This window comes from Sitophilus oryzae, unplaced genomic scaffold (genome assembly GCF_002938485.1).
Source record: "Sitophilus oryzae breed Bouriz unplaced genomic scaffold, Soryzae_2.0 scaffold_1494_pilon_pilon, whole genome shotgun sequence".
Taxonomy (NCBI): domain Eukaryota; kingdom Metazoa; phylum Arthropoda; class Insecta; order Coleoptera; family Curculionidae; genus Sitophilus; species Sitophilus oryzae.
In genome coordinates this window covers 6,317,259-6,389,347 of record NW_022146163.1, presented here as the reverse complement: position 1 = coordinate 6,389,347, position 72,089 = coordinate 6,317,259, and the positions used below count along the sequence as shown (strand labels likewise).

Genomic DNA, 72,089 nt, shown 5'->3' with positions numbered 1-72,089 from the left:
GCTTTCTCGGGAGAGATCATATATCTTGAAATCACGCTAGATACCAAACTGACTTGTAACAGACATTTAGAAAATGCCCAAAATGGACGGTGCCCACATTAGCCGTTAAAATTTATCTTATTGCCATTGCAAAAATTGTAATGAAATATTCCATTGCTCCTCTGGGGTAGTAAAGCCTTCATTAGTATAAGCATCCTTTATATGGTGGCCAAAGGTAATTCAACAAGGAACAATGTTCAACATCGGCCAGGTGCCTTGCATGTCAGAGAATAACAGGAAGAATGAAATGAAAATGATCAATGCATCCATGGTGCCTCTGAACATTCTGCCTCTTCCCATAGTAATCCAGGTAGAAGCAATATATGACTCTATTGACAACAAAAGGCCTTGTCTCTGGGGAAAAGGACAAAACCAGGATACTTAAAGATTGGGGATTCAATTGGGGAACCTCTACCCCAAAGGAGATTGCACCAAATTACCCCCGTATCACTACTACAAATTGTTCGAGGGGACAAAAATTAATAGAAAAATATGGTAAAATTGTGGTGTATTCTCTTTTACTCAGATAGTTATGTGGTGTCAAGTGCTATTTGAAAAATCGAAGAAGTGTGAAGAACATTACTAACTACCACAGATGCTTCAATTTATGTTTATTTGATATAATTTGTTTTTGGTTTAGAGGCGTATGTTTCATTACAATTTTGGAATTGTTAATAAAATAAATTTTATTTTTTTTAATTTCCTAAAATAGATGTATTTCTTTTACTATATTAATTTTTTGAATTGAGTAGATTAGTGATATTATTTTTATTTAGCGTATAGCAACACATGACACAAACAATTTAAATCCTAATCATAAAACTAACGTTAGATCTTAATATCTAAGTTTTCAATCCAATTAACAACCGATGGGGAGCACCCTACAACTGGTGGACGGAAAATCCCATTATATCCTGTCCCCAAACAAAATATTTTCAAGCGAAAATGTTAACTGTTGTAACGTGCCAAAATTTCAGTAAACTATTTTATTTATTTTTCTTCAATAATTTAACGTTAGTGTTATTATTATTAGTTTGAAATATCGATCAGTTCAATTCAGCAAACCAAGAATAAATAAATAGTACTTACATGTCAACAAAAGTAATTATTCCATCCTTATTTATAACTAAAGATATTTCACACTTAATAACTTTTTTTTTTGCAGCACAAAACTAGTTCGATTTAATGCAATTTAATATTCATTTTAGCCGAAATAGATAAAGTAATTCTTTCCGCCGTTAATTCTGTTTATTTACTAAATACGTAGGTTAGGAATTTTTAAATTGAACCGTCAAATATTTATTTATATTTTTATTAACATTAACTATAGGCAACCCAAAATTTACTTTACTAAATTGATTATATATTTTTGTATTTTGTTTAATCAACAGTAATTAATTATTGAGCCTATTTTCACTTAGTTAAATTCATTAAATTTATGTTGATCTATTTTAATTTTTAAGTAAAATTTTCTAAGCATTATTGTCTTAAAAATATCGTATCGATCCGGCAAGTATGTCATGCGCAATACCTCTAGATTGTTATAATTTATTAATTTTTGAATGTTTTGATAAGCAAATTTCTATATAACTTTCATTAATCTCGTTAACTTTATTTATTCTATTAATTATATGAATTATTGATATTAACTTTATTTTCCTTTAACATATAACTTTTTCTTCATGTCTTTATTCAGCTCATGGTTGGCAATCCATATTTTATCAAGGGCTCATGTTTTTATCTGGCTATTTCTTTGTCGCAAAAAAGGTTTTCGTTTTTCTTGGAACTACCTTGGTTTGGTCACTTTACGTTCAGCTAGTGTGAGGTACAGGGGCCTCTCTGTCAATTTTGTCAATTTTTTGATTTTTACCCTTGTGGGGATTTTCGAGTGTGCCTCAAAAATTACTGCAGCACCCTATCTTTCTTTTTGTTTTTTTGGACGGTGCTACAGTTTACCGGTGACGGGATTTTCAGCTCAAAAAGCTGACGTGGGTCAACCAAGCAGCCCGCCTTTTTTTTTCTCATCGAGCACCCCATTCCATCCAGGGGAAGAACTAATATTAATCACCTGAGGATTCGTTGAAAACCCTGAGTTAGCAGGTAAAGCCTATTTTTTATATTAATACATTCCTTTCCATTTTTTTCTCTTCTTTAAAAAAAATATCTTTTTTTATGGTATTTCGTACTATGGAGAAACTATAATATTATTTCTCTGTAGGGTTTTTTCGTCTCGGCCAAAGAAGTTTTTTTTGTCTGAACCGAAGAAGTTTTTCTTCTCTGTTGAAGACATTTTCTCTGAAACAGTTTTTTTGTTGGAGCAGTTTTTTTTGCTGGTATCCATTTTACTTCTCTGGAGGAGTTGACAGTCGACGGTTGACAGATGACAGCCGACGGTGTCTGCCCAAGTCAGATGTTAATTTAGAAGATTTTCAACTATTTGGTATCGTACAATTCAATTTTCATTTTTCTATTTCACGATTTAAATTTTGATGGTGCCTACAAATACTGACCGTAGATAATTTTTTTCTTAACATTATAATATAATTAGAATAATTTTTCACATACACAATTCTGTTGATAAAATAATATTTCATTTTTTTTTTGTAAATTTAATACTGCTGACATAGTTTCTTTTTGTCTATATTTAAATCTATTAATTTTTTTTATCGATATCTGATTTTTTTTTGCAACTATTAGTTCATTATTTTATTTATTTAATAATTATATTATTAATTATTAATATTAATGAATTAGCTGATTATTATTTATTTCATTTATTACTTTGTTGATTAATTTAATATATTATCTGAATTTAGTTGCGCTGATATATACATATATATTTTTTGTAAATCTTACGTGGGGCAACGGCCCAGCTACGTCGAAACACAGGTTCCCATTAGAACACCGAAGTTAAGCGACGTAAGGCAATGCTAGTGGATGGACGGGTGATCGGTTCGAAACTTTGCATCGTGCTGTTGTCCAAAAGGGAAAAGTGTAAAATCTATTGATACACACCGCTCATTCACGCCGGTTCAAGGCCGGATGAGATCGGATATCTCGTGAGTAAGAGTTAATTTAGACACTTCCTAAGTCGGTAGGCCATTGACCATGATATAGCCGAGGACCGCGGTTCGGATTCCGCGTAAACAAGTAGGTCCCGTCCAGTTTAGCCATTGCAGCAGAAAGGAGACGTTAACTTGAACCTCAAAAAAAAAATCTCACGTGATCACGGAAGGTACCTATTTATTTACGTAATTTTACTATTTGCGTATGGTGATATATATTTTTCTTGGTGCACAATTTTTTTTTATTGATTTATTTAATTTATTATTTGCTATTTGGCATTTTCTATTTACTGTTTCCTATATTTACTTTTTATATTTTAATACAGGGTACTGAAACTAAATTAGTTGCTTTTATTACCTTTGGCCATATGTCTACTTAATTCCCTAAAATCTTGATTTTTTTGTTTATATTTTTTTATTTTATTTATGTATTTGTGGAACTTGTGAGGCCCTAAATATATCTTGGGGGATTTCTGACTTTTCCGTCTAAACTCAGTGGCGTTCGTAACCCGCCCCTACTCTCCGAATTTTCTGAGCTAGGGCATAAATTTGTTCGCGACTAGACCTTTCCAAATTCCATAAATATTTATTTTTCTTAATCGCTAACTTAATAATATTTTTTTTTACTTTTCTTTCCTAAAATTTTTTTTTTCTTTTTTTTTGTAAATTGAAAAGAGCCAAGCTAAGGCCAAACGCGTGACACTGTGTAGCATTTTTATTTCTTCTCTAATAAAATTAAATTAAAATATTTAGTTTTATTTATATTTTTAATATTTTTGTAACGCCATCTATTCGCTAGATGTCGAACTTGCCAAACTTCACATATTACAGTTCCCTTTTCTCGGTAATTTGTCATGGTGATGTCACTTGTCATTCTATCTTCCTTTTCCGTTTTACAAATACGAGAAGGAAGGTGAAAAAGAAGAAGCAGGCCTTTTTTTCTGAGAGATTGGATCTGTTGCAGACGCGTTGTTCGCCGTCCGTACAAATCTTTCGGAAAATACACTCTGACTCCGCTTTTTAACTGTAATTGCATGTGTATCCGATCTGGAGATTTGAAGACCTTTTTAAAGTATGCAGTTTAGAGTATAGTTCGTATTTGTTTGGGTTTCTCTTGGAATATATCACCGTAAGTGTATCCGCCATTTTACACCGCCATAACTAACTAAATTTTATTTCAGTTATTCCCGTTTTTTTATTTTTTTTTGATAAGGTTTTGATTAATATTTAATTACTGGTTTGGATCAGCAAATGGTTTGAAAATATTTTGGTTTATGTAAAGCTGAATTTCAGACCGTAAGCTATTTTTTTTGTGTTAAGCATCTGTTCTGAGAACCCTTTTTTAGTTTGTTTATAGAGTAATTATATGGATCTAAGTAATTATGTGATACATAATAATTATATGGGATACAGTAATTGTATGCCTCTTAAATTTCACCCACTTTCATTTTGTATGGACCTACATATATCTTATGATAGCACTCATGACCTTACGTTTGTTCCTTTACTGATATCGAAGACTTCTACTGCCATAGTCATCTGCTTCCACTTCTGTTAGTCTGGAGACTACCTACCTACCTACCTGTTTACAACATTATAAGAAACTAAACAGAAAAGTCCTAAGTTTGATACACAAGGTACTCTTTTATTTTATAATTTTTGACACAACAGTTTTATTATCTCTGTAAATTATTACCATTTATCCCATAGATTATAGTCAAAATTACCTTTCAGTTAACGTTATAAGTTATAATTTGATTGAAACAGTACACTTTTACTTCGTTATGTTATTTTATATGAAAATTATTAACACTTATTCATTCTTGAAGATTTTTGTACACGACATGTTTCGAAACATCATCGTATTGATACATACATAAGTTTCACCTGTTTTTATATTAAGTAGCATATTTCGAAGAATACAGTTACTAAATTCGAATTTATTTAAAATAACTTACAGTTTTATTGGATCATTGAAACTAACTGATACTTGTGTTCGTTTTTAAATAAATGTTTAATGTAGGATAGATATCTCTGATTTTTATTCATGATAAACATAATAGACCCTTATCGCTGTTGATTACTTTATACTAGCAATTTTGTGACAAAATATTCTTCTTTTTGGTTTCTTATTTTACCTTTTTCATAAACAAAGTAAGTCGCGCCCTTTTTACTATCTTTTACCATATCTACATAAATACTTAACATCGATATTAAAATCTTTGCAGCCTAAATATTATAATTTTTTATTTTAATGTTTAACAACATTATAGAGTCACCGCAAGCCAGAAGCCGTACCTACGAACCCAGTTTTCCTCTAATCCTGAGCAACGGATACTTTTTTCTTTCTGTTTGGGTAATGACAGAAAAAGTCGTCACAACTGGTCAGTCATAACCATAGTTAAAAGAAAATAATCTACTATTAAGTTAGATATGAAACTTAATAGTAAAATTTTGGGTCAAAGCGCCCCTCCGTGTTTTTAGTGAAGACTACGTTTAACCCAGCGCCGTCGCCTTTTCTCCTGTAAATGTTTTTTATGTTTATATTTGAATTCAAAGAATTTATTTTTAAAGTTACGCTGATATATTATTATATCAGAGTAACTTTAATAAAACATAAGAATATATATATTTTACAATTTATTTTTTATTTATTTTACAGAGTTTCATGTAAATGATCGTACGTCGACTGGCTGTCTAATGAATAGACCGAGATTTATAGATTTTAAAGCGAACGAAAAAAAGTCAAACAACGAATACATACCATATATTTTTCTTTTATCTAAGATACATACCTTATCGTCTTTTGGAAACACGTACATTTTTGCAGTTTGTTAGTTTCTTTGCAAGATGTAACACAACAAGAAAACAACATTTTTACAGTTAATATATAATAAAACTATTTCTGACTATGTATTTAAAATTTAGATAGATAGAAAATTAAAAAACAAACCAGTATTTGCAAACGCAGGCCCAAATTCAATAAAAATCAAAATTTTTCCTGCGAAAATCAGGCTTTTTTCACTGAAAAGGTATTTTTTGATTTATCAGCAGTCACTGTCAAGTTGACAATATACAGGGTGTTTTCGAATTAGTCTAAAAAAATTATGGTGTGATTCCTCATGTGTTCTTAAAACAATTTTTATATAACCATTGGGTCTAAAGTACTTCCTTTCTGATCTACAGGGTGTTAAAAATTTAAAAAAATCGATTTTTTTGCTTAACATAAATGGTACATCACTGCTTTTTTAAAGAAAAAATATTTTTTTCTTGACTGGCCATTCTTTTTCAACAAAATTGATCTTTTGAGTTTTTCTTTCATCAAACGGTTGTCGAGAAAAAAATAAATATACTTATTAAGAGCCCGCCTTAATTCGTTTTCTAATGATTTTATATTTTTTAGATTAATTAGGAAACACCCTGTATATGCATATCACAGGCAACCAAATAAACTAGTAACCTCTAAAAATTATTTTTCCTACCACTAGCGGCATAGCGTGTTTTTAGTGTGTACTAAATTATTTTATCAAAATTTCACCATATAAGTTTCCAGGCAATGGTGATAACTTATGACTTAAGTCACTGACACTTTATTTTTATTCATTATGCAAATTATATGTTTCCTAATTCCAAACGAGGAAATAGTTTATCATATGCACGATCTACCTATGCAATATTTTTAGTCCCGTTTCGTTGCCGCGCGATCCTATCGAAGGCGTTGGCCATCGCTGTGGCGTTAATATGAAGACAAATGCGCCTGCATAATGCATATGTGTGCAAGTGGGGAACTATTAACAGCACACGCTGTCCCTAATTTAGTATAGGCGGCGGTCGCAACGGCAACAGCACGCGGAATTCATTGCCGGAGAGCCCAGACTGCAATTTACAGGGTGTATATTATGGACGTGGTGACCGAATGACATTTGGGTGTGGCGTGGCTCGAAATCTCGTTTTATCATAATAGCTATACAACGAGATCCAATTAAAGCGTATATTGTGTATCTCTCCAACTATAAAACTATAAGAGTGTGACAGAATTGTCTTTTTTTCATACTTTAGATATGATTCTTTCAATTTTAATCCAAAAAGTTTTTAATATAGAAAGTACTTCAAGTTCAACGTTCAAACAGGATTATTATTTTATCTCCAACTCTACAAATAGTACTCTATTTCCACATAATATTAAATTTAAGTACACTTTTATCTACTAATTTTGAAGTATCAGAATCAGAGTAAAACAGCATTTGAATCCCTCGTTGAATTAATTAAAAAATTATGTAAAATACGTCTCTACAACGTCTCTGGAGTGTATTATGTATTCAAATATTCGAAAAACTCCGAGATACAGAGAAATCTAAATAAGTCCTTTCAGTAAAATTCTGTTATTACACTTATGTGCACTTTATTTTTATGAATCCATTACAAATGCACATATTGTCTTAATAACTTGTATACGAGTTTAAATCGACAAAGGCGTCTTTCAAAATATACGTAAAATGAAAAATATATTTTAAAATGAAAAAAAAAATATTCACACTCCCTCTACATCTTACAGAATGTTATAAATATTACACAAGTATTCGCGCCTCTTCGAAATGTTGCGATATTTTCTTATCTTCCGATTTTTTGCTGACTTTGTAGTTCGTTTGGAAATTCTACCATTGTGCTCGTGATATGTTGCTTGATTTTTGTTTTGATGGTTTGCCCAAAAACCGACATTCCGCCAAACTGCTGCACAACCCATCACATCGACGCATTTGCGCACCAAATAGACGCATTGACGAATCACATCGACGAACCGCGCCAACAAATAATAAGTTGGAGCTTAATATTTCAACAGGTCTATGAAATAATTGTAGTATTATTTTGTAAAATAAAACATTAATTCACCACAATACACCAAAACGCATTCCTTTTAAACACGTTCTTAGCAGATGCGATGCAATATTGTATCACAATACAATACAATACAATACAATACAATACAATACAATACAATACAATACAATACAATACAATACAATACAATACAATACAATACAATACAATACAATACAATACAATACAATACAATACAATACAATACAATACAATACAATACAATACAATACAATACAATACAATACAATACAATACAATACAATACAATACAATACAATACAATACAATACAATACAATACAATACAATACAATACAATACAATACAATACAATACAATACAAAACAATACAAAACAATACAAAACAATACAAAACAATACAAAACAATACAAAACAATACAAAACAATACAAAACAATACAATACAATACAATACAATACAATACAATACAATACAATACAATACAATACAATACAATACAATACAATACAATACAATACAATACAATACAATACAATACAATACAATACAATACAATACAATACAATACAATACAATACAATACAATACAATACAATACAATACAATACAATACAATACAATACAATACAATGCAATACAATACAATGCAATGCAATGCAATGCAATGCAATGCAATGCAATGCAATGCAATGCAATGCAATACAATACAATACAGTACAATACAATACAATACAATACAATACAATACAATACAATGCAATGCAATGCAATGCAATGCAATCAATGCAATGCAATGCAATGCAATGCATTGCAATACAATACAATACAATACAATACAATACAATACAATACAATACAATACAATACAATACAATACAATACAATACAATACAATACAATACAATACAATACAATACAATGCAATACAATACAATACAATACAATATGCACTTTTTTTTAATATTTGTAATACAGTATAAAATCACAATATTTACCTTAGTTATGTAGCTCAAAAAAAATCTTTATCTAAAATGTATTCTTTTTCGTCACCGTATTCTCGGTATGACTAATGTAAAAAAGGGAAGGGAAACTAGAATTATATTGACAAAAGTTTTTCTGTCGGACAATTCGGTTGTTATTTCCAGAATACATAATAGTACACAGTTGGCCAAGACACCTACCAAAAAAAATAGTATGTAGTTATGTACAATACAAGATAATATTTTTTTTATGTAGAATCGATAAACATCCTGTAGGATATTTCAGGAATTCATTTCTCAAATTCCTTACTGTCAAGTCTTTACAATAATTTAGGAGAGGCAGTGAGACCCGAAATATATCTTATTCAGCAAAACCTTCCCCTTCGTGCTTGTCGGCCACTTCACGTTCCAGATTTAATATTGCCATACCAATCCAAAGCGGGCAATTTCGAAATCTTACAATTTCTTCTCCCTAACATTTGTGAGAATTTTTAGTGCTCTGTTGGAATTTTTATAGATTTGTTTACTCTCGCTGAACGGTGTTTTTCAAAAAGGTGTCGGAATATGTCCCCGGCACGCGTCAAAGTGCTTAAATATGTTAGCATAAATATTGTAATAAATGTTTTCCGGTTTATGGAGTTGGGTAAGATCGGGTGCGTTTCGTGACTGAAAATTCTGAGTGGAAAGAGGGATATGAAGGCGAAACTACGTGTCCGGATACGGACGACTTTATTTCGAATCGAACACTATTGAAGCGTAGAATATATGAATCGTAAGGGTTCGAAGAATTTCTGGAATTTTCTAAATATACTAAACGATGCAGCGTCGAGTCGAATTTAGATCTCTCTTTACAAATATATATCTTAAATATAGGTAACGGAAACGGCTTTAAACTTTTTCTATAGCCTTTTGAATATACAACTATCATTGAAAAAGCAGCATAGGTTCCGGGTGATGTATTGGATCAAAACAGACAGAATATCTCATGTAAATTTTATGTGTGTATCTTTTATTGGCTCCCCTATTGATTTTAGAAGAAACTTTCAATGGAACTTTCTAAAATACTAAATTAGGTAAGGCTGCCTATCAGCTTAGAAATTCGTTTGTTGGGCCATTTTCAAGATATCTGCAAAATTAGGCCTGTAATGGTAAAATGTAATTCGTACGATAAAACACTCCGGTTTCCGTAGTAATTTAATTAGAATTTATGATATTGAACGAGAAACTTTGTTCAAATTTTTCAATGGTTTAAAAATGTATCTATATCAATGTCAAAAAGCTAAATAAATGGCCGTAGTGTTTTACCGTTGTACAAATTACATTTTTTAGTTACTAATTATACAAATAATTAAAAAATTGATCAGTGGAAGAGCTTTAAAGTTGATATGTAGCCTGATCTAACCCATTAAAGGTTTTTTCTCAGTAGTGGTGTCAACAACAAGTCAATAGGTTTGCCAATAAACGACAGTCTTAAAATTTTACATGAGATCTCCTATGTCGATATATCACCCGGTATATCTTATCTATTTGTCTCTATTTTTTCATATATTTAAAACAAAATATCATTATATTAAATTAGGAACGTTTATAAAAGAAATCATGAGTTGAAATTCGGAACCGTTAGTGATAATATCTAGGATAAATATGTTTATGGCCATGATAAATTCAGTTCAGAAATTATTCAAAAAAAAAACGAAATAAAAATGAAACTTTTACACCCTGTATCTCCGAAACTAAGCATTATAGGACATACATTTATACAATTTTTTTTGCTTATTTTTATGTTCAGAATATGCTGCCAAAGTTTCCGAAATACAATTGGGACCACCCTGTATAGTGAAATAAAAAATCTAGGGCCGCTTTTACAATAAGAATGTTGATAATGGTTTTTGGGATCCAATACGGAGGTTTGAGAAATTAGGTTTAACGTTTTGTAGAGCAAATGTGATTTTTTTTATTTCTCATTCCAATTAAATTTAAAATTTTAGAAAAAACAAATAAATAGAAGACAAGGCAGATGTGGAAAAGGACAACCTACATTTAGAAATTACGGTCCTGAAATGAATGGTATTTGCATAGATATTCTTTCTAGATTTTCTCATTATACCATCATCTACTATTAATCGAATGAAGCTTTAATAAATATTTCGTACAATACTCGTTGCAAAATAAAAGTAAATAAAAAAATTAGGGCGCGAACAAAACGATGCATTACGGGGAATTAAAAAACGAAATCCGACACTGCCTCGTTCCTCGAAAACAATTCATCCTTTCACGTTTCCCGTTAGGTTCCGATTGCTACTGTCATCCGAGAGTTTCTCTCTCCCCCAACTACTGTGTTCGTTCTCATCTCTTACCCCCTTCCTGTCCCGGTATAACCGCGAAGACCGGCGATTTTTCATCACCCAAGAAATTAATTATGAAAGTGCAGGCCTGCAAAGACGAAAGCGAACAACGTCGAATGAACGGGCGTCGCGGCTGACAGTTTGCAGGGATGTGAAGCGGGCCCTAAGCGGTGTTGCCACATAAAATATGGTAGTAAGTTTCGTTATACACTCAGATGCAAAAAATCAACCTAGATTTTTTCGTTAAATATGAAGTATTATATATTTTTATTTTTAGTGCCATTATCATGATTTTTTAGCAAACTGTATATAAATATATCTATTTTAATTTATATAAACTCAGTTTTTTATAATATTTAATATTCGGCTTATAATTTAATAGTTAATCGAAGGGTTGTTTTTGCCATAAATTTAAAACACACTGTGCAATAATTTCGTGGGTAAATTTTCCTAAATCATCGTTTTTCGGTCAGAACCATGTCTTCTGAGCATTTTTTTTACTGGTGCAGATCAACATATCTCCTAGTTAATTTTAAAGAACGAAATAAACTTAAAAAAAAACGCCACCAACAATTTTCATTTTTTTCAATTATCATTACTTTTTGATGTTATTTTTTAATATGACGAGGTGACTGTGAAATTGCAACAATAGTCACCAAAGCCACCTCGTAATATTAAAAAATTGACAATTGAAAAAGTTGCAAATTTATGGCAAGTTCATTTGGGTTTTCAAAATTATCCAAGGCATGTGTTGACATCAACCAAAAAACAAATTGCTCAGGAGTCATGGTTCTAATCACAAAATGGTATTTTCGGAAAATTTATGCACGAACTTATTGCGCAGGGTATTTTAAAGTTAGGGTTAAGAAGCAAGCCTCGATTAATCCTGTATAAATATGGCTGTATGTATAATTACTAAAGTTTATAAAAAACCGAGTTTACGAGTTTAAGTTGATTTATTTATATACAGTTTGCTAAAAAAATCATGAAACTAGAGCTAAAAATAAAAGAATATAACACTTCAAATTTGACGAAAAAAAAATCCGTTCCGTTTTTTTTGCATCTGAGTGTACATTATTGTTTTTGAAAAGCTCCATACCAAGTTTTCTATTTAAATTTTGGAAGAACAATGTGGATCATAAAATTTCTTACAGTTTTGGCTTAATAAACCTAGAAATACTAGAAATTGAAATATTTACACTATATAAGCCAGAAAACAATTGACGCTAAGTCTTCTTCTCTTTAGGTCGCCGTCTCCCTTCGGAGGTTGGCGATCCAACTGGTTATGATGGTGCGTGAAACCGCACCTCTGAAAATTTCGATTGATGTTCTTCCGAAGCAACGACGCAGAAAAAGTGAAACATTTTCAAATATTGTTATGCTAATTCATTAAATGTTAGGGGTGTTTAGCCGCTACGGGAACTGATTTTCCAGTCGACATAAAGTTAAGCAACTAGGATTATTCGATTTTATATTGTCTGATTTTATTTGCATATCAATGGAAAAACAATAATTCAAAATTTATGAATTATCGCTAGTAAAGCTTCTTTAATATTATATTGAAGAATATATTACCCGAGAAATAATAGGAGCATGGACTACAAAAATAAATTAGATCCCATCAAAACATAGCAAGTAAAATATGCTCAGGCCCGCAACGCAATTCTTCTACAACAAATAGTTATAAGGTCTTATGTATAACCAAGTCAGTTTATTTTATTTAGTTTTTAGGGAAGCACATAATCAACAATTTTCTCATAAATTGTAAGTATCAATATTAGATATAGATAATTGTCAAGCCATTATGACTGCTACAAAAATAATTGTCAATGTTAATATTGATACTTACAATTTAGGACAAAATTGTTGAATAGGTGCTTATACAGAAATAAAATAAAATAAAGTGACTTGGTTACATGAGTTCTCACAACTTTTTGTAGTGGAAGAATTACGTTGTTTGGCTTGTTTTTAATGGACTTTTTTTGTAGGTCATCTCCTATTTTTACTCGGGCAATATATATTTCAAAGTAATATTAAACAAGTTTGCAAAGCGATGATTTATAAACTTTGAATTATTGTTTTTACATTGATATGCAAATAAAATCCGAAAATATAATCGATTGATACTAACTATTTATAACAAAATAGTTGAATAGGGACCCCCATAGAAACTAAATAAAATAAACTGATTTGGTTTTACATGAGATCTCACAAATAACTTTTTCAAGTGGAAGAGAAAGCGCGTTGCAAGAAATTGCGTTGCGAGACTTGGCATTTATATTTTTGATGGGATTCTATTTATCTAATGAATTTTGACCAAACATGACAACGTTGTCGCTCGACGATAACGGCCACCGCGACGGCAGCGCGACTCCTCGGAAACGCGACGAAGACGGATACGTCAGAGGGCCGCCACTAATTGAATTTACGATGACAAGCGAGGCCCCGGGAGGCCGTATATTTGGCGACGACATCGCTTCCTAGATGCCAATATCTCGGCGTCCCACAGGAACGATCTACATCCAGGACTCGTTTTCGTCCTCGCGGGGCAGCACCTCTCGCAAAATGTGAGGAAATAGGTTTTAAGAGGACGTTCGTAGTAGGTTCTTATATTTCTGGAAAAAGTTGAGTATTTCACCACTGAAACAGAATTCTAAAAAATTAAAAAGGTCATTTTCGTAAAGCGCTTCTGCGTTAGCTGAAACGGGCTCAGTCATTCAGACAAACTCATGAAAGAAAACGCCTTGCCTGACCATCTTTTGATGCGTGTCGAATACTCATCAGCGAGTAATGACAGTATGTATGTATGTTAGCATGAAAAATAGATGATTAAAATTGATTTAATTTTTTTTTATTATTTCAGGGCTCAAACAGAATCAAACTGGGATTCTTGCCTACACCAAAAAAGGGAAAAAAATTATGTAAAACTGCCTACGATTTGTAGAAAACCGCCAAAAGATTAAATTATAACTATATCGAATTAATATATAGTATTACTACTCTTTTTTTCTCTTGTAATATTTTTATAATTAATCTTTGACATATTTTGTATGCTTTAAATTAAGTTGATTTATTTATTTTTTTTTAAATCAACTAAAGCAATCCACCCTATATCGTACTCCACTGTCCTTTAGTATATCTTCCTTCAGTCACCAGGTAGCGAGATGGTTATAGACTGTATGATGAGTTATAACTCAAGGAAGGGAGACACAATAGATCTTTAAGGTAGCAGTGATTAATCCCCCCCCCCACTCATTCTATATCTACACCAGGTAGCACCCTTGTATAATAAAATTGCAATATGTTATAAGTTGCCTTATATCTTTTAACAGTCAACTGGACAAGTTAATCAGATATTTTCTTTCACTTATAGACTTTTTCGAAATTACCATTAAAAAAAAATAATTTTGTGTATAATTGTTAAAACCGTCTTCGAATAATTCATCTGACAAATTGTATTTTATTTAAAAAAAAGTTTTTAATCCAAAAATAAGATTTTGTATATAGGAAAATTTAAAAAAAAACCTAGAATTTGATAAGCCAAACGAAATCAAATACTTTAACACATGCAGGGGATATGTAACTTAATATAAGGAAACAATATTAATATAATGGAAAAGGATACACATTACATAATAAATAACCTGAATAGAAAGAAAAAACTCGTTAGATAATATATATATTACGACATTTTCTCTTGGCATTTTAAAAAGGATATTCCTAGCGTTCGAACACCTTTTTAACCCAGTTTCGTGTAAATTGTTCGGTGCATCCCAGATATGGCGCGGCAACTTTCTTATAAGGATTTTTATATTCAGATATACTGCAACAATGTGTCGTGCACTGTTTCTAAAATATGCATAAGGTTTAAATTTAGTTCAATAAAGAAAAGGTTTGAAGTGACCTTCTTTTCTTTATTATTTCGAGGTTTTATAAAAATAGTTTAAATATATTTTCTGATTTAATATTTTGAGCCAGTTCTGAAGAAAATATATTCTATTAGTTTTTAAGACATACCTTAATTAATTTGAATAAAAGATATATTTTTAGTTAAACCACTATCAATTTTCAAAACCTTTATTATTTTAGAATAAAAACGCTATATACATAACATGCCTATTTTTAATGCCCTATTAGTAACAGAAAAAATGGTTCAGCATTGCTATGTGTTTGTTAGACCATCAAGGATGAATCATATCCTACTAGCCCAAGAGTATAAGAGAATCTTTCACTTGGGGAATAGCATCTAAAACAAACTTTGAGGTTTGCAATGGTTGAAAAGCCAATTAATTCCCTACGAAATTTACAGAGGTCCATTTCAATTAGGTGAAGTTACCTTTCGAGCCGGGTAAAAGACAAATAAATGATAAAAGTAAAGAAATTCAACGAAATAAAATCATATCGTTCAAAATAGCATAGAAATCTTAAAATCGTGTGGTTTCTGAGTTTGCAGTTTGCTCTACTTTTGAAAAAATTGTTGGTTATGTTGAAAATTATTGTAGTTGATTAATGGTTAATTATTATATTGCTCAACAAAATAATAAATTATTAAATCGAAGAATAATTACATTCATCGATATTTTTATCAACCTTTTACACTCATATCGCCCAAAAAAGCTGATTATTTTTTGCGACATGATTTATAGTATAAAAATGTCATTTTAGCGCATAGGCACTTTTAGGGCAATTTTACGCCTAAGCACAAAAGTACGAAATAGATATTTACGATACAAGTGAGTTAACAGCATCATTATGATATGTGTGTAACCTCACAAGTATCTTAATGGAGTTAACTCGCGTGTATTGTACAATTTTTTATCTACGCCTAACTATAAAAACACACAATAAATTTTAAAAAATATTGTACTTAACTATATAGTTAATATATTATAAGTTAATATATAGTTAAAAAAAATAAATATATATAGTTAATATAGTTAATAATAAATTATATCTAGGTATATACCTATCCTAAAAATCAATTACCTTAATACCTTTGTTCAAATAACACAATGCATGGCAATGTCAATATGACAGTAAATAATATTGATTTTGTCACTAGTTTAAAAAATGAGCGATTCGGAAAGTATTCCCTCTGACATTGAAGAAGAGGCATTCAGTGCCAATTCTGGATTGCTTCCGGCAAGATCGAAACAGAGGTATGAATATACCTACTCTAAGTATGAAAAATGGTGCACCGAAAAAAAAAGTACACAGCTATGGAAATGAAAAGGTACTCACATAACATATTTTTCCAATTTATTCGGTACTTATAAGCCTTCGTCTCTTTGGACTTTCTATTCAATGATACGTACTATGATATCTAGTAAAATGAATATATATGCTTCATCAGGCTTTTACTTGAAAGATTGTTGAAACTGGATCATTAACATTTATAATAAATAAGTTTTCATGTTTTTATAATTATTACCAATATAAAAATGATAAAAAAAAGAATTACTTAAATAATATATAAAAAATAATAATAATTATATAAAAGGAGCGAACACTCCACTAACTGGACCAAAACCGTTCTGCTTTCCAAGTGGAAACCAACTTAAAGCGGAACTTAAGAACCTGGCGAACCTGGAAAGACTTCAGTCTGGATCAGTAACCTGGATTTTCATTGATTTAAGTAAGGATAATTTTCGGATTATCGCGGGGTTTTTATCAGGACACCTCAGTAGAATAAAGATAAAACAATGGCGAAAACATATTTTGTGGTGAAAATGGGGAAATACCAGAACAGCTCATCACTGAGTGCGCCGAGACGACAAGCAGCCGTGCTATAAACTTTAGTACAACTGATATCGGAGATGGAGAACTAGCCTCTGTGAAGCCGTCTAAGATACTGGCTTCTGTCAAACCCCTGAGACTGATGAGTTATAACTCATTAAAACTCAAGATAGGGGGGCACACAAACTTATGACTGTCAACTGTTAAAATCTGTCAGGTCGCGGTGATTAACCCCCCTCCCAAACGTTCTACATTCTACATTGTAGGTGTGGGGGTGGTTTTCACCCTTCCCGTGCTACTTTATCATATGATAAGTTCAAAAGAACAATGACTCATAACCCACCAAATTATGAAAATACTTAAATAAAATTATCATTACTTTAAACAAATTTCCTAATCTTTGGGATTACATTTGCTTTTTATGACTTACCAAATTACCCTTAAATTTATTTTTTATGACACTAATGCATCACTAAGTTATGAATATTTTACATTATACCATACAAAATGATCGCGTAACAACCATAACTAGGAATGTTACATCATAACTATTGTAAGTCGAAAAGCTCAAGTCAAGAAATAGAGATTTATCTTGGCTTCATATTTAATACAGGAGTTGAAATAAGTAAAGAGATAAACCGCAACGTATGAAAATAGAGGACATAAATCTTGTCGACGTTGGCAAACGTTAGGCAACTCAGCTCGAAATATTTTTCGCTAGCTGCTTATTAGGGCGAGAGCGGAATGCGAACTTTTGCCCTTCGCTCTCTCATTCATGAAATTGTTTTGTGTTCTCCGTGTGCCGGCCGCATTCACATAGATTCTTGCACCCATTTCCGTAATATAATACTACTTTTTAGTAACGTAAAAGAGGTCACAACTTTACCAGAATAGAGTAATATAAAATATAATAAAAAAGGATGTTAAAAGTTAAGTAAGGCTGGTATTCTTAGTGAACATCTCCTTAGTGAAGTGTATTGTCCAATCTAGTTGAAATTGTAACATGCTGTTTGTAACGACAATTTCACTCGAAATACCAAGTGTGTGGTACCAAATTATTTGTAAAAGAATGCTTTTTCGAAATATGCTAATGAGCCACCCTTGTTCCATTTGAAAAAATTGAGATATTATTAAAAATACGATTTGGGCCTATTTTAACCAGCCAGGACAAGACACGAAAAACATTAGACCAACAAATATATTTTTCCAAGGATCTTTGATTAAAAATTATTGTTTTTAACACAGCCATGGACTGATACTCTAGATTGAAATTAAAAAGACAATATTTTTTTAAGCCAAAATGTCAAAAGTTGACATATATTATGTCATTGTCTTCAGTCATTTTCTATCGAATAAAGTAAAAATATACCGGGGGTGCCATTTAAAAATCAAAAGTCGTAGTCATTTCCGGTGAAACAAGAAGTGACCAAAAACAATTGAATATGTCAATCAATCCTAATTTATGTCATATATTAACATACCTAAATTTGTTTTTTCTATCTGAAAAAAATAAAAAAGTTGTAGGGATGACACACTTTTGAGAGGCACTCGGTATAATCTCAGTAGTTTAGCCATAAATAAATTAGTACAGGTCTCAAACATTACAGCCTGGCAATAAATCCAGATAAATGATCTATTATGACATTTGGTAAACATCCTGATTTTCTGACGTTGTGTCAATAATAGTTTAGCTGGACAAATATTACAATTTAATAAATGTGTCAAGAATTTAGGATTAATTATAGATAACAATCTTTCTTTAAGGAACATGTCTCTCAAGGTATCAGAAGATCCTACATATCTTTAAAAATGTTGTATCCGTATCAACAGTTACTTTGGAAATTGTAAAGATAAAATTTTGGCTGAAGCACTTGTCTTTCATTCCTCGATATTTTTTCACCGATATATTTTGTCACGGAAAAAATTGACATTTATTTATTTTAGTTATAAAAATATTCTTGTATAATTTTAGAGGAATAGTCAATTTAATCTACCATTGGTAACTGTTTTCTAAATGCACTGTTTTTTATTTTTCATATCAGTTTACTATAGTGGTATTACGTTCACTCCATTAGAAATTATTTTAATTCATACTCCATGTTTACTTATTTTTTGGCGGTTTACTAACTTTTGACCTTGATGGCTTCGCGAAATAGTACGAAATAGTTCGATAAATAAAAGCCCGTGATTGTTTTTTTTAACAATGCAGCAGTGTTTACAAAAAATAACTATTTTTTTAGTAGATTTCCTTAGAAGTGCAAGTGTCGAAATATCCATAGGACTTTTTTGAAGAGATAAATACACTCAGATGCAAAAAAAAACGCAACGGAGAAATTTTTGGTCGAATTTAAGGTGTTATATTTTTGTTATTTTTAGCTTTATTTTCATGAATTTTTTAGAAAGTTGTATAATTATATCAACTTTAATTCGTAAACTCACTTTTTTATGAATTTTAGTATTTGGCATATTATACAGGGTTAATTGAGGGGTTGTTTTTGGCTTAACTTTAAAACACCCTGTGCAATAATTCCGTTTGTAAATTTTCCTAAAATATAATTTTACGCTCAGAACCATGTCTCCTGAACATTTTGTTTTTTGGATCATGTCAATACATTGTCCCAACAGCCTCATACTATAGACTATTATGTTCGACGTTTGGAAAATGTTTGTTAGGAGGGCGAGAGGTCGCGGAGTGGTACCAGCTTCATTAAATGAATTTCGTTTGGTTCGTAAAGAAAAATAGAAAAGCATAACGCAATATGATATAAGCCTCAATGGCAGTATGAACGGACGTTTACAGGTAGTTTATAACAGCCAAGGGAGGCAATACAAGATATTAGGGTATTTTTTAGATTTGTTTTTCTTTTTGTATTCTTGAGTATTACAGATGTTTTCTTTAATATCGAAATACCCATAGAACTTTTTTAATACTGTAATCTTACTTGTATTTTAATCCTGTTATCGTTATTAATATTTATTAAACCCAGGACTGTATTGTTAGTCTATAAAGTTTTTCTTTTTTTTTTATTTTTTTTTAATTTAGTATAGATTATACATTTCAGCGTAATATGACGTTTCGACTATGGTTACCAAAACCATCTCGTCATATTAAAAAATTACAAATTTATATCAAAAAATAACATCATAAAATAATGATAGTTGAAAAAAGTGCAAATTGATCGTGATCAGTTCATTTCGCTCTTAAAAATTACCCAAAGCATGTACTGACATGAATTAAAAAACAAAATGCTCAGAAGTCATGGTTCTAACCGTAAAATTATATTTTAGGGGAATTTACACACTAAATTATTGCACAGGGTGTTTTAAAGTTACGAATTAAAGTTGATATTTATATACAGCTTGCTAAAAAATTCATGAAAATAGGGCTAACAATAACAAAACTATAACACTTTAAATATGACCAAAAATTCCTCCGTTGCGTTTTTTTGCATCTGAGTGTATAATATGTTTGAATCAAAACTATTTAATATTTGTGATTTAATTTGCCACCTACCTACGATATAATCTTGACGGTATTCATTATTACAATTCTCATTAAAGCAAGCAAATTTAGAAATTTTTGACATTTCTATTATTATTCGATCGTTGTCTGTGTGTTAGATATCCTATTTTTATAGTAACATTGACAAAGACAAAAATTTATTCGGACCATTTGTTAATACGACGTTTTCAATGTAACGACCCGATCATTATGCAAAACAAACATGTTTTCGTGCGACGGACGAGTCAAACGGCCAAATCGACCTCTCTCAAATGGTGCAATCGTCGTTTTAACTGTTCCCTGCACTTTTAATGGCGTCTTTAAATTACCCTTTTCGGTTACCATAAACTATTAAATGTGACAAATCGTGCTGTATATGCGACCCTTAAAAAAGATAGTCCGGATGGAAAGTCTGCCAAAAAATATGATAAATCTGTTTTGCGGAAATACAAATTATTTGGATAACAGCTTTTATGGGACGCGGAGACGGGCGACTTCATTATACCAATAAAGCAACGATTGTATACAGATTTTATGGCAACTATTTTTATAATTTATAGTCGCTTTTATGCCCCGTTCGGTATTTTTATGTCGCCGACATAAAGAACAAACTATAGAAGATTTGCTACTCTCCCAGACTGACATACGAATAAAATAAACTCCGTTATTTCAAATTGCTTCCTTTACAGACACCTTTTAATAAAATTTGCATCTTTTATTTGAAAATAAACGGAAGCAATCACGTAATTGAAAATAACAAAGTGTTATGTGCATTTATTTTATTCTTTTTAGTTTTTAGATTTTTTTATTCGTTCCACTTAGAACAAAAGTAGGTTTTCAGAAGGTGGAATATTATAAATAGTTATATAAATAAAAATGGAAATAATAAGAATATATTTTTTAAACCTAATTTAAAAAATCCCAATTATATTGTAACCATGTTCAGTTTTCTACTAAGAAACTACTTTATGAAAAGTCGATTTATTCGATTTGTCTAAATCAACCGATTGGGTATCAAACAGGGAGATGAAAAAAAATTTACTTACCGTTTATTATAAAATTGCAAATAAAATCAATTTTGTAAATTTGATGATATATTTAATTAGAGTATTAGTAATAATGATTTTGATTTTTCTATGTTAGTTTTATATTATATATTTTTCTTACCGTTCTAAATAATTTCCCGAATCTTAAAATACTTTTTAAATTAATTAATAGTAATCGCTTTTGATTTCTATTTGTTTTAGAATCTATTTCTTTAATTTATCGTCGTTTTCGTACCGTGTTTGACATTTTTATACCACCAACATAAAGAACAAACCGAGGAACAAACTATATTAAAGTTTACTGCTCCTCGGCAGTCCAGAGATACACGGCGGCATAAAATATTGTGGTAATATTTAAAAATTCTATATTTACTGTTACATTTTAGTCAAATTTACACATCTATACTAATATATAAAATCCTTAAGTGACTGACATACTGATTAATCACGATCCTGCTCAAAACACTCAACGTAAGAAGCTCATTTTTACATACAGGCACAGATAACATATAATCCAGATGGCCATTGCTTACGGAACAGCATGTTTTCGATGAGACAGTTCCCTATTAATGACACAGAGGGCGCCTATAGCCACATCTAATAATATTTTTAAAACGAACGAATTTGGAGCCACACCACGGCCACGCGATGTGAAGCGACGTAGCCGGTTGTTCACATTTATAAGCAAATTCCCGGTCAAACCCAGGGAAAATGTATATTTGGACTTTAATACTAGACAATTGGATATGAAAATACTAGTCGCAGTGGATGTTTGAAAGTCAGAATTTCTAGATGCATATACCGTATGATCGAAAAAAAACGGCGTCCAGTTGGCTGGGAAATGAACATCAATGACATTTCCCATATAAATTTACATATAAAATGACAGCGATCTTCATTCAATAAATCGCTATAGCCATCGCTGACGCCGTTTTTTCTCGATCATACGGTATATGCTATTTATAGCCATGAAATTTATAATTTAGATTTTATTTTTATTATTTGTCTCTTAATATTCATTAGCTCAAAATAAGGGTAAAGGTTATCTATATTATAGTAATAAATAAAATTTGGCACATAGGTTCCTTAAGTGATGTAAATGAGCACTAAGAAGGGATTTTTTGAAAATTCGACCGCTAAGGGGGTGAAATTAGGGATGAAAAGCTGCATAATAATTTGTTAAAATCTGGTTTAAGAGTATGAAATTTTTCACGAGTGCTCCTTGACTGACGTAATTGAACACTAAGGGGCAATTTTTGGAAATTCGCTCGTTAAGGGGGTGATATGGGGGGTACTTTTGTATACAAAAAAAGCATGTCCTAGGACTACGAAATTTTGCACAGAGGTGCCTTAAGTAGCGTAACTTAACAGTTCAATTATACAAAGCGATTTTAGGAAATTCTTCTACTAAGGGGTGAAACTGGGGGTGAAATTTTGCATATTTTTTTAAAATTAGTCCGAGGAGTTTGAAATTTGGAAATTGTTAATTAAGCGACGAAAGTGAGTACTCAGAAACGAATTTTGGACATTCATCCCCTAAGAAATAAGGGATGAAAATTGGTATAAAAATTTGTCAAAATCGGTTTTAGAAGTATGAAATTCTGCGTAGACGTTCCTTATGTAACTTAATTTAGCACTAAGAGGCAATTTTAGGAAATTTTCCCTCTAAGGGGGTGAAATGAAGGGTGAACGTTCTGAAAAAAAATCTGTCCTAGAAGTATGAAAATTTGCACAGAGGTTCATCAAGTGATGAAAGTTATACTCAGAAGCGAATTTTGGGCATTCATCCCTTAAGAAATAAGGGATGAAAATATGTACAAAAATTTGTTAAAATCGGTTTTAGAAGTATAAAATTGTTCGCAGACGTTCCTTATATAAGGTAATTTAGCACTAAGAAGCAATTTTTCGAAATTTTCCCTCTAAGGGGGTGAAATGAGGGGTGAACTTTCTGAAAAAAATCTGTCCTAGAAGTATGAAAATTTGCACAGAGGTTCCTCAAGTGATGAAAGTGAGTACTCAGAAGCGAATTTTAGGCATTCGCCCCATAAGAATTAAGGGATGAAAATTTGTACAAAAATTCATTAAAATCGGTTTTGGAAGTATGAAATTTTGCGCAGACGTTCCTTATGTAACGTAATTTAGCACTCAGGAACAATTTTTGGAAATTCGCCCTCTAACGGGGTGAAATGAGGTGTGGACGTTCTGAAAAAAAAATTGCTTGTTATTGCTAAATTACGTTACATAAGGAACAAACAGAATTTCATACTTCTAAACCCGATTTTAACAAATGTTTGTACAAATTTTCATCCCTTATTTCACTCTCTTGGAGAGAATGAGGAGATGAATGTCCAAAATCCACCTGTACAAAATTCCACACTCGTAGGACTGTTAGTTTTAACTTTCTATTGTTAATCTAAGGTTTTAACTAACAATTTATTAAAGTGCAACTATATAAAAATTATACAGGGTGGCGCCTCTCATACGACTCGGAGGCTCCAAGGAGAACGACCAGTTCGTATTTAAATGAAATTTTGTGAGCATATGTAAGTTAATTCTGCGCACGTTTTAAAAATATAGAGAGTTCTACAGGGTGTCCCCAAAAAAAGTTACACATCAAATTTGTGTTTTTTTGTAAGGGAATACCCCCTTTATTAATTAATTTTTAGATTCTAAGAGAAAAATAAAGGTGTGTTTTATTAGGGAAGTATATGACTGAAATGTAAGGTTTTAGACTTACTTAAGATTTTGAAGAACAATTTTTAAATTTCAAGAAAAACTACCTAAATTGGAATTTACTCTATTGCACTTTAAATCATATTAAAACCTGACCCATAAAGTTATACAGGGTGGGGCAAAATTAATGCTGAACATTGGTATAACCTGTATAACTCCTTTAATACCCACCCTGTATAACTCCTTTAGTTTAATTGAATCACCCAGAATATTATTCCGATATTCAATGGGAAATTCATGTCACTTCCAAATACTATTAAGGTTGCCGGCCTACCCCTCAAACAAAGATTTTCCTAGATATTTTCATTTCTATGATTTAGTGTGAATAGATCTTTATTATTTGATAAAATCTAGGGTGGCTGTGATATGTCTGACGTTACTTCAACATAGCTGTCAAATTAGTTCAACTTTAGCAACTAGTTATCATTTTGTGTGAGTTCGTCAGTTGAAACAAAAAAAATCTAAGAAATTTTCCGAAAATAGAAACTTATCCTACATCAGAGAGAATTGATATGATTCTATTAGTTAGCTCCTGATTTTATCTAGTCTGGGCTTTTTATTTATTAACATATATCAAATAAAAAAGCCCAGACTAGACAGTGTTAACAAAACTCGACCAAACCAAACCAAACTATTGTCTGAAACTGCATTTTTTTACTTACTAAATATGAATTTTACTTTGTTTTGTTGATCTTTGAAAGGTGTATAAAGTCGAATCATTTTAGATTGGACATTTAAATTTTATGGGATTTTCGGGATCCCGGAATTTAATATCGGGATTTCGGAGATAAACATACACGCCGCCGGGATCCTGGGAGTTCGGGATTTCAGGAAACTCTAGTCGTGAGATTAATGATGTACAGATGCATGTCATGTTGATTTGGAAGTGACAATCGATAAGATTTATCATATAATTTTACATACCTATTAAACGACAGCGATCTTCATTTCCAAGCCCACTCCCATGCCTTTTTTTTCTATCGTACGGTATATTCACTAACTGCATTACCTACTTATAATTTATAACAGTTTATATTCACTGATTCATTTATAATTTGTATCCACTTAATATTACTTGATTTATCCATCGTAAACTTTGCATAGATATAGAAATATAACGATGGACAACTCTTAATGTGTTAAATTATACCCTACGATCCAAAAAAAAAACGGCGTCCGATTGGTTTGGAAATGACTATCGATGATATTCCCCATATAATTTTACATATCAAATGACAGCGATCTTCATTTCATAGCCATCGCTGACGCCGTTTTTTTTCGATCATACGGTATATGGTAAAAGCCATCGATCACCATTTCTAAGGTAACTTAACGCCGTATTTTTACATACAAAATGTGCAAAAAAATTCTATATGAATGAACTCACAATTTTCTATCCACTTTGTACATAAATTAGGATCTCTTGACGCATGAAACTTAAACACATGTACACCTGATTTCCGAGAAATCTCACAATTGTAAAATTGACACTTATTACCAGACATTTTAATAATAATTATCACTAATCGCACAGTTGTAATCAAAGACAGTCAAAGGTATATAGTATATTACCATCACAGATTACCATATATTACCCGGCTTTTAAAATATCCATTAAAGACAAAAACAGTAACGACATATCTAAATCTTCTATCTTTGTCGCATATGGTTCGTTCCTGTATTATTCTGTGATAAGGGAAGGAATAGAGATTTTCTGTGATAAGTGGTAAAGCTAGGTTTTCATATGTACAAATTTGGCAAACGTTCCAGGAAATTCGGTCATATTTTTATTATAAAATTATTTATCATAAACAAATTTATTGTAAAAAAAAACTTTTGAACGTATATTCAAATTTTAAACGTTTCAATTAATAAATAACGTAAATCACTTTTAAATTAAATTTAAGAAAAAAAAATCAAAATTAATAAAACGTAAATCACTTATGAACAAATCATTATTTTAATTTCAAATTTATATTTCGAAGTTATATTACAAGTTATTTACTGTTGTCTTATACAGAGTATATCAAGACAATTGCGAAACTTTAAGGGGTGTATTCTTTGTTATTTGTCAACATTTTTAAAATAAGCTGAAGAGGTTGAAATAAACTATTTCTAATATTCGTTAATTTGACAAAAAACTGGAGCAACGATATGGAAAAAATGGATAGATTTGTATATTTAGAACGTTTTTATGACTTGCAATTTTTCCATAAAATTCATTATTTGAGGTTAAAAAAAAATGTAAATTATTATGTATTGGGACCAAAAAAATATTTTAGCAAAGAAGCTGTTGGCCTTAAAAACAGTTTTATTTTCTACTACTGTAAAATATGTTTACAAACGACATAAAGATAATTGATTGACAAACATGTTTTAAGCTACCCTTCCTAAATCTTCCTTAAAATAAAAAGATTAACAGATGGGAATACATATTATACCGCATGATCGAAAAAAAAACGGCGTCCAGTTGGCTGGGAAATGGCAATCGATGACATTTCCCATATAAATTTACATTTAAAATGACAGCGATCTTCGTTTTTTCGATCATATTGTATATCAAATAAAGTATTATTAGAAAAGCTCACTAGATTGTTTTCTAGTAAAAAAGACCTTATTTTGTCACAACAGGTGACATTTTTTTGTTTTAAATCAAGTAGGTTTTAAAAAAACTACAATAGGTAAAAAAGTTTCTAAACAAATAGAATATCCAAATTAATTTATTTCCAATGACAATAATGTGTAAGTTTGTAATTAAAGTTAGTTAATAAGAATAATAGGTGTAGTATATTTCAACATCATTCACTGGTTTTAAAAACATCAAAAAATATGCATGTGTTTTCATAGTATAAATATGAATTGTTCCTTACGTTAGTTCTTATTGATATAAAAGCAAAAAAGTATAAAAATTAAAAGCTGCAATTTTATTAAAAATATGTTATTCTAACACATATTTTTTTAACTGTAATGTTCTAAATTGATCAAAATATAAATGTTATTTTTTTCCTAGGAAAAATAAAACTTCATAACTTAATTTTCATAAATAAATTTATTTCTATTAAATTTTATAGAGCAATTTGTATTACAGTTTTATTTCACATATTTTGTAATACTGCTTCGGTGCAGTGCCCCATTGCTATCTGTGAGTTCATTTAAATTATGACGACATTACTGATCTAGAAGATAAAAATGTACCTAAGTACCTTAATATTATAATCAAAAATGGCTAATTTTGTAAATGATTACCTATAATGGTTAGATGAGTTATGAATGTAAACTTCATTACGTTGGTTTCTTGAAGTTAGGTGATATTAATTATCTTCGCATCATCATGGGCTCTAATCAACTGTAGAGTATTCGTCAATCAACCTGAAATATGTAATATTATTTACTTCATATTTACGAAAAATTACCATTTTCTTTTTATGAAAATTTTGAGTTTAAATTTAAATGTGATTAGAATAAATATACATCAGTATTTAACATTTTATCATAGGTAATATTCTATATATTACCTGTGATTTTATGCTAAAATGTTTAGTTTTGTGAAAATATTACTTACCTATAATATTTAAACGAGTTCCTGAATGTACAATTTGTTTATCACGATGTCAAGTTCTAAATCTTGTATTGGTTGTCTAAAACTGTTTGATTTTGCTTAGTTATATTGTATCCTATATTTTATTAAACAAACTCAAAATAATGTTTATAATTACCTTCATCAGCCTTCATATCATTAAAGTTATTATTATCATTTATCATTATCAGTCATTATGTAGTTATTTGTTCATTTGTTGCTCTGTTTGTTGTTGTTTGTTTTCAAAGATCATTTTTGAGGTTAATGTCATATGAAACTTTTCGTAATTAGGCAACTGGTAAATGACGTGTGACGATAAATTAATAAAATAATAATGAACGTATTAAGTCAAATATTTATATATTAATTTAACATATCTATTTCAGATAATACCCTATTTCATGTTTATAAATTACATAATTTTTAATTTGGTATACCTTTAATTTTATATATTCATAATGAATTGAAATATATTTCGATATAACGTTTGGCAACCACGCAACTGAAGTGCAAGCGACATCTGTGCAAGAGAAGCAAAACCTCCCAAAAAAGTGAGAAAAGATATCTAAAAATTTCATTGAGGGTGAAACCACCCCTCAAATATTACAATATTTTTTATTTAAAAAACGGTCAAGTTTCCGAAAAAACGCTTAAACACGTATATTTTATTTTGTTTTTTTACATATTTTAAGATTTTTTAAAAATGTATACAGGGTGTTTCGAAAAAAGGCGCTAGACGTAAAAAGCAGATTTTTTTAAAATAGATTGACTTTAGGGTGTTCGATAAGAAGGGATTTTTCGAAACTCTAATTCTAAGGGAGTGAAACTATCCCTCAAATATTAAAATATTTTTTATTTAAAAACCGCTGAGTTTTTCGGAAAAACTCTTAAACACGTATATTTTATTTTATTGTTTTACATATTTTAAGATTTTTTATAAATTTATACAGGCTGTTTCATAAAATATAACCATTGAGTAATAACAATTCTGCTTAAACTGCTTGACGTTTAAAGCTGATTTTTGGCCAACAGATGGACTGTGGGGTGGAGGGGTTTCTCGAATCTCAAATTCCAAGAGGGTGAAAACGCCCCTCAAATATTACAATATTTGTTATTTAAAAAACGGTTAGTCTTTCGGGAAAACGCTTGGACAAGCATAATTTATTTGTTTTTTTTTACATAATTTGAAATTTTTTAAAAAATCATACAGGGTGTTCCAAAAAGTTGGGTAATTTCTTAACCACGATTCTGCTTAAACTGCTTAACGTAAAAAGCTTATTTTTGGCAAACGGATTTTCGAAAGTCAAATTCCAACGAGATGAAACTACCCCTCAAATATTACCAAGTTATATAATAATATCGCCATATTGTTTTTTGTCATGCTTACAGTTGAGGGTTGGAACCTTTGGTGTTACACAGCAAAATAAAAACACTAAATCACCACAATACACCAAAAACACTTTTACTTTTACACTGGACGCGCGTTTCGCTAACCATGTTAGCATACTACAGTACAGTAAAAACTATAGTTTATAATCATGTGCTGGTGATGCTAACATGGTTAGCGAAACGCGCGTCCAGTGTAAAAGTAAAAGTGTTTTTGGTGTATTGTGGTGATTTAGTGTTTTTATTTTGTTATTTTTTATTTTGTTTTTCTCATGCTGACATAAATGTGAGAAAATTTTTTCCAGTTTGTATGCTAATGGAAATTCTTTTGGTTTGCTTTATCATCACCATTACAAATGATTAATTCGACGCGAACGAAGTCGCTGATACACGCTAGTTTTATATATGAGAATAAATTAAATCAACATATATTATAGAATTTAAAACAATATTACATATTTCTTGAAAAGATATCTGTGTTTTTCGCCACTTTAATAAAATCTATATAATAAAAATTTAGGAGTATTTTTGAAAATATCACTGCGTTGAATCCAAATGGATATCAGTTTATCAGGTTTTTACTAGCAAAATAAAATGTTCTAACTGATAAAACTGCTTAACGTTTCAAGAGGTATCTTTAATTACAGTTGAGGGTTAGAACCTTTGGTACTATAACAGTAAAATAAATTCACCACAATACACTAGAAGACTTAATTTTTGTTATGATTATTGATAGTTCCCAGTAATAATTAGTACGCAGAAAGAAAAAAATCGTAGGTGTTTGGGAAGGCTCGAAAGGAAACAATGTTTTTGCGACGTTTCGCTTCTTCAGGCACCAAAACATATATTAATCCATACTATGCCTACAAACATTCATGGCGATTCCAACCGCCAACACTAAGCCACATACGCAAGAAAGAACAGAAACAGTACGACACAAACCGAGCATCGGTGTACATCGGGCAAAAAAATACCACTTAAGTTTCTGTTCTTTCTTCCATATGTGGCTAGCGGTTGGAATCGCGATGAATGTTTGTAGGCATAGTATGGATTAATATATGTTTTGGTGCCTGAAGAAGCGACAATAAAGTCGCGAAACGTCGCAAAAACATTGTTTCCTTTCGAGCCTTCCCAAACACTCACGATTTTTATCTTTCTGCGTACTTTATTTTTGCACTGGACGCGCGTTTCGCTAACCATGTTAAACTAATATCAACATATATATACAATTTGAGAGCTTAGTCAGCTGAAACCGAGCACGCGCGGCTAAACTAGCCAAGCGAGTCAAAACCAACTGAGGGTAACAATTAATTACTGAAACTAGAGCAATAGGAATAGAGAACTGGAAGGAATTGGGTTGGGTTGGGTTGTGTTAGAGCAATAGCAACAGAGAACTGGAAGGAATTGGAGCATTATCTTCTGTTCTGTTCATGATCTTTTTATTTAGGACCATTATCTTCTGTTCTGTTCATGATCTTTTTATTTATTAATTTTGACGCTCTAATATGCATCTTATTGCCTGTAACTTGAGACTTGTGTTTAATTAATTTTAAATTATAAATGATTATACAACCCATACAAAAAAGTTTCTCAGAACTTACGACCAAGAAAAATCAAAGATTTAAATAAGAACAATTTTCGAATTTTCACAGGGTTTCTAACAACGCACTGTCTAATCAACGAATACCTCAGTAGATTAAAGCTGAGAAACAACGGCAAATGCAGATTCTGTCGGAAAAATGAGGAAACACCTTATCATTGAATGCGCCGAGACGGCAACCTTTTGTGCCACAAATTTTGGTACGGCTGATGAAGATGGAGAGCTTGCCTCTGTGGATCCGTCTCAGATACTGGCTTAGTGTCTCTTGTCAAAGCCCTGAGATTGTATGATGAATTATATCCCGTTATAAGTCAAGAAATAGGGAACACACAAGAGATCTGTAGGGTCGCGGTGATTAACCCCCCTCCTAAATATTCTACATTCTATACAATGACCTTTATGAACAATACGTTGAGAAATATTTATCCGGTCTACCATATCTTATCTGAGCCATATGTTAATATTGATCTACTAGTTTGCCTAACATATTTCTGATTACAATTTTTACATGAAATCTCATAAATACCCGACTTTTCCAGAGGAGATGTTTTGTCTTTAGGATACCTAATAGTTGTTGTAATTTTTATTATTAGCATTAGACACAAGTTTCTAACTGACATTCCTAAAAATTATTTTTAAACCACGGGATGTCTCTCTGTAAAACGGTATTGAAATATATTTGACGTATCTTTCTCCACTTGAAAAATCGAATTTGCAGAAATCGCAAACCTACATCTACTTCTTTTCTAATTATTTTATCAACTAATAAAAAAGAATATTTATTACACTCACCTACATTTCTAATGTAATTTTTTTTTGTTTCAAATCTTTCACTGGTAAGTGGAAAACTAGGTAATCTATGAACTAATAAATTTAAACTAGCCATATATGTACGTTCAATGTTCAACACTATGACAAGTAGTGGTATTTTTTCTATAGATATCAAATTCCAGGCAATTATTAGTATTTATCACTAATACAATCTAGAAATCTCTGTCGTTCTCAAGTTTATAGGTAAATTTAGATAGAAGAAAAACGATTATTTAATTTAGAAATAAAATTATCTATGGTGTCAGAATGTGTATTAAAAACGGCTAACATGGTTGGCGAAATGCGCGTGGTGGTGTATTGTGGTGAATTAGTATTTTATTTTGCAGGTATATCTCCTCCCGTCATCAGAAGTAAAAATTACAAAGAACAAAGATAACTCGATTTAAAATCTAAAAACAATTATTCAAGAACAGTTTAGTTTTTAAAAAATACGTCTATAAACCGTTGACATTCTGTTAAAATTATTTATATAGTAATGAGTAGCTGGCATTAATGGTCTAGATCCTGCTACAATTGTATAGACATTTTTCATATTATACAGTGTCATTTATTTGTTTAATTTTTATTACCTTGAGTATAATAATTGTACCGAATAACATGTAAATATCGGCAATATTCATCGAATACATCCTTCGATTAAAAAAAATAATTTTGTAGTCCTTGACTTATTGGGAAAAAGTCATGTTTGTATTTTGAAAATATTCTTATATATAATCATGAATATTTTCACTCCTTCCCTTTTTTTAATAGGTCTTACAATAAATTAAACCAAATTTATGTAACAATTTAGTTACTCTTCTATAAAAATAGAACTGTTAAGTTTTGACGATGTCCTGAAAGCGGCAGATCTAATATAAACCTCCTGTTCTCCATACGTTTCCGTTGCGGTTAAATCAAATGGCGCATACCGATAACGACCTTTACACTGCGCACAACGTCGGCCCTATTTACATCGGCAAATTAAACCGAACATGTCTGACATTAAGCCGAGGCTAATATCGTTTGCGCATAAAACGCTGTAAGCGCAACGCCAGAAACGTCGAGTTCAGAGCCATCAAACTGGAGGCGGTGCAACGTCGAGTTTCGAATTATTTTATCGGCCGTTAAAATCTCCAACAGGAATTACGCCGTCGCATTTAGTACATCTCATGGCTCGGCCGTTTATTACCTCCACCAGATTTGCAAGATTATTGCTCCAAAACGCTCCGAAGTTATCGAATTTGGCTATAAAGTAACTCGGTTATCAACTTCTCGGTCGTAATTTGATTTTAGTCAACTACTTAACGACACCGAGGAGACTTGGAGTAATGGAAGTTCTCCATTAAACCGTTTATGGGTACTTTTGGACAATGCAAAAGTGTATCGATAATGGTCTGTCTACCTTTTTGTTTCTGTTGGAGTTCATTAACTTAGGAGCTAAGTAAAATCTACAAAATGTAAATAGGTATTTTAGACATACGGATATTAAAAATAAGTATATTAAAATATCTCTTTCATAATTATTTTTTTACCAAAATCCTGTACTCCTGTTTGATCTATTGTTATATGTCTTGAAGAGTCCCCATAGTATACTTTTTTTTCGTATTATACTATTATTGATTTGTCTCTACTTGTCTCTAGTCACAACACATCTAATAGTTTCCTGCAACGATGTTTCAGTAAAATGTTTCTATTCATATGCCCAAAGTACTTTAGCATTTGTTTTTTACTATAATCAACACTCTTTCGTTATAATGTAGTTTTTTTCGTGTTCACTAGTTTGTTCTATGAGTACCTTTATGGGATTATAAAAAATTACCCTCACATTTCAAAAGCATCAAATGTGGCAATATTTAAAACTTTTTTGTTGATTTTTGTTTTTATTTTCTTTGACGTTTTTGTTTGACTTGTTTGTCTATTCATATACTTGTTTTGTATACTTGGTCGAGCGAAGAGCTATTATTCTTTTAATTTCAGCATATACAGGGTATCTCAGACTGAGCGTGCATTAGAAGTTTTTAGAGAACTGCAATATCTAGATCGGATAGTTTCACAACGAAATACATAAAATAAAAATATTTTCAATATGGCGGCACTTCTGTTCACTCTTCTTAAATTCTCTGTAAAATTTGAATTTCTTGAATTTCGTAATTATAAACACTGCCTGCTTAAGATTTTAAAGCGTATTTACAAAAATATATCTCATATTTTCGCTAGTTAGTGATTTCTAATAGTTGATATTTTGACGTTTAAAGTCATAGGCTACTGGTTAAAATCGAGAAAAATATGCGCTTTAAAACTTAATCTTAAATAACTTAAAAACGAATAATTTAAGGTATAGGCACATATATAATAAAAAAGTAATGAATTGAAAAAACTTTTTATTAAACAAATAAAAAAAGCGGAGTTCCATTTGAAAAAAAAAACATATTTATGATAATTTTTTAATCGCTCAATTTTATGACGGCTATGGTCAATATTATATGAGATTCCAACAGAGCTGCAAGCTCACATAAAAATTAAGTCTTTTTTTGATTTAAATAATTTTAATGCCTAAAGTTATTTGATTTTAAGTAATTTTTTGAAATGTGACTTTTTTGAAAAAATTCACAGTCCTTTACAAAGATGCAACCGGGGGCGCATTGAAAATGATGAATAAAAACGTAAAAATATGATTAGTGTTAATATGAGTGTATTACATACATATGTTTAAATAACGAACTTAACAAAAAACAACAGATTTAAAGATTCACTGAAAAAATAGTAATGTTAACATTAAATATAACATTATCAATAATAATTTTGCGATCGCACCTATCCGTAAAACAAGCAAGCAAAAAAACCTCGAAAAAAACAAAATAACATACAAAACATCAGGTTAACATGATGACAGATCATGATCAATGACAGATAAAGAATTCTTACGGAAAGTTACACTTTACGATATAACTTTTTACCTGTTAAAGGCAAACCCCATTTAAACACAAAACTTTTTAATACCTATTACTGTATCTAAAAGACTTTTTTTTAAATTACTAAATTCTTAGCCACGCTTCTGTTTTTCTTGGCTGTTGTGCGTCACGTCACAGATTAACAGGCCCACGTTTGCACCACAAGGCGATGCTGCAGACCACTAGGTAGACCGGTCGTAGAAATTTATGTTATACAACTTGTAGTCTACACAAATATTATCAAAAAAAAATTTCTTTTAAAATTTGTTCAGATTTTGTAAAAAGTATAAGTCAAAATCGCAAAACTTAAATTTGATATGAGTTTCTTAGTTTTGAACTAATATAGTGGCGAATTACAAAAATTCCTTTTCAATGAAAATTAATGAGTTAAATAAAATAATTTAATAAATTACTAGCTTTTTCTCGCGACTACGTTCGCGTTACACCTCGAATCGTTTATGCATTGATTTAAATGATTTTTTACTTCTTTATAGAGAGCTAGTGAGCATATAGATGTTTTTATTTTTCATCTTTTTTTTATTTATTAAGAGCACTAATACTCTCTTTATAGGTTATTTTTTATTCTTTGAAGGATAATTGACGAAGATATATTTCGTTATGATGTCACTAAATAAACCCTTGTGTAAAATTTTATACTGTCTGGTTTATAATGTTATAGTATTGCATTTTCGTACAACAAACTTTCATTCCCTATTCTACTCCCTAAGGGTATAAATTTCATAAATCCGCTTTACCTTTGTGCCAATTTTTATGTGTATAATCCAGAGGTCACCAAGTTTTATATAAATTTTTACTAACTTTACCCATTTGGTTGATGAATTTCAAAAATTTCTTCTAATCCTTTTGTAGGATTTCATTCTTCTAGACCAAATAGTAAGGAATTTTCATACAACAAACTGTACCGAGATAATTTTACTCTCTAAGAGGATGAATTTCCTAAAATCGCTTTGTGTAGCTAATTCACTAATGTCGTTTAAACGAACTTTTGTGCTAATATTTATGTATCTAAAGCTGGCGGCATGAACTCACTCTAAAATATCTAAAAACGTAATATATAATCTAACTGACACACCACTGACAATGACAAATAATTTATTTCTGGAGGTAATGTGTGTAGGTGTTTTTCAGGTATGTTTTAGTATTTAGTCGTTTTACACAAAGAAATAGCCATTAAGCACTATAAAAATACTTCGTAACAAATCTACACATATATACCTTTCATTTAAAAAAAAGAATCATCAAGATTGGTAAAGCGGTTTCGGCGGGATGGATGCAACAAAAAAAACCTTTGAGCTTTTATGTATGGATTTATTATATGTATGGATTTTATGTTTTATATGTACGCGTATGGATTTATATACGCGATCTCATCGGAAACATTACTTATTACTTCGCATAACTTGAAGAATATCTACTTTTAATAATGAACACTTCAGAAACACACCAGTAGAAACATTTATTATTTCAGATTAAAACTCGAATTAAATTATAAATATTAGTTACCTATGTTGTTATAGCTTTTATAGGCCTGTTTAACGACTTAATAAGTTACCTAGCGAAAAAATATGTGCACCTACCTACCACTATTGTTACAGGTTAATTCGTTAAAGAAATATGTTACACAAGTTAAAAACGCTAAAATTTTAATGGTATTACTTGTGCATTATTGGCCTTATAATGTAATTTGTTGGAATTATATCTTCTTTAAATATAATAATAGCATTAAATAGCATTAAAAGTCGTTAAAAAGTCTAATTATTAGACTTTTTAACGACTTTTAAGTTACCTAGGAAAAAATCTGTGCACGAACCTACCAGTATTGTTACAGGTTAATTCATGAAACAAATGTGTTACATATTATTCGTGGTATTAGTGGTATTATATTGGAATCAGCTTGGCATTAGTGGGGCATTATATGAGAAATTTTGGTATTTAATTTGTATTTTTGGCATTACTTTGGCATTAGTATACAGACATTTGTCAGCGGTTTACTCCTTGTAGATAATCAAAAAGTTTTTTGATGAAATTTGCTTTTTATGTCAGATCATTTCTATGAAAAATTACATTAGATTTTTATTAAACACGCTGGGTAATTAAAACATTGACTAATAAAGCTTGTCCACTTTAAATAAGGGGTCACGAAATATCCTCCTTGGAGTGTTTGGATTAAGGGGTGTATAATAAATTAATCGTTGTTTTATAATAAAAACCATAAAATATTTATTTGTGAGTAAAATAATGCAATGGTTGGATATCTCTCCTTTATAATTAGGTGACTAAAAATACACTAAAATAATTAGAAAAAAAATCTTGTAATTATTTAGTAATTACGTCAATATTAATTAATTGACTTTCTAGTCTATTTTATTTTATGTACAAATATATTATTAAATTTTAAGCATTAAGTAATAAAACACTTTCTGCCCTCTTATATCGTAAGAGGTTACGAAATATACTCCTGGTTACACCCCTTACAGAAAACAGTGTAAGGGGTGTAAATCAATTTTATAATCACTGTTTTTTATAATAAAAACTATAAAACATTTCTTATTTGTGAGATTAAAAAAACAAAACAATGCATTGGTTAAAATAAGTACATTCAATACATATGTATGTGTTATAACATAATATAGCCATTACTATTATACTATTATTATTAAAATAATATGTGTGTAACATATTTCTTTAACGAATTAACCTGGAACAGACATTTATATGGCCAGTATATTTTTGTTTAACAAACCAATCAGGAAAAATCCAAAACCTACCGTTATAGGAGGTATAAGATGATTAAACTTATATAATGACAACTACTTATCGGATAACAAATTAATTACTACTGTCAGCTAGTTCAGCTACTGTCTAGGTAGAATATACCTAGAGTACCTACACCTACCTATGATGTAGGTAGATTAAAGCTTATTTTGACGTTACCTCTCACTTCGGTGTCACAAGCTGAATTTTTCAGGGATGGAAGTACAGTACATCATAGTACATGATATGGGGATCCTTATTCCGAAAGTAGTACAAAATTAGACCGGGTAAAAAGGCACTATCATCATAAATCGATATATTAATACCACCATATAGAGAAAACAAATACTTATTTTTTGATCCAGTACACAATAAAGTCTTCGTAGGGAGTAATTTTTTATAATTATTTACAAAAAAACATTTCCATTACCAATTGACCAAAAAAAACTTTAAACATGAATAATCATTTCAATCAAGAGAAAATTTGGTTTAAAAATAGATTTTTTTAATATAACTTTCATTTAACGAAAAACGAAGGCCTAAATGAAAAAAAGAAACAATTTAAAAGTTTCGCTTATGTCTTGACAAGGTATCAAAGCAAACCCCATATTTTTTGCTTTTAAACTAATAAAGATATATCAATAAATAATTAGCGATGTAATGGTTTTTGCGCGCGCTGGCCGACTGCCGCCGCTGCGCCGAGATTTCCTATACCCTTGTATATATGACGTCATGGTGTGGCAAATGTAGCATTTTAATTCGATTTGGGCTCCCTTATATAGGATAACAGAAACATTTTCAATGTTAATATTTTTTGAATTTTGAGACTTAAAATTTTAGTCTTTTTTAAAATAAACACTTAAATTTTAAGTCGCACGACTTGTCATTAAAAAAATTTACTTATTTTTTTTAACGTAACACGTCAATCTGACTTAAGCCTTTTGGCTAGCAAATAAAACGTTAGTTTTTCTGAACCGGTTTTGAGTATTTGTCTTGTTACGCGTGCGTAGTAAGTTTTTTATATTTCAAGTAAATCTCCAACACCGTTATCTAACCCGAAAGACGAACGAAAGGAATTTATCTTGAATATATTGAAGAGTACCTAAAAATCCTTCAGCCTTTAGCTTATGCCATCAATATATTAGATAGTTATAAAAACACATCACCCCTTTTTAATAGACATGTATTCGATAACAACTAAACTTTATCGGTATTTTTGTGTTTGTAGTTGTTCTGAAAATTGACCGTTTAATTAAGGTTTTAGTCTCATATGTACCAACAATACATTAATAGTATTGTACTAATACGAAAATCGCCTACTAATAAGTAATTACCGGTAATACAAGAAAATTACTATTAACATTTAAAAAAGGTACTTAAATTGAATTCTGATTGACTTGACTTGAGGGTAATTATACTGATTTAAGTCATTTTACTGACTTAAATTGCAGATAATCATGATATAAATCTAAAATATAGACTTGTCAAAGACTTAAGACTTAAGCCATTTGAACTTTATGTAGAATTTGACTTAAGGCTTAAATCATTTTGATTTTATAAATTACTTAAGACTTAAGTTATTTTTTAAAACTGACTTGTTGCAGCTTTGCATTTGAACAATTTAATTTTTGAAATAGATAGCCACATGTCTTATCTTTTATATCACAGTGACTTTGATAATCATTAAATTTGAGGTTTAGGCTATACAAATTTTTCTGACAGGCAGTTTTTTTTTGTCCAAAAATTTTAAATATTTTTTTTTCTTTAAAGTGGTTAATGTTAGGTAATGAGTGTTTAATATCAAAATTCATAAAATTTTACAGAGAATTTATGTAATGAAAAATAAGGGTACCCATTTAAAATAAGAAAATTGATGTTAAATTCCGCTATATCCGGAAGTACCGCCATTTTGAAAATATTTTTAATCGATAGATGTCGTTGTGAAACCATAGTGTGTAAAAAATCTCTCCGATCTAGATATTGCAGTTCTCCAGAAACTTCTAATGCACGCTCAACCTGGAACACCCTGTATATTGCTCTCTGTATTACCATCCCTGTTTATGCAAGGTTCCAGATATATTATTCCTTTTACAACTTCTACATGTGTATATTGGTAATTTATTAACCCCCTTAGATCTATTTGAATAATTAATCTTCAAAATAGAACAAAATTCTTCAATTTTAAATAAATGTGTCTCATGATTTAATAAATTCTAATTTTGCATATTTTGACGACGTCGCAATATTACATTTCATCATAACAAAAACAGCGTAAAAATAGAATTTAACAATATTAAATTAATACGGACTCAAGACATTATAATGACCAGCTGATGGAAACATTAATTTGTACAGACAAAAATATCACAAGTGTAAGTGTAAGTGTTAAACTAATCTGTAAGATTTATTTGTTTGTTATTGTGTGGAATTTTTCTATTAGAATTTCAAAAAATAAATAAAAATCTAGTCCTTACTTAACAAATTATTATCTAATAAAGGAACTTTGAAAAATTAAAAAAATATATAACGAATAATAGGTACAGAACTATTCAAAAATATAAAGCCATTTCAAACAAGATGTTACATATTTACAATTATACGATACCGAATTTAATAAGACAAAATATAATACATATAATTTAAAATAAGGAAATGTGAACATATGAATATTAGATTAAAAAGAATTATAAGACATATATATGATATTTTTAAAATAAGAATGAGAAAAATACTGAAATAATAACAATTGTTTGCTGTAGCATCTGTTATTTGTTATTTTTTGAATATTTATTATGTATTTTGTAATGTATTTACCTAAAGAGAATATTGATGTTTTCTTAAAATTGTAAATATTAAAACTTCAACATAGGGATTTGTTTAAATAAGTTCTGTAATAATAATTCATAATAGACCAAAAAGTAATTCACATTGTATATTTAATTTGAAAAGTAATTATAAACTAAAACAAAATTAATTTGAACCGTCCGTTTTCAACTGGCGCAGCTTACAGATAACCATAAAATGTCCCACTTTCTCATATCCTACACAATAATATCACGGAGCGTGCTTTTCCAGAAAAATCGCCATAATTTTCAAAGTTCCGTAAAGTGTCCAAGGTAAATTGCGCTTCCGCGTCTATTTTATACGTCGTCATAAAATTTCCTGTAGGGTATTGGTATTTTACACAAATAAAGAAACTTATAAACCCCAATAAAAAGTCAGAGTAGAGCGGTCAAGAGCAAAATTTTAAATTTTTATATAACGAGATTTGAGAGTTGCGAGACAGCTGCGGCCACAAAGAACGTCGAGCTATAAAACGGGAACGACTCGGAAACCGGAACGTACCAATTTGTTTTATTTTCATTTTGGCGAAGGACATTCTTAAGTTTCCGTTTTTGATTCTCGTCCCTGATTTTGTTTAGAAATGAGTGCGGGTGTGCTCTGTATAAATTTCGTCTTATTCTACAATATCTTTATATAAAGATATTAAGGACAAAGAGTGTGTAAAATACTTAGGGTATTGGTATTTCACACCTATGTATGTTGAGAAAATGTGGAAAACAGGAACGTCGGAATATGGAAATCAAAATTTGTTATGGAAAAACTATTTTAGGATATATTGAGTTATAACTTTGCCTAAATTTGTTCTAAAATGTTTAAAATATACATTAGCTAAATAAACGCCTTATTGTTGCTGAAAGAAAATTATTTTTTTTTAATTTCAATCAAAGTAATGGATATGTTACTAGTGATTTTATTTTGTAAGGACAATTGCTTGTTGGCCTGAAGGGTTAATGTCAAGGATATCCTAATAGGAACTTTCTTGACAAGCGTTCCTTTGAAAAACTACTATTCCTATTTCGCAATATAGTTTGCCGAGAGTTTTCGGCTCATTTCGTTTGGTTTGGTTTGGTCAGTTTTTAGTTCATATATACCGGGTGCGTCTCAAAAGTGACTCACCCCCTATAACTTTTTTATTTTTTCGTTTAAAAAAAGGAGATTTGGTATGTTAGTATATGACATAAATTAGGATTGATTGACGTATTCAATTGTTTTAGGTCACTTCCTATTCCACCGGAAATGACTACAACTTTTGATTTTTAAATGAGTTACAGAGAAGCAATTATATCCTTGTGTAGGCGGCCATACTAGTTGCCAGAAGAATTACTGCCAATTTTCCTTTCTAATGTCAATAAATTTTCCTTTCTATTCAGGCAAATATACTTAATCAGGTTTACCATCATTCCGGGATATTCTCGGCTCAAGACAGACATATTTGTCACTAGCTACAGCCGGCCACAAATAACTTTTTTAATACTGTATTGCAAACGTTGTTTATTTACAATTTATTCATTTTCTATAATTACACATTTTTGTAATATTATATAATATAATATATTTAAAAAAATAAGTATAATAATACACTTGATCCACAATGTTTCCAAATCCGATTTGTTTTTTATTTCAATAAAAGTCGTCTTTGAACATAGTTTTTATTTTTGTCTGTCGGATTTGAATTTATAAATAGTAAATTTAGCAAAATATGTTGTAGAAGTTTAATCCTATTTAAGTTTGCTTCATAAAAGAAAATTAATGGAAGGTCGTGGTTGTAACTCGACAAGACATAGAGGAGTTTGGCGATTCTTATGTTGAGAGTCATAAAAGTTTGAAAGCAATTTTGAAACTTTATATTTATTAGCTTGTTCTTTGTGTTAATATAATTAATAAGGACCAAAATGTGGTGTTTGTAGTAATAGTAGTTAAATATCATTATATTTCAATTATTGCATTTATTAATTTTTTTAAGTATTATTATAAGTAGGGTCGATAAGGACGATCTGCACAACCACCAATGACAGGAAATAGGACATGATCTAGTAAATTATTTTCAAAATTGATAGAGCAACACAAAAGAAAATTATCCGTATTATAATTTAAATCCACTTTGGGAGTACTATTTACAGATAAATGTTTTCTTTTCTAAATGACATCTGTAAGAGATATGCTACTTGTGGTTGTTCTTATAAGTTCAATTACTTGAACCAGATTAAAATTGTTTAAAATTGAAACAAACAATCAACAGAAGGTGAGGTGGTAGACTAATTAAGATCTAGGTCACCCAACCATTTCTAACAAGACAATTGATTGAGTTTCCAAATAAGCCAGTTCTCTTGGTCCAACCAAATGTTCGACTCTGTTTATATTTGCTCTAAGAAGTCTGTAGACTACAACTCCAACTTTTGAGCTGTTCACGTTTAATTCTGTTCATACTATTTTTTTTTCTAATCTATTTTCAATTATATTTGAACAAAAAGTTATAAACTTGAATTAAAATTTAGCACAAATTATCACACAACCACCAAGTTGACAGATCCAGCTTTACAAACAGTAAATAGAAGCAGTAACCTCTAAAAGGTTACGGATTCGGCAATAAACTATAGGTCTCATGTAGGAAAAAATGATACCCATTACAAATACATGCCGAGAAGTCGCTTTCAAAATATATTGCGGTACACTCTGAATATGACAAGAAACTCTAAGAAGAAGATATAATTGCCATCTATGGTTTAATATTATTATTGTTATAGTGTTGTCCTTATTCGCTTTTGTAATAATTATTAAATTTTCATCATTTATTTTATTGGTTATAGGCTTGGTGCATTCTCCGCCGGTGCTGCCACTATCGGAAAATAACGTAAACAACTAGTATTTATATCTATAAATACTAGTTAACACGGGCGTTAATACTATCAAACACGGGCTTAAATAGCGAGTATACGAAAAATGTATTATTTAATTAATTAAAAGTTTAGGAAGTATAATTTGTGAAAATTCTAAAGATAAAAAAGTAAATATTTTGATATCTTTAGAAGATCTAACTTGTATTATAATTTATTATTCCAGTTAAAAAACTTTTTAGATGAGTTCAACTACGGTAGCGAGCATAGTTTTAATCGCCGGTTTTGCTAGTGGTGCATAATTGGGGCTATTTCGGCTATAACGGAATTTTTTAAAGATACATAATTATAATTTTAGAAGATGTCCATGAAACATTTAATCACTAGTTGATTAAATTATATACCATTAATATTGCAAATTATATTTTATTCTCTCAAACTATATGTCTATTTAATTTTTTGGTTATGTAGCGAGCACTTTGTTTACTCACTTGTTTCGTCGAAATTCTTGAATCCATTTTTGCTTTATTATTGAATGATATTGCACCCAACAACGCGTAACGCCCTAATTCCGCTCTCCTTTACGTGCTTACAATTTTCCGGTAATTTTATTAACATTTGAAATTGTCACAACACAATATGACGCCTAGCTCAAATTCTTTTTCACTTATTTTTTACCACCTGAAAGAACGTTACATCACACAAACTTCGTACCCGAGTATTTTATAGTCTCAATAACTGCACCAGCAAATAACTAAAATATTTAAATATCATGACGGCGTGGCGGAGTGAAAATATATATATATATATATATATATATATATATATATATATATATATATATATATATATATATATGAAATGAACAAAATTCTTACAGCTTTAGTGTATATTAATAAATAATATTTTCTTGCCTTTAGCTGTGTATTTTTTCTAATTTCGAAAAATCGAAAGTAGAGAAAAAATTAAAAAAATAAAATAAAAAGTAAAAAGAAAATTGTTTTGCTTGTCGTAAAGGGGGGAACCAAGCTCCACTCCCACAACCGGTTTCTGGGCCTACCCTTCATCAGGTGGGCTGTCCAGGGGCTGGTTCTCACCGATACGACAAGCAAAACTTCTTCTATATCTACAGACGATGTCGTAAAGTGTCGGTGAGATATTAGTGCATCTCCCGTCAACACAACCCGTCAACACTACTATATATATATATATATATATATATATATATATATATATATATATATATATATATATATATATATATATATATATATATATATATATTATATATATATATATATATATATATATATATATATATATAGACTGTATGATACGTTTCTCTTTACTGTTGGTTTTTAAATATTAGTTAATAAGTCATCAGTCCCAACTGCGATTTTGGTGTTAACTGCTAACAATTCTAAATCTTTTTGTTAAAAACAGCTCGGAGATATTTTAATCCTTTTTCTAATAATGAGATTTTATCATAAAAAATACTACAGAAAAAATAGTTTTTGGAAAAATAATAAGAATAGGGTAAAATGCAAACACTTAATAAGTTTCGTTAATTGTGTGTTGAAATGTAATTTATTCTATTACGAGTCTGTCTCTGTACTTTCTAACAACTCCTTGTAGCATAGCTTCTTTTGTAGATTGATGTCTGTTTTTTGTACCAGACTTTAATTTTATATTAGCCTTATAGTGTATGTTTTCCTCACTGACTAGTGTGCTTAACGAGATTTGTGGTTGCATTTAATTTTCAGGCATGATCTTACCTTATTTTTCAAGTATTGCTTAATACACCATATGTGATTCGTATATTTTTTAGACCATAACAGGAAGCGTTTATACAAATACACTAAAGATGCGACGCCCGCATTTTTAATAAATAGTACTAAGTACTAAGTTGCGAAACATCTTTGTGAAATATTAGTATATGTATATGTTAGTAAACTTATTAATAGTTATTAAGAAACTTATTAAATCTAACAGTAGTGGTCAATGTTAAGAATATGGTAAGTACACAGCATAATTTTTTTTTGCACTTCACTCTACAGTATGTCTCCGAATTGTCTTTACAATTGGAAAAACATTTTTGCTATTAACATTTTGAGAAAAAATGCGTTCTTCATAAAAATGCTTTGCTTTTTTATAAATGGTTAATCCCGTTTATACTTTTTCAAATTTCTATACCTTTTTACAAAAAACATGAAAATATGGTAGAAATTTTATAGTAGCGTTTTCATGGTAAAACAATTTCGATTTTATTCTTTGATAGACGGTTCTTATTAATTTTGATTAACATCATATTTTTTGCTGTTGTTAAAGTATCATATTTTCCAAAAACTACTATCACCCTATCCGTACAATTATTGATCTAAATAAATTTTGTGTTTCTTTAAGATTTTAAGCCAAATTTGATTTTAATTAAGATTTTATCAATAACAATCTATCAAAAAATAAAAACAAAATTATATTCCCATAGAAACGCATTTTGATTTTTAGGATTTCAAAAAAAGTCAACTGTATTTTTATGTTCTTTTTTTTAATTTTCTTTTAAACGGTATGGAAATTTGGAAAAGTATTAACGGGATTACTTCTTCTTCATTCTTCTTTCTTCCTTCCGACCCAGAGATAAGGAAAACGAATCCATTACGGAGCAGACCAGGGCATCAGTCTCGGGAGATGGTGGGGACCATCCAACAGCCTCTCGGGGAACAACTGACGCCACGAGGTCTGGTAACACCCAGAGGGAGAGAGCTGGAGGCAATGTAGTGACACGGAAAAACCCGGCCATGAAAGGGTCTAAAGCTAAACCCTCTGGAGCCTCGGAGAAGCCTGGCAACTCGAGTGGGAAGAAACCCACCCGGAAAGGCAGGCTAAACGAATGTAGCTTTCCCACCAAAAGGGGACGTAGACCCCTGATGGTGGGAGCAAAACCTAAATTTGACTACTGTAGGGATGGTTGCAGCAGTCAAATGTATACAAAGTAATCTACACCAGGCCGCTTCCAACGCCCTTGGCAGAAGGTTCAGGAAGGAAGGTAAACATCTCGCCTTCATTCAGGAAGCTTGGGTTAATTCAGGCCGCGTATGTGGCCTTGGGAACGCAGAGGGTAGACTAATTACTGCCCCAGGAGTAACCAGACCTAGGGCATGCATTTTAGTAAAAAAGAGCGTGCACTCTTTTAATCTTTACAGGTTCTGCTGTCAGGATGTGGTGGCGGTGCATGTCCAGATCCCAGCGGGGAAGAGTGATGGTGGAATGGAGTTCGTTGCCTGCTCAGCATATTTCCCGGGAGACAAGACAGCAGATCTACCTCCTCCAAAGAAAGTCAGAGAAGTAATCTCCTTCTGCAAGAGGAAAAATCTACAGCTGGTGATAGGATGCGACGCCAACGGCCACAACGAGGCATGGGGAAGCACGGACAGGAAGCAACTTCAGAGGTGAGTTAATTCTTAATTACTTACTAGGTGAAGGGTTAGTGGTTAATAACATAGGCTTCGAACCAACCTTTGTTATCTGTAACAGGAAAGAGGTTTTAGACATTACGGTCAGCTCCAACTATTTGAGCAACAGGATATCCAACTGGAGGGTATCATCTGAGCCATCGTGCTCGGATCACAGACACATACAGTTTGAAATAAGCGTAGGTGAAAGAACTCTCCTGCAATATAGGGATCCAAAGTGCACAGATTGGGAAGGATACAACCGCTCAGTCGTATATCTGCTGGAATCCACAATTGCAAAAGTGAGAGATCGCAATGAGATCGAGATTGCGGCGGAACAACTGCGGTGTGCAATCATAACGGCTTATAGTGAAAACTGTCCACTTAAAACAAAGAAGGATAATAGGAAGTCCTCTTGGTGGAACAACAAACTGGACAAAAGAAGAAAAGAAGTTCGACAGCTCTTTAATCGCGCTAAAGTGTCAGGTAACTGGGAAACCTATCGTACGACGTTGTCGGAGTACAATTTGTTAGTAGCTAACAGCGAAGTCGCAGTTGGGACTTTACCTCATGTATCAACATTTAATAAATATCGCCATATCAGAAAATTTCAATAAAAATATAAATTTCAATATAAATTTTAATAAATCTAACAAATATTTAATGTTATTTGTTTATTAGTTGTTTTCGTGTTATTTTATTTCTTTACTTTTCGTGGCTTTATGATAAAGAATGTTCGTTAAATTATTATTCGCATTTGCAGTTATTCATTAAACGGTTGTGAGATGTAAAACTTTTTCTACGCAACATAAAAATAAAGTTTATTCTACAAAAAACAACGTTTCTAGGAGCATAAATAGACACTAAACACCTTAAAATTAGTACCTAATATAAATATAAAAATAGTTGGATAAAATTTCTTCTTGCATATTTTGTAAATTAAACGTATATAAGGGGTAGATGTAATTTCCTTCGTATCATCTTATACGCACAGTAACGGCCACACTCCCTCCAAATTCTCCAAGTTTAATTATCGCTACCCCATAAAGCCGACCGAAGAGGCGATTGCCCCAGATCCGTATTCGGACACAAGAGACCATTCTTAGCGTAATTTATCGGACCAATTTCGTTTTTATTTTCACTCTTCTTTTGTCGGATCTAAGTACCCCAGTCTTAATAGAATGAGCATTTCGTGCAGTTTTGACAGTATTGCCCGGGGGCGATATGATATTGCTTTCGCTGTACGTATTGGGTTATGTTTGCGATTTCCTTTGCTCGGATTAATTTCGGTTGATGTTGATTGACATCAGCGGCGAAGCTTCCATTGATACTGGTGATGCGTCGCATCCCTTCAAAATATTGTATTTTTTTTACGTTTTTGTTTAAAAAAGTCACTCCTATAATAAATTAAAATTTTCAGTAAATTTATTAAAATAATTAAATTCAATTTCAATTATTTAATGTGAGTCGAGCTTAATAGATAGCGATAAAGATCTTAAATAAAGACCTACGCTAAACGCTAAAAATAAAAATATCTCGACAACGCGATGATGTGACTGTCCTCGTTACATCTTGAATGGCAACGAACGCGAGCGGGGTTCGGAGGACTTTCCGACCGTGGTTATGTCTCCCGTTCGCTGTTTGAGTCGGTGGGTGATGCGGTTTTTAAACACATCTTGTTCGCGACAGCTCGTTCACGGTATACAATAAAAATATCGTCGCGCGTCGCGATGACCGATTCTAGTGTGACTGTAAAAAACAAATAATTTTGCAATCATCGTTGATTTCTATGGTGTATTCAGAAAAATTAAAAACTATTCAAGAAGGACCTCCAAAGCATATCTACATATATAAAATGCCAATGTTTATCGGTGTCGTCTCTACTGAAGTAACGACTTGCTCTAGAAAGTTGCTTTTTTTTATTAAAAGATAGCTAATTGGCTTTTCTAAAAACTGTCGTCGCCGGATTTTTTGTTTTTCATTTAATTAAAAAAAAATAAGAAGTATTTTTTTTCCCTGATGTCGTGGCGGATGCGCCAGGCTTCAACTAGTTTTGAATATTAATACTAAATTAAAATCGTTCATTCGTCGTTTTAATGAAAATTTTTATAAAAGTGAACACTGGTTCTGTGACTGTAAAGCACTCAATACACTTTGTGCCTTGCCTACTATTTGACAGCTTTTTTACCTAAATTTAATTAATTTTTTAAATTGGTTTGATTATTTATTTAACCTATAGTATATTTTATTTTTCTAACTTGAAAATTAAAGATTTTAATAAAAAAGAAAAAAAATATTGTGTTGGTAAAATGCGAGGGACAAACCGCTGCCAAAAATGGTGTACAATAAATACCAATTTTGGGAAAAAAGTACCAAATATACAAAATTATTTCCAAAAAATACTAAATTAGAACTAAAAATACCAAATTAGTATTATTATTTTTAGTATCTAAAGAATTTAAGATATTTGGAGCTTTAGGGCCTATTCATGTCAAACTACGATAATTAGGTCAGAAAAATATATAAGCTTAATTCGAATTCCAAAAAAAGTACGGTTCTAGAACGGTTTAAAATAATCTCAAATCTAATTACGACAATCATGTCATTCATGTCAAAAGTTGCAAAAAATCATATTGTGCCAATGTTTTGAACCGTTCTAGAACCGTACTTGTTGGGAACTCGAATAAAGCTACTGTCATGACACGTTTAAAAAGTCATTTTAACGGTTCCATTAACATCGATACTTCAAAAATTTATAAAATTAAAACTAGACATAAAAAGTAACTGATTTTTTTTTGTCATTTGCGCTATTTGTCACTTATAAGCTCAAAAATATAATTATATGCACAAGAAAAATAAGAAATTCTAACGAGATCCATATTATGTTTCCATGATGCGAGTTTAATTTCTTGACATTTTTTCGTATGACGCTATGAACCGTTTTTGCGTAAAACCATTTTTATGCATTGAAAAATTGCAAGCTTGGCAATTAATATCCGGTAAAAATAACCTATTTTTCAAATAGGCCAGCAACCTAACCTCGAAACACAAGTAATTATTCTTAAGTATGTATATTACGAGGTATATGTTATTGTTAAGTAGGTACTTACCTTGGACACTAAATATAAAAACTTTAAAATACTTCATATAAAATAGGCCAACACCAATAATTTTTGATCGTGTAAAAAGCGCGAAGGCGGCTCATTTTCAATGCAAATGGGCTAGAAATGATGCAATCAGCTTCCCGGCCGTCGCCACGTGCGTCTAATCCACATTCACCGTTGCCAGATGTCCAACAAAATACCTGTTTAATACCAGTATAATACCAAATAAAAACAGTTTATTACCAAATAATACCAGTTTTTTACCAAATAATACCAAATTAGTACCAAACATACCAAATTAGTTCCAAAAATACCAAATTAGTACGAAAAGAACCAAAAAATACCAGTATTACCAAGTGCTTGTACAATAAATACCACCAGGGGTTTGCCCCTCGGTAAAATGTTAATTGCGGTTATTTAATTACATCCTCTTGTATTGACACCACGCCATGCTGCTGATTTGACATGTATATCTAGGATACATACTGTATCTTCAAAAGAGTCTGCATCAAACAAGATTCTTTTTATTATTAGAGCTGGTAAAAATAAGTAACACAGTTACGATTGTCCGTCTGTATTGTATAGTAATTATGTATAGTCTATAGAATATAATTAATAATTAAATTGATTCACTTTCACAAAATTTTTATTAAAATATCAACATATTTGATAAACACGTGGACTGCTCACAAATACTCGTAGCGTCACTACGTATTTCTAAGCTGTAGGTTGTCCTTGTCACTTTTCGTCTCGCGCTTGTGTGTCACGGCCTTGAATTTTTACTCCCAGCGCGCATGAAAAACTTTCACTTCAAAAACACTTAGATACACTTACAAAATTCACTTACAATTTTAATCCAAATATCGACTAAAGTTCAGAAATTATTTATATACAAACTTTTTTGCTTATTTTAATCTGCAGAATATGCTGCCAAAATTTCCCGAATACAATTGGAAACAGGATGGTTCCAATAATGAAATATCGAGAAAGAATTTAAAACTGAGTAAATTTTCGAACATTATTCAAACAACTTTAATAAATAAGATACATTTCGACATTTTTAATAAGCAGAGCTGTGACCCAAATGGTGCTACTGTACATTATATATATTATATACGGAATACTTATTTTTTTGTGTGACAATGAAATCTAAATAGTGTTAATAATAATAAAATATATCCCATTTGATGCAAGGTGTTTTGCGGACACTGTATAATCCAACTTAAATATAAAAAAATAGTTTTATTAAATTAAAAAAAAATATTAAGAATAAATCCGAAATCTTAATATTAATAAAATTATATAAGGATTCTTGCCACTTAACTGCTGATATCGAAATTTAATTCTACGCTGTGTTTGTCATAATGTGGACCAACCTGCTCTCACTACCGGTTTCGGAGCCCTACTCCATCATCAGGTGAGCCTGGGCAGATCCACAAAATGACAACCACAGCGCAGAAATAGTTAATTCCGACTTGTCGGAAAGTGTCGGTTAGATATTAAGTCCCGAACGGGAGATAGCGGCCTGCGTGCAATGGTAGTATTTTCGTACCACCGAGGCGCAACTATCGATAGTAAAAGGATGGTAAAATGCTTTTTTTCAGGCGAGCCAAATTATAAAATAGAAAACAAATTTCTTGCAGTGTAGGTATATAATAAAATTATATAAGGATTCTTGCCACTTAACTGCTGATATAGAAATTTAATTCTCATTACCGGTTTCGGAGCCCTATTCCATCATCAAGTGAGCCTGGGCAGATCCACAAATTGCGCCTCGGTGGTACGAAAGTACTACCATTGCACGCAGGCCGCTATATCACGTTCGGGACTTAATATCTAACCGACACTTTCCGACAAGTCGGAATTAACTACCTCTACGCTGTGGTTGTCATTTTGTGGATCTGCCCAGGCTCACCTGATGATGGAGTAGGGCTCCGAAACCGGTAGTGAAAGCAGGTTGGTCCACATTATGACAAACACAGCGTAGAATTAAATTTCTATATCAGCAGTGAAGTGGCAAGAATCCTTATATAATTTTATTATATACCTATACTGCAAGAAATTTGTTTTCTATTTTTTAATTTGGCTCGCCTGAAAGAAAGCCTTTTACCATCCCTTTACTATCGATACTTGCGCCTCGGTGGTACGAAAGTACTACCATTGCACGCAGGCCGCTATCTCCCGTTCGGGACTTAATATCTAACTGACACTTTCCGACAAGTCGAAATTAACTATCTCTGCGCTGTGGTTGTCATTTTGTGGATCTGCCCAGGCTCACCTGATGATGGAGTAGGACTCCGAAACCGGTAGTGAGAGCAGGTTGGTCCACATTATGACAAACACAGCGTAGAATTAAATTTCTATATCAGCAGTGAAGTGGCAAGAATACTATTTTATTATATACCTGTACTGCAAGACCGCGGCACCGTCGATTCCATATTTTCCATCCGTCAACTACAGGAAAAAGTAAAAGAGCAGCAGTCTAAACTTTATGTTGCATTCATCGATCTAACAAAAGCCTTCGACTCTGTGAACAGAGATGCGCTTTGGGCAATTATGGAAAAGTTCGGTGTACCCAACAAATTTCTTACAGTGTGTAAAAGCCTCCATAACAACAACAAGTCAAGAGTGTCACATCATGGATCGCTGAGCGACCCATTCCTAACAAATACAGGAGTTAGGCAGGGATGTGTCTTAGCGCCTCTCCTATTCAACATATTCATGGCAGCGCTCTCCATTATAGTGGACAGCAAACTGCAGGAGAGAGGATTGGGCGTTAGATACAGATATGACGGCGGTCTGTTCAACATAAAAAGACTCAGGGCAAAAACACGTACAAAATTTATCACAGAACTTCAATACGCTGACGACTGCGCTCTAGTTGCAAACACGGTACAACAATTACAAGAAATGTTGAACACATATACCTGGGCATACGAGGCTTTGGGCCTTAAGCTGAACATCGCCAAAACTAAAATCATGTGCACTCCCCCGGAAGATCACAACAATGCTATAAAAATCGGAGAAGAACTATTCGAATATGTGGCGGAATTCAATTACCTTGGCATTTTGATTTCGGAAAAGGCCAATATTGACTCTGAAATTCAGCACAGGATTAGTAGCGCCTCAAGAGCATTCTGGAAATTAAAAGACAGGGTTTTCTACAATCATGACTTGAGTACAAAAACAAAACTTGCAGTATACCGAGCAATTATAATCCCCACCATGATATATGGGAGCGAAACCTGGGTGCCTTACCGCCGACACATGAACGCATTGAACAAGTTGCAACAGAGACACCTTAGACAACTCTTAAGAGTCCGGTGGTTCCATCATGTCTCAAACGTATCGGTCCTTGAAAAATCTAACTGCGAGAGTATTGAAGTCATGGTCACAAAATCCCGCTTAAGATGGGCTGGTCACGTATGCAGAATGCAAGAAAACCGCATACCAAAATCTCTGCTTTACGGTGAGCTTGTGGACGGTAAGAGGAGGCCGGGTGGACAACTGAAAAGATACAAGGACATTTTCCACGAAAATTTAAAGGGAATTAACATGCAGAATGAGTGGGGAAAAAGCAGCTCACAATAGAACTCAATGGAGAAGGGTTGTAAACTCAGTTAATAGCGGCAACCAAAAAGTAGAGAGGCAACAAAGCAATGAGATTTTTGAATGTCCGGAGTGCGGTAGGCAGATAACATCACGTATCGGGCTTTTCAGTCACAGAAAAGCTCATGAAAGAAAACGCCTTGCGTGACCATTTTCTTTATGTGTGTCGAATACTCGTCAGCGAGTAACGGCTATATGTATGTATGTATGTACTGCAAGAAATTGGTTTTATATTTTATTAATCTATACTAATATATAAAATCATTAAGTGACTGACATACTGATTAATCACGATCCTGCTCAAACCACTCAACGTAAGAAGCTCAATTTTGGCATACATGTCGATTTTAGGGTGTAGAGGTTCGATAAGAAGGGATTTTTCGAAATTCCAGTTCCAAGAGGGTGAAACCACCCCTCAAATATTACAATATTTTTTATTTAAAAAACGGTCAAGTTTCCGAAAAAACGCTTAAACACGTATAATAAGAATAATAATAATAATAATAATTTTTTCCTGGAACCTGCTTGCAGAACCTGCTTGCAGGAGGGGTAGTGTTGGACCTCTCCCAGGCGCCTCCCCAGGTGGCGGATAGGGGAATGCCTCCGGGGAAATCAAATACCCGGGGTGGACCGTAACAAACCAACACAATATAATAAGGACACGACGGATCTCCATGTAAGGAGCGGTACTCCGATAGCGTCTGTACTCCATGTTAGGAGCGGCTATATATACACCTGACAGTAGGTATAAAATGCACACCCATTTTAAAATGGAGAAAAAAATAGGAAAAAAGCCTCGGATACGCCAGGGAATAGGGCTATACCTGACGTCGATCGCCAGCCTAAAATTAACGACGACTCAAGCAATGAAAACGGACAGGATCAAACTGCTCTACTGTCTGGACCGCCAACCAATCTACAGATAAACAGGAAGGCTTCCAGGAGAGCAGAAACAACAAAAAGGATGAAATGGAGTAGAGAAATGAATCTTAATGTCATAAGGACTTACCTACTCGTAAATGAATGTAGAGATGATCCTTTACCAGGTTGGAGACAAAAGCTCCATTCTGAATTTCTTTAGAGATATTCCGATATTAACGTTACAGAACAAAATCTAGTGGATAGAAAAAGAACAATAATCAGAAATAACTACCTTACACAGACCGATATAGATCAATTACGTAGAGATGTGGGAAACGAGTTAAATTTAATAAACGAGGTCGCCGAATATCAAAATTTAGACGTAACTGAAACAGACACAACGCGACAAAGCTTGCCCAGTCAAAACAACCCAACTGATGAAGAAGAAGAGGTCACCCAAAAACTCCTAAGCAACTTTGAGCTATTCCGAGGTTCTGATCCATCAAACAGGCCTTCAATACCTAAACTAAAATTCAATAACCTCACTTCCAGGTACATAACAAATGCAAACTTTTCTCTACAAAGTAATTTGCATAGATTTGAAAATCTCACGGATATTCACACCGCTATATATGCGACAGCTGTTACTGTCATTGAGCTCAATGGCCAAAAAATACTTGAAAGAACTTCAATTCCACCAAAACCAACTAAAGTAAAACCATCCTGGCAAAGACGCCTTGAAAGTGATATTAACACTCTAAGAACACGAAATAATATAATACGAGAGTACCTTAACAATAACAATAGTAAAAAAGTCAAAATTAAAATTGAAGTCATTATCCGTACAGCAAAACTGAATAAGCAGGATCCAGAGTTTCGAGAAAAACTAATAACATATCAAGACGAATTAAGACAAAAACTTCAGGTCAAGGGAGCAAGGTTGCGTCGTTATAATGAAGCATCAAAGCGGAAACAACAGAATAGAAATTTCCAAGCAAACCAGAGGGCTTTTTATCGAAACTTTGATACCACTAACAGAATCTCAAGCGAGGAGCATGTTGACCAACAGAGATTTGAAAAATACTGGCAGGATATATGGTCTAACCCAACTCATTTCAACCAGCAAGCACCATGGATTGATCAGGTGGAAGAAAGTACCAATGACTATCAGGAAATGGTGGATATCCAAATTGAGGAAAATGACATTAAGTCATGCATCGTAAAAACTTCGAACTGGAAGGCAACAGGACTAGATAAAATACATAATTTCTGGCTAAAACATCTTACCTGTATCCATTCTCTCTTGGCCAAGTTTTTTACCAATGTTCTTCGAGATCCAGATGAATTCCCAGAATTCCTTGCGCAAGGTATCACCTACTTGTTACCAAAAAAAGGTGACATGAAGGATCCAAAAAACTACAGACCAATTACATGCCTGTCAGTATTTTATAAACTACTCACAGCAATAGTTCATAAGAAAATCTACGAGCATTGCCAATTGAACAACTTGATCGCTGTCGAGCAAAAGGGATGCATAAAAAATAGCCTTGGATGTAAGGAGCAACTCACAATTGACGCCATTATTATGAAGCAAGCCGAAACAAAATGTCGAAATCTCAGCATGGGTTACATAGACTACAGAAAAGCCTTTGATTCTGTTCCTCACGATTGGCTTTTGAAAGTCCTTGAATTATATAAAATCAACCCAAATATAATTACATTCCTTAGTCACATCATGAAGAAATGGAAATCGCAAATACTCTTAAATAACCGCTATATGACAACTATAAACATCAGAAAGGGTATATTTCAGGGTGATTCACTCAGCCCACTATGGTTCTGCTTAGCGCTAAACCCACTGTCACATCTGTTGAACCAATGTAAATCAGGATATAGACCTGACTTAAAGGATAGCATCAACATCAGCCACCTATTATTTATGGACGATATAAAGTTATACTCTGAATCCAACAACAACTTGAAATACTTACTTAAAACTGTTCAAATATTTAGCGATGACATCAGGATGGATTTTGGAATGGATAAATGCGCTGAGATACATATACGAAAGGGTAAGATTGCTGAACTACCAAATGAAGAAGTACTATTCCACCAACTGACATCAGATGAAAGCTACCATTATCTAGGGATACAACAAAACAAGAGAATCGACCATACTCGTTTAAAAAAGGAATTCAAAATCAAATACAAGAGCAGGCTTACTAAGTTACTTAATACCAAATTAAATGCAAAAAACCTTATTACTGCAATAAATACCTACGCTGTTCCTATTTTGACCTACTCTTTCGGTATACTAAAATACTCAGACACTGACCTGAGAAACCTTGATATCTTAACCAGAACCACATTCACAAAATTCAGAATACATCATCCCAAAAGTGCCACTCAGAGGTTGTATTTACCTCGAAAAGAGGGAGGTAGGGGACTAACTAATATAACTGAACTATGTAGATCACAGGAGAAAAAGATGCGAGAGTACTTCCATTGTTCTAACCACCCATTATTGAGAAAAATCGCTAAATGTGACACAAACTTTACCCCACTTAACCTTCACTGTCCCGAAGACATTATAGACGACCACAGACGAAAAGAAGAAATGCACCTAGAATGGCAAAATAAAGTGCTACATGGAAAATATCCTACGGCCTTAAACGATCCAACTGTTGACAAAGCATCATCGCTGCTGTGGTTAACTAAGGGAAATCTTCATGCAGAGACCGAAGGATTCATCATATCTGTTCAAGATGGGGTGATCCGTACCAGGAACTATGAAAGATATATTCTCAAAAATACAGAGATTGTGGATGTTTGTAGGGTATGTCATAGCTTCGGTGAAACAATAGAGCATGTAATTGGGGGATGCTCAGGATTATCAAACTCTGCATACTTGGGAAGGCATAACCAGATTGCAAAAATTATCCATAGGCAACTGGCAATTCAATACCGGCTAATAGATAACCCTCCACCATACTATAAGTATCTGCCTGCTGCAGTGCTGGAATCGGACAACACTGTTTTATACTGGACAGGCCAATAATAACTGACAGAACAGTTGACTACAATCGCCCAGACATCGTCATCATCGATAAAGCAAACAAAAATGCCATTCTTGTTGATATTGCCTGCCCGCTGAGTGCCAACTTACAAAAAACAGAAAGGGAAAAAATAGCAAAATATCAAAATTTGTCTGTGGAAATCAAACATGCCTGGAAGTTAAAAGAAGTACGAATTATCCCCATCGTTATATCTTCAACTGGAATCGTATCAAGGTGCTTTGCGGGAAATCTAGAACGGTTGGCTCTACCTAAAGGACTTATTGTAACAATTCAGAATGCAGCTATTCTCCAGACGTGCCACATTGTGAGAAAATTTTTAAGCATTTGATAGGTTAAGTTGAATTTCTTCCCTGTTAAATGCAAAAACCGTTAGCTACCTTCTCATGCTGAGAAGTGTCTCAAAATTTAAATAATAATTTTATAAATATGGAGTGACACGGAATTAGAAGAACTAAACAGGTTAACAACAACATGTAACAAGTACCGAATACACCATATACACGCGGCAACAGAAAGATTTACACTAAAAAGAAAAGAAGGAGGAAGGGGATTTATGGATCTAAAGAACATGAACTACAAGCAAATACACACACTCAGAGAATATTTCAGAGAGAAAGCAGTTACCAGCCCACTACACCGAAGCATTGTTAACCTAACAACATCAGGTACACCGTTACATTTCAACAATGAAGCATTCATACCAGTTGATGCAATTACAACAACAAACACTAAAATTGAAAAATGGAAATCCAAAGCCCTACATGGAAAACGTGCAAACCAACTAACACAACCACACATTGACATAGCAGCATCCAATGCATGGCTTACTCAAGGTAATTTGTTTGGAGAAACCGAGGGTTTCATAATAGCAATCCAGGACCAGATCATCGCCACACGTAATTACCAGAAATACATAATCAAAGACCCCAAAACACCTACAGACAAATGCAGACTATGTCACACACAAACCGAAACAATAGAACACATAACCGGGGGATGCTCTATACTTGCTTCCAGACAATATACCCAAAGACACGACGATGTTTGCAGAATAATCCATCAAGAAATAGCAAAGAAATATTCACTCATCTGCTGCCATACACCATACTACAAATATCAAGCAGCTAACGTTCTAGAAAATAAGACAGCCAAGCTCTACTGGAACCGGGATATAATCACAGACAAAACCACACCACACAACAAACCAGACATCACGCTCATCCACAAACCAACCAAAACGACATACTTAATAGAGATATCTATACCAAATTCACAAAATGTCAAGAAGAAACACACTGAAAAAATTGAAAAATATATACCTCTAGCAGAAGAAATAAGGCAGATATGGCACCAGGACATTGTAAAAATTATACCAATAATAGTGTCATCAACAGGATTGATCCCGAAATCATTACATGATAGTCTGAAAGGCCTTGAACTTGCACCAAAACTTTATATACCCATTCAAAAAACACTTATCCTCCACACATGTAATATTACACGACAAGTCTTAAATACACAGTAAAAAGCGTTGACGCTTGACTTAAGTCCGCGACTACGTTAAATACCGGAAAGCCCGAGATTCAAGGACATAATAATAATAATAATAAATGTCTTTATTTAAGTCAGTTATAATAACAAATAATGATTACATAAATTTTATTATTAATGTTTTTAATTTATATATTTATAATTAATAACAAATAATGATTACATATATTATTTTGTTTTTTTTACATATTTTAAGATTTTTAAAAATGTATACAAGGTGTTTCGAAAAAGTGCTTGACGTAAAAAGCTGATTTTTGGAAAACAGATTGACTTTAGGGTGTAGAGGTTTGATAAGAAGTGATTTTTCGAAACTCGAATTCTAACGGGGTGAAACTATCCCTCAAATATTAAAATATTTTTTTATTTAAAAACCGGTGTTTTTCGGAAAAACTCTTAAACACGTATATTTTATTTTGTTGTTTTACATATTTTAAGATTTTTTATAAATTTGTACAGGGTGTTTCATAAAATATAACCATTGAGTAATTACGATTCTGCTTAAACTGTTTGACGTTTAAAGCTGATTTTTGGCAAACGGATTGACTGTGGGGTATAGAGGTTCGATAAGGAGGGGTTTCTCAAATCTCAAATTCCAAGAGGGCAAAAACGCCCCTCAAATATTACAATATTTATTATTTAAAAACGGTTAGTCTTTCGGGAAAACGCTTGGATAAGCATAATTTATTTGTTTTTTTTTACATATTTTGAAATTTTTTAAAAAATCATACAGGGGGTAATTTCTTAACCACGATTCTGCTTAAACTGCTTGACGTAAAAAGCTTATTTTGGGACGGATTTTTCGAAAGTCAAATTCGAACGAGATGAAACTACCCCTCAAATATTACCAAGTTATATAATAATATCGCCATATTGTTTTTTCTCATGCTGACATATATGTGAGAAAATTTTATCCAGTTTGTATGTTAATGGAAATTCTTGCATTGCTTTATCATCACCATTATAAATTATTAATTCGACGCGAACGAAGTCGCTGGTACACGCTAGTATTAATATATAACATTCTCGAGAAATGCGTTTTTTAAGAATCATTACGATCTCTCTGAATTTTTCGCATTGTTCTCCGTGTTTTAAATGGGCAGTCTCTGTTATCTGTTGATTGATGGGTTTGCCACAAAAACGAGTGCTGCAGCTGCTGCAATTGATGTTTTAAAATGGGTAAAAGGGTGGGTTCGTCAAAATGAAATCCCCTTGATTATTGGGCGCTTGCTCCAAATGCAATGTAATTCTTAGTTCATGTTTGATAATTTTATATCTATGATTGCAAGTTTCGTGGATGGCCGACCATAAAAAGCTGAGTTTTCGAAAGCTTTTCATTGTTATAATATGTTAAAGATGTATATACCTATTTAGTATACCTATCTAGAAAATGTTTAAGCATATATAATATTTTTTATATATGATACCAAAAAGAAAACCAAAAAGCTTAAAATTACCATATATAAAAAAATTGTTTGTTTTTACTAGAAATTATGTTACGTACTGTTTTTGGAAAATCAAAGAAGCGATATAGCATATGTTACTATCATCTACAGATGCGTAAGTAAGTAATTTATATATAAGTAATTTATATATATATATATATATATATATATATATATATATATATATATATATATATATATATATATATATATATATATATATATATATATATATATATATATATATATATATATATATATATATATATATATATATATATATATATATATATATATATATATATATATATATATATATATATATATATATATATATATATTTGATTGAATATGAAAAACGTTTCTTATTTTCGTTTAGAATCTATCGGTTCTTTTGTTATAATTTTATTCATTGTTATAGTTTAATTGCAAAATAATCATAAATAAATGTGATGGTGATGGTATAAGATATATATATATATATATATATATATATATATATATATATATATATATATATATATATATATATATATATATATATATATATATATATATATCAAACATTAAAATAACGTGAACTAGTTAAATATAAAGACAAAATGTAAAATATATATTTTTAATAATTATATCAATTATGGTCCAAATAAACCATTTTTTTTTAATCCGGCATAACTAAAGGCGGCATTTCCACAATTTTTCTATGTCTACTAATAAGTAAAGAAGTCAATATTTTATGCTCTGTTGTCAATTAAGTTGGGTTTTTTTTGGTAGATAGTAAAGGGGGAGGGGCAGACCTCCTTAAATCAGAAGTTATAATTGAAAGTAAACAAACTCAGTATTTAAAAGTCGTTTCTTACCGCTATTTTCAATCTTATTACGTATTTATATATTCGAATTGAATATAATTATTTCGTGTTTACATTCGTTTAACTGAAACGCATAAAATGAACTTTTCCTTTATTGATTTTGCGATTTGATGACTAACTTTTCATCTTTCTAAATTAACCCTCGATTGTGCTCTTTTATGTATTTGGTCGTCATATGACTCATATAGGACGTCATATAACTGATGATTATTCTTGTCAAATTATCAGAAGTCGGTAGTAATAGTAGGTCACATAGTATATGTCGCAGGCATATCAAATAACTCGGCGTTTTGCAAAAAGACTAGGCTTATTATAAAACGCCGGTATTTTTAACAAAAGAAGGATATTTTACAAATGACATATCTGTTTTCAGTCGCTTTGCAAAATGCCTAATGAAAACTAGTCATATTGCACAAAACATTTTACGCAGGATTGGTATACCTAAATTTATCCAACGATATTTTTTGAATTTCTCTTTCAAAATTAAGAAATAACAGCTCAAAAAGTGACAATTATGCTAAATAAAGTATGGTTAAGGACGATTATTATTAAGATATAAATTTATCCCATTCTAAGAGAAAGCAAATTTCCAGAAAGGAGTAGGCCTGAATACAGAATTATTGAATTACAGAGTATAATAATTAAATAGGATATTATTACGTTTTAATATATTTTGTATTTAAAATTATGTTATACTTATAATTATAATTGAAATAGGGTTCAAGTTGTTTTCGTCTAAACAAAAGGAAATATTGACATAAATAATTATTGTTTTCGTATATTAACATATTTTATAAAGCGCAAATTATTCAATATGCTTATGCTAATATCTGACTAAATTTTGATCATTTTTTAATCTGCCTGGCGTGGATTTGGAATTTTGTAAAATCACTGAAAACAGGCAGTCTTTGCAGATGTGTACAGAAAATATTGTCATTGTTTTTCTAATTATCTAATAATCTATTCTGATTTTTGCAAAGTGACTGAGAATAGATAGTTTTTTTGTAAAAATTACTTCATTTGTTTAAAAATCCGGCGTTTTGTAATATGCCTACTCTTTTTGCAAAAAGGCGGATTATTATATATATACCTGCGACATATATGTAAAAGAATATACAGGGTTACCTTTTCTTACTTTCTGTTAGATATTTTTATTTAAGAGTGAAAGAACGTAAATTCTGTCCAATCAAAGAAGGAGAGAAAATAGAACTGTCACTGTTATATATCCTCTCTCTCGTTAGAACAAACTACACGAGCCGTTGACGATGATGATTTCTATTAAACAAAAATAAACAGAAACACATTGTTGAAAAACATTGGCAACAGTGCTGTAAACTAAAAAATTAGTCTTTTTAATAAGGCAAAATGTTATTAAATAAATATAATTTAATTACAGAAGATATTAAAAGCAGTAGCGCCTTTATGCTACGGTTGTTAATTAAGAAATAAATATCTTACCGCTATATTTTCTAAACGGGTTTTTCTTTCAGGTATTTAATGTGGTATGGCAATGACACCCGAGGGCCTCATTAAAATCAAACAAAGTTTATTACTTTGAATTTGGGAAACCGAGGCCGAGGTAAAATAATCTACTGTATATTTATGTTGCTAAGGAAATATTTCAAAAAGTTCTGCAAGAAAGTTGATATAATATGTCCTGTTTATTTTACGTAAGTCTTCTACTTAAGGAAGAAAGCCAACTAAAATGTTTATGTAGTCTTTTATAATATATCTTAAAATTAAATTAGAATTATTCACATTATAGAATTCTTAGATTTTAAACCTTCATTTATTAATTGAAAACAGTTTTATTGAAGTGAAATAATAAATAATTAAATAGAAAACGCATACACAAAAAATTAGTGTCTAAAAATAATTTGATATTAATCTATTAATGAAAAAACTCTATTACAGTTGAGAGTAAAAAAATCTATTTTTTGCAGATTTTCAACAACATAATCTATTTACGGACAATGATCTAAAACTGGCTTTAAACAGTAATGACTGGTCAATATTGTAAATGCCCACTTAGGTTGGATCTTTTTGTTAACAACCGGTCATTAATGTAAAAAATCAAAGGAGTCGGATAATATCGGCATTGATGTTATTGTCTATTTTATTGCTGGAGTTCTGGCTGAAAAGAAAAAATAAGGTTATGTTTTGCGTGTGCACTGCTTGTTTCCGGCTAATATTTACATAGTGCAGTTGATTTTAATCGATTTTATTAGTTTAACTTAATAATCTTTAATTACTAATAAACAAATTAAACCCTAATTAAATCTAAACGGTATGTTATTGGCCGGATATTATCATAAATGCACTGTATACAGCCTAACAACATATCATATATAGGTTTAATCTTAAATAAGTGCAAATATTTTTAGGGGTGGTGTATTTTGACCCCAGAAACACGTTTGAGTTTTTTTTTGCAAAAAAAAACAATTTTGAAAATTTGAAATTTTTTTTTTGAATTTTTTTTAGTTAGTTTAAAACATACAATAATATAAATATATAAACAACAATAGGCGATTGAAGCGTAGCACTATCCACATTACCTTCCTTGTATACCGAACGGCTCTAGTATGGTAAGCTGTACCTTGCTACTCCCAAGGCGTCAAACGCTATATACGGGAGCTACTACTATTAGTTATAAACATAATATTTTCATAATATGGCGACATAGATAGTAGATTAAATTCATAAGAAAGAAAACGCAAGAAAGATCCAGTGGTTCTCACAAAAATTACACACAACATAAAATATCTCTGTTATTTTGGACTTTGAAAAACTTGAGAAAATATGTTTTTATCAAGATTTATCAGCCCTGAAAATATTTGCACTTATTTCAGACTCACTGTGTATATTATATTTGTTTGCATAATCTGTAACACTACGAGTCTCATTTCTTTACAAATACATTTTTAATTACGAATTTTAAAATTAAATAGCAATAAAATGCTAATATACTCTTATAAAGAAATAACTACTAAATTTAATGAGGATGCAGTCAATAATCACCACATATTCTGCTAATAAAACTACTTTTCACTTTGTCAAACTTTCGAGAAATTTATTCCCATCAGGAGAGTTTGATAAGTTAATTAACAAAATAACATCTTTTGTACAATACAGCCGTATAAACTAATCTCTTTGGATATTAGAATTACAAAGATATTTCTTTATAAAAATATTCAACATACCTATATATGGACATGGATGTTGTTTTGTTAATTAACTATGGTTGCTGGGATTTATTGAGGATCAAAGAGAAAATATGATATATAAAGGTAAAATGAAATCAAGAGTTGATGAAGTAAAATCATTATAAAATAATTCTGTGTGCATTACGTGTGCATATTTGAAGTGAAACTTCTTACTTCCGTCCGTCGGTCTGCCTGTCCGTCTGAGTACTCCATTCGGGTACCTCTATTTACGTGCCTAGTTTGATTCAAATCAACCCATAATCAAGAAAAATTCTAATAATTTCGTCCATTTAGAAGCATCGGTTTGAAATGTCAACAGGTTCGAGGGCGTCATCCTGTAGCCCGTCCCTAATTGTACCGAAAGCGACCATTTTTTTTCAATATCAAATCGTTAGTCCTACCCTAATGAAGATGCAAACGAAATGTTGTATCCAAATTTGCCAAGGTGGGACTGTGTGCACTGTCGCTCACATAGCCTAGCTACCAAATTTGGTCGCGATCGGACGACATCAATTTTTGACGTTTGTTACATCAAAACTAACTGTCACAGTGACACGTGTCATACATGACATGGGTCCAATCTATCGATTTCATTTAAATCGAACGATTTTTTGATTTGATTCTTTAATTATGAGGTTTCGTAGTGCACGAAATGTCATCAGGATATCATGAAAAGATGGGGTTCTTCGAACATCATCTACAGTCCTAGTTTCAGCCGCTTAGCACACATAGAGCCCGTCTCGCGTCTCGTGTGTCACGGTCTTCAATTTTTACTCCCATCGCGCGTAAAGAAGTTTCACTTTAAAAGAAATTAAAAAGATCTCTAATAGGAATAGGAACACCTAATAAATATAGCGAATGTCAAGAACACGTATTTTCTGTACTAATTACCTAATTTTTTGTACCAAAAGCTCACTAGCTAAGAAGGCAGTGACCCAAAAATATAACTGTGTCTTTAGAAGGTTTTGCTTTCACATCCCCGGTTCAATAATCGAGCCGCAGGTAGCCGACCGAGCGACATAAAACCGTCACCGCTGCAAATTTACGATTTCTGATAAAGATGGGCAACAGCGTATACTGGTTCGCTCACATTTCGATTCTGATCTGTGCGAAGGTTTTAAGGAGGAGTTTAGACCATTTGCATCTATATAAAAACTAGACACGTTCAGATAATTGCTCCATACATTGATTTTTTATGTAAAAACTTTAGTGTATAAAGAATTTCAATGAATATGTTTATAATAATAGTAAATGTTTTGTACTACTAAGGCTGGCACATAATATTTTATTAATTACTTAAGTAATTACTTAGTTTACTTCTGAATTACCAAAAAAGTCGTATTTAATACTATTCTTAAATATATTCTTAAAAGGATGACTTTTAGATAAATTTTGAAAAGATTAAAATGTTTTTAAAAGTTATATATACAAACAGAAACTAGGATACTCTAAAAACAAAAAGCCAATATACAGTATATCCCCGGATTGTCTTTGCAAGATTTTTTTTTATTATTCAATTTTTGAGAAAAATGTTTTAGTACAGGATCCGGCTGCTGGATTATAACGCTCGTCGTATTTTGAATCAAAATCTTATTTTTAGGCATATTTATAAATAGGAGAATAAACCTTTAATAGGGTTCCTATCAAAAAGTTGCAGCACACACAAAATTATGTTTAATTAATAATAATAATAATAATAACGGAGGTTAACGGATTTTACAGACGACATTATCGTCCAATGAAGGCTATTTTTATTCTGTGAATGATGTTCTAAGGTTACCTATAAAAAAGTTGCGGTAAATAAGGGTTGCCATGATTCAAATCTTTACCTATTATTTTATAAGGACCCGGCAACAGTGCGTCGGGCATCTGTAGCTTCTACGAGATAAGTGCTAACCTAAGTATATATTAGGATGTATTTCACGAAAATATTTTAACTTCTACAGGTTTGCTAGAGGAGAATGGGAAATACCCTGTCTCCTCTACAACAGGCGTATGATGGGTTATAAACTGTGTAATGACTCAAGGAAGGAAGGCACAATAGATCTTTAAGGTCGCAGTGATTAACCCCCCCTCTCACTCATTCTACATTCTACATTCTACAAGTGCCCACACTGTTTTTTTTAATTGTAAAACTAACAACAAATACAAATAATTATAAACAAAATTAGCCAAAAAGGTGATTTAAAACTGAAGACATTACCATAAAAATATATGTTATCGACAAAAGAGAACATAAAGATGGGGCTTAGTTGTTCCGATATCATATTTTTTATTGTTCGATAGAAAAGTTTTTAGGTAATTAAAATGTAATATAAACATTACCTTAGGATTAAAATGTCGTCAAACTCTCGTTAATATTGACCTCTTAAAAACACCCAAAGAGAGTGTCTAGGCATCTATGCTCTATGGATTCGACGGATGCGTTGCTCTCTCCCATGTCATTTTCTCGCTTCCTTTATCATTTCCTGTCCGTGGACCGGGATTATTGCCGAGAAACCGAACGACGAACGCCCAGAAAGGGCGAGAGTGATGAACGGAGGAAAGGGTGCGTAACGGTCTCGCCGTTAACTGCAAACGTCCATAAATATGCAGATCTATTATTTCCGGTGGGGTGAAGGGGCTGACCCGCGAGGGGAGGCGCTCCGCCGGCATATTTCCGAGCCTTCGTTATCTGCGTCAGGAAGTTAATTAAGATAAGGGAGGGAAAAAACGGCCGCCCCGCCAATTTGCTGCTAAGCTAGACGCATAGCTGGCCCTAAAATTTTCGCAATTAATAAGGGAGGAGTTGAAAAAAGGCGTCTCTCTCAGATTAATTGCCTAATTTTGACTTCTTTAAAATACAGCGGTTCCTCATTTGCATTTCTTGTGGATTAAGGAACATTCGCTGAAAACTAAGTGTATAATTTACCGAGGTAAAATTAAGTGCAAAAGAAACTAAATATATATTTCTAACTAAATCTTTATTATTTTAAAAGTAGATTGCTAATACTCTACTATATTTATCATGATTTAAAACCCCATTCAAGTCTACACAGTTTATATTTATCACATTAGCTATAAAAATATATAAACAGGGGTTTAATGTTAGCAATACATCTAGAAAATTAATGGGTTGATATTATTGCAAAAATAGTTATTTGTGTTCACCTTAAACTAATCATTTATCACAACAGATACTATAGTAGATAATTACTAATTACTAGAAAAAAAAAATTAATAATTTAATATTGGTATTACAGATATCAATTTAATAAGTTTTTATTATTACAAAAATAGTTATTTGTATGCACCTTAAACTAATGAGGATGTACTCATTTATCACAACAGTTACTTTAACTATTAAATAATCACTAGAAAAAACAAGAGAGAGAGAGAAAGGTATTAGTTTATAACAGCGTCTACACTATGCGAGAAACAACTCGAACATGTCAACGTCGCATTTTGTTGCCCAACTTTGACGCATTTCGATTTATTTCCAGTTCGTATGCTTACGTTTCTTTGGTTTCTTTACGTTTCCTTGGCCCACTTCGGTTTGCCTTACTTGTTGCGACCTACTTTCGATTATTAAAAGCGCCTGAAAACTACTCGTGAGGAGGGCGAGGGAGCCTAAATCTATTACCTTTTTCAAAAGATACAAATTTTTAAAATAAAACTTTCGTAATGATATAAATTGCGCAATAAAAAGTATGGAACTGATACGGAACGGAAGCTTACGTATAGCGTCAATACAATAAAAAATACCGAACGGATATGGAATTGATATGGAATGGAAACGGAAGGTATAGTAAGAATCAACCTTAAGGCATAAAGACTTTCCACTTAGTGTTTGGTTGACCTAGCCCCTGGTTGAGTATTATATCTAAAGATTTTATGTAGCGATTTTCTAGCAGAGTTATAGACAACATCACCATAGTCAAGTTTAGAAAGTATAAAACTATTAAGTAGTTGAAGAAGACAAGTTGGATGAGAATCTCATTTGGAATTACCAAAAGCCTTTATGATTGATTTAATATAAAATATATGAGGTTTCCAAGTTAGTGCATTATTCAAGATCAATCCAAGAAACCTATGTTGACCTTCACTAGGAATGGGATGATTCTTGTGTTTAATGTCATCAATTTGAATACTACTTTTTATTTTAAAGAAGTGCATTACAAAGGACTTGGCAGCAGAAAAGGAATATCGAGTGAAATTAGACTATTTCCTCTGACCAAATCTGGGTGATCTAGAAGAACAGTACATCTGCCAGGTCATCAGCAAATATGCTGATAGATATGCCTAAGGAAATATATGTAGGGAGATCAAAAAGGGAGAAAAAACAAGTATTGATATAGTTTAAACAATATAGTAATATGACATGAACACGTATTATAAATCGTAAAAATACAATAATGGCTTTAGTTTTATTTTTATGTTTTTTTCTTTAACTTTTTACATTATGACAATTCAACAATGACAATTCAAAGAATAAAATGTATCAGCTGGGAGTTATTATGGTATTCATAAACTCTAATTTAACCGTTTTATTTCTACACAAGAGGTTTATTTGTACATTCTGCAAATTAATAGGGCTGATATCATTTATCAGAAACTGAATAGTCCAAAATTACTGCTTGTTAGAAACATATTGAAAAAGGAAACAATAGTCTTTTGTCTAGAGTTTATCGATAATCAAGCGACATGCTTTATCAAGGCACCCATTTATTTTAGGCGTTTGTTTAGTTCCGACTTTTAGGCAAAAACGTTGGTGGTGTAAAAAAATATTCTCAATATTTTATAATTAATAATACAATAAACAAATATTTAAGTAATTTAAAGTATGATCGAGGAAAAGTTCTACCAAAAACCAATTGTTAAGCAGTATCCAGATTTTGAAATACTATGCCGTATATCACTAATGGGAAAATACTTTTTTTGCTTTTCGTTCACAGAAGGCAATACAGTGAATATCGTTTTACGAAAAATTATTGTTTGTTTGTTTATAATCTTTGGCAGTTGTGCACAAGTTATTTTATTAAGGTTAAGAATACTGTCGATGATTGAACGTAAAATTTCAAAAACAATCATTTTTTTAGTAATAATAGTCTCTAATACTGGTAATTTTTATTATACCTACTGTGATTATCAAAAATGCAAATAAATGTTTTAGCTTGGGTGTTTGCGATATCGTGTTTTATCTCAAGAGTTCTTAAATATCATAGGATTGTTCGTGTTCGTAAAATTTGCAGGGATATTGAAAATTTGTGTCGGATTTCAGATTTCTCTACAACGACAGGTTTTATAAGCTCTAAATATTATGTGTGGTGTTTAGTACTGGCATATTTTGTTTACGTTGCCTTATGGACTTTAAAATTGCTTATAGGAATATTATTGTCAATGAATGGAAATTATAACACTTTACATCATTTTCCTGAAATGTAAGTAGAGTAGATATGTAAAAATATGACTTATTCATATATTTTATTTTTTTAAACATACAATGTAAAAAATGTAAGTTAAATTTTAAATTCGCTAGCATATAGACTATATTTTTTTTTTGCTTCGATCAGACTGTATAAAAATAATATAGAGAAAAAATATTTGAGATTTATATCTAATTATAGAACTTTATATTTGATAGTTTTTAGTAGAAGTATTTACTAAATCTATATCTACAGTTGTTCTAGTATTGTATGGTTCTAAATCTGCAGGTATTCAATACCAGAAACCTATTAAAAATGTTTGGCCTTAAACTTATATTTCTACCGTATGTTGGCTAGGAAATTATATGGCTTTCTACCAGTTGGCTTGGAAATGACGATCGATGACAGTCCCCATATAACTTTACATATGAAATGACAGCGATCTTCATTTCATAGCCATCGCTGACGCCGTTCTTTTTTCGATCATATTGTATATCTTTCGTTTTCTGCTGACTTATGTCTCTTTAAAGATCAAAAAAGCTTGGTACTTTTTTACTGAAACGTTTTTCAGGGTAGTACTTAAAGGATTTCTGTCGTATATAACCCAGGTAACTGGGAAACTTGAGACAGTATTGACGTTGGTTGGCTACCGAAGTCATATTACTTCAGTCACAGTATAAATTTTGTGTATGTAGTTTTGTTTCAATTTATGACCCACATAGTTGTTGAGGTGTGTGGACTACTTATGGGTATACACTTCAGTGTATATCTTGGTGTTGAATAAAACAAAGAAAAAATTTAAACAATAACAATATAAAAGAGAAAAACATTTCAAGCTGTACCTTCAGCTATGGTCTGGAAAAAACATTTCAAGCTGTACCTTCAGCTATGGTCTGGAAAGAACACCAGAATATGTTTAATCTGAGAGTTATGTTTAATGACGAGTAAAGTGAGAAGAGAGAGATTGAATTTTTACAAATCAATTTCATCTAGCCACGCGTTGTTTGGTTTGGTTGAATATAAGTGTCAATATTCATAATAATAATATTACAAATTTCTTATATGGCTACCATTAATAATTTAATGTAACAATTGCATCTCAATTAATTAACACTCATTTAACAAAGATCATTTACACTAAAAGTAAACAATTAAAATTGAGATTAAAACCAAATTTGATGTATAAGTATATGCTATAAATTAGGATTGATTGACGTATTCAATTATTTTTGACCACATTCTGTTTCACCGGAAATAACTATAACTTTTGATTTTTAAATAACTATATTTGATAGAAAATTGCATTCTGATTTTGGTTAGGTGTTTGGTTTCTTGCTTAAAAATAATATTTTTAATTTCAATGCAGAGTTCTATTACTATGTGCTATGCCAATTATACCAATCAAGAAGCCATTGCTATGACAATCAAGGAAAAATACATTTGACAGTCTAATGTTTATCGGGACGTTTACTGGCCATTTGAAACATGTCTCCATCGTATTTTTAATTCTAACTTGATTTTTTTAACTGGAACGACGGCGGCTCATTAGCATATTTAGAAAAAACATTTTTTAACAAATAATTTGGTACCATATACTTGGTATTTGAAATCAAATTGTCGCTATGAACACAACCATTGCACTCTAGCTTGAAATTTGAAATACTATTTTTGAAGTATAAAGCTTCATTCAGAACCTCGCAATTAGTGGAATAAATTAGTGGTTTCAATTACACTTTATACATTTTAGTTTACGATCATTCACAATGTTTAAAAAATACAATTAAAATTAATAGAATATCCTAGCAACAGTAGGTAGTCACTTGTATCCATGGAGAAAGCCAAATATTTAGCTTATAAAACAATAAACATTTTTATACAATTTTCATTCCTAACCACAATTTCTCTTGATAATCCAAGGTCAAAATGACATTCACCGCACATTTTGAAGTATAAGTGGAAAAGTCGAGTTGCGAGGTTCTGAATGAAACTTAAGTATCAAAAGTTAACATATGATAGGACATTCTTTTCAGAATGCCGTTTTCTATTAAATAAAGTAAAAAATACCGAATATACCATTTAAAAATCCAAAGTTCCAGCTATTTCCGTTGAAAAAGAAAGTGACCTAAAATAATTGAATAGCTCAATTAATCCTGATTTATCTTATACACTAACCTACCAAATTTCGTTTTTTTGTTTGAAAAAATAAAAAATTATAAGGGTGAGCTACTTAAAAAAAACTTATAGCATATTTTATTATGAGTTTCCTATCGGTAAATCAATCAATTTAAAATTAATAACTAGTAATAGAGAGATGAATTGCTATTGAAGTTCTGTAAAATATTGATAATAATAAATTTGATATATAGAAATTTTCGTTAAAGTTTGAAAGGTAACGAATGCATCTGCATATTTTTCTTAGCAAAATATATATGA

The 72,089-nt window shown here is 31.5% G+C and overlaps 1 protein-coding gene and 1 long non-coding RNA gene across 3 annotated transcripts; one reads left to right on the top strand and one right to left on the bottom strand.

Moving 5' to 3' along the window:
* Positions 1-27,011: 27,011 nt before the first annotated feature.
* LOC115877632 lies at positions 27,012-28,228 on the bottom strand. 2 transcript variants are annotated; one of them, XR_004049373.1, is made up of 4 exons: positions 28,026-28,228; positions 27,872-27,953; positions 27,556-27,678; positions 27,012-27,485 (listed from the first exon to the last, which is right to left on the bottom strand). It is a non-coding gene; the product is annotated as an uncharacterized LOC115877632 (long non-coding RNA). The 2 variants fall into 2 exon arrangements; XR_004049372.1 differs by having other exon boundaries at positions 27,872-28,228.
* Positions 28,229-45,881: 17,653 nt separating this feature from the next.
* Positions 45,882-57,167, top strand: LOC115877617. The gene is made up of 7 exons (XM_030893863.1): positions 45,882-46,075; positions 46,287-46,532; positions 46,618-47,021; positions 54,058-54,294; positions 54,355-54,661; positions 54,707-54,852; positions 54,958-57,167. Exons 1-7 carry the CDS (start codon positions 45,882-45,884, stop codon positions 57,165-57,167), a joined length of 3,744 nt encoding a protein of 1,247 aa, XP_030749723.1.
* The last annotated feature ends 14,922 nt before the right edge of the window (positions 57,168-72,089 follow it).

Bases quoted from the DNA above. Each gene is read 5' to 3' on its own strand.
- LOC115877617 (XM_030893863.1), top strand. From the start codon at position 45,882: ATGAAAGGGTCTAAAGCTAAACCCTCTGGAGCCTCGGAGAAGCCTGGC. The intron at 54,295-54,354 runs GTTGGAGACAAA...TTAACGTTACAG, and splicing joins TAGAGATGATCCTTTACCAG to AACAAAATCTAGTGGATAGA. The intron at 54,853-54,957 runs GTGATATTAACA...TTATCCGTACAG, and splicing joins CTGGCAAAGACGCCTTGAAA to CAAAACTGAATAAGCAGGAT.